Source organism: Aulonocara stuartgranti (assembly GCF_965226115.1).
Source record: "Aulonocara stuartgranti genome assembly, chromosome: 6".
In the NCBI taxonomy this organism is placed as follows: domain Eukaryota; kingdom Metazoa; phylum Chordata; class Actinopteri; order Cichliformes; family Cichlidae; genus Aulonocara; species Aulonocara stuartgranti.
This window is the reverse complement of record NC_138944.1, coordinates 34262275-34334124: the sequence shown is the minus strand read 5'-3', so window position 1 is coordinate 34334124 and position 71850 is coordinate 34262275. Positions and strand designations below refer to the sequence as shown.

The 71850-nt window shown below is 36.1% G+C and overlaps 4 protein-coding genes and 2 long non-coding RNA genes across 12 annotated transcripts; 3 read left to right on the top strand and 3 right to left on the bottom strand.

Moving 5' to 3' along the window:
• Positions 1 to 27768: 27768 nt before the first annotated feature.
• On the top strand, positions 27769 to 31754 carry LOC309708659 (F-BAR and double SH3 domains protein 2-like; the record flags this gene model as incomplete). Its single annotated transcript, XM_082536891.1, has 4 exons — positions 27769 to 27931; positions 29847 to 29930; positions 31422 to 31605; positions 31690 to 31754. The coding sequence occupies exons 1-4, from the start codon at positions 27830 to 27832 to the stop codon at positions 31752 to 31754; spliced, it is 435 nt and encodes a 144-aa protein (XP_082393017.1). The 5' UTR covers positions 27769 to 27829.
• An 805-nt stretch (positions 31755 to 32559) lies between these two features.
• Positions 32560 to 51517, bottom strand: LOC309709094 (uncharacterized protein). 6 transcript variants are annotated; one of them, XM_082537554.1, is made up of 5 exons: positions 49175 to 50337; positions 48713 to 49029; positions 48319 to 48504; positions 43882 to 43952; positions 38581 to 38644 (listed from the first exon to the last, which is right to left on the bottom strand). In XM_082537554.1, the coding sequence occupies exons 1-5, from the start codon at positions 49801 to 49803 to the stop codon at positions 38588 to 38590; spliced, it is 1260 nt and encodes a 419-aa protein (XP_082393680.1). In that variant the 5' UTR covers positions 49804 to 50337; the 3' UTR covers positions 38581 to 38587. The 6 variants fall into 6 exon arrangements, with proteins under 6 accessions (XP_082393679.1, XP_082393682.1, XP_082393680.1 ...); XM_082537553.1 differs by lacking the exons at positions 38581 to 38644; positions 43882 to 43952 and adding an exon at positions 32560 to 32850; XM_082537556.1 differs by lacking the exons at positions 38581 to 38644; positions 43882 to 43952 and adding an exon at positions 34363 to 34501.
• Positions 39760 to 42389, top strand: LOC309708658 (serine protease 1-like; the record flags this gene model as incomplete). The annotated part of the gene is made up of 6 exons (XM_082536890.1): positions 39760 to 39799; positions 40115 to 40310; positions 40405 to 40578; positions 41440 to 41501; positions 41800 to 41942; positions 42023 to 42389. 6 exons carry the CDS (start codon positions 39760 to 39762, stop codon positions 42179 to 42181), a joined length of 774 nt encoding a protein of 257 aa, XP_082393016.1. The 3' UTR covers positions 42182 to 42389.
• A 7346-nt stretch (positions 51518 to 58863) lies between the features above and the next one.
• LOC309709111 lies at positions 58864 to 59496 on the bottom strand. Its single transcript, XR_014277427.1, has 2 exons — positions 59178 to 59496; positions 58864 to 59078 (listed from the first exon to the last, which is right to left on the bottom strand). It is a non-coding gene; the product is annotated as an uncharacterized lncRNA (long non-coding RNA).
• Positions 59497 to 60572: 1076 nt separating this feature from the next.
• On the bottom strand, positions 60573 to 64236 carry LOC309708657 (lysosomal alpha-mannosidase-like; the record flags this gene model as incomplete). Its single annotated transcript, XM_082536889.1, has 6 exons — positions 64144 to 64236; positions 62238 to 62411; positions 61968 to 62161; positions 61399 to 61531; positions 61148 to 61293; positions 60573 to 60722 (listed from the first exon to the last, which is right to left on the bottom strand). Exons 1-6 carry the CDS (start codon positions 64220 to 64222, stop codon positions 60573 to 60575), a joined length of 876 nt encoding a protein of 291 aa, XP_082393015.1. The 5' UTR covers positions 64223 to 64236.
• A 3940-nt stretch (positions 64237 to 68176) lies between these two features.
• On the top strand, positions 68177 to 70773 carry LOC309709429. 2 transcript variants are annotated; one of them, XR_014277510.1, is made up of 3 exons: positions 68177 to 68225; positions 68945 to 68996; positions 70178 to 70773. It is a non-coding gene; the product is annotated as an uncharacterized lncRNA (long non-coding RNA). The 2 variants fall into 2 exon arrangements; XR_014277511.1 differs by lacking the exon at positions 68177 to 68225 and adding an exon at positions 68306 to 68445.
• The last annotated feature ends 1077 nt before the right edge of the window (positions 70774 to 71850 follow it).

Below are 71850 nucleotides of genomic sequence, written 5' to 3'. Positions count from 1 at the left end.
TCTTTGACCTGTTTTAATGTCTTATAAGGTTTATGTGTGTATTTATGTCTTGTATTGCTGGTAAGTAAGTTTCTTGCACTGAGGTCTGTTTGTTGCAAATATCTTTGACTTGTTTTTGTGTCTTATAATGTTTATGTGTGTATTCATGTCTTGTATTGCTGTTGAATGTGTATTTTTGTCTTGTATTGCTGTTAAATGTGTATTTATGTCTTGTATTGCTGGTAAGTAACTTTCTTGCACTGAGGTCTGTTTGTCGCAAATATCTTTGACTTGTTTTTATGTCTTATAATGTTTATGTGTGTATTTATGTCTTGTATTGCTGGTAAGTAACTTTCTTGCACTGAGGTCTGTTTGTCGCAAATATCTTTGACTTGTTTTTATGTCTGATAATGTTTATGTGTGTATTTATGTCTTGTATTAATGGTAATTAACTTTTTCGCACTGAGGTCTGTTTATTGCAAATATCTTTGACCTGTTTTTATGTCTTATAATGTTTATGTGTGTATTTATGTCTTGTATTACTGGTAATTAACTTTTTTGCACTGAGGTCTGTTTATTGCAAATATCTTTGACTTGTTTTTATGTCTTATAATGTTTATGTGTGTATTTATGTCTTGTATTACTGGTAATTAACTTTTTTGCACTGAGGTCTGTTTGTTGCAAATATCTTTGACCTGTTTTTATGTCTTATAATCTTTATGTGTGTATTTATGTCTTGTAATGATTATGTGTGTATTTATGTCTTGTATTACTGGTAATTAACTTTTTTGCACTGAGGTCTGTTTATTGCAAATATCTTTGACTTGTTTTTATGTCTGATAATGTTTATGTGTGTATTTATGTCTTGTATTGCTGGTAAGTAACTTTCTTGCACTGAGGTCTGTTTATTGCAAATATCTTTGACCTGTTTTTATGTCTTATAATCTTTATGTGTGTATTTATGTCTTGTATTGCTGGTAAGTAACTTTTTGCACTGAGGTCTGTTTGTCGCAAATATCTTTGACTTGTTTTTATGTCTTATAATGTTTATGTGTGTATTTATGTCTTGTATTGCTGGTAAGTAACTTTCTTGCACTGAGGTCTGTTTGTCGCAAATATCTTTGACTTGTTTTTATGTCTGATAATGTTTATGTGTGTATTTATGTCTTGTATTGCTGGTAAGTAACTTTTTGCACTGAGGTCTGTTTGTTGCAAATATCTTTGACTTGTTTTTATGTCTTATAATGTTTATGTGTGTATTTTTGTCTTGTATTGCTGGTAAGTAACTTTCTTGCACTGAGGTCTGTTTGTTGCAAATATCTTTGACCTGTTTTTATGTCTTATAATGTTTATGTGTGTATTTTTGTCTTGTATTGCTGGTAAGTAACTTTTTGCACTGAGGTCTGTTTGTTGCAAATATCTTTGACCTGTTTTTATGTCTTATAATGTTTATGTGTGTATTTATGTCTTGCATTGCTGTTAAATGTGTATTTTTGTCTTGTATTACTGGTAATTAACTTTTTTGCACTGAGGTCTGTTTATTGCAAATATCTTTAACTTGTTTTTATGTCTTGTAATGTTTATGTGTGTATTTATGTCTTGCATTGCTGTTAAATGTGTATTTATGTCTTGTATTACTGGTAATTAACTTTTTTGCACTGAGGTCTGTTTATTGCAAATATCTTTAACTTGTTTTTATGTCTTGTAATGTTTATGTGTGTATTTATGCCTTGCATTGCTGGTAAGTAACTTTCTTGCACTGAGGTCTGTTTATTGCAAATATCTTTGACTTGTTTTTATGTCTTGTAATGTGTATGTGTGTATTTATGTCTTGTATTGCTGGTAATTAACCTTTTTGCACTGAGGTCTGTTTATTGCAAATATCTTTGACCTGTTTTTATGTCTTATAAGGTTTATGTGTGTATTTATGTCTTGTATTGCTGGTAAGTAACTTTCTTGCACTGAGGTCTGTTTGTCGCAAATGTCTTTGACTTGTTTTTATGTCTTATAATGTTTATGTCTTGTATTGCTGGTAAGCAACTTTCTTACACTGAGGTCTGTTTATTGCAAATATCTTTGACTTGTTTTTATGTCTTGTAATGTGTATGTGTGTATTTATGTCTTGTATTGCTGGTAATTAACCTTTTTGCACTGAGGTCTGTTTATTGCAAATATCTTTGACCTGTTTTTATGTCTTATAAGGTTTATGTGTGTATTTATGTCTTGTATTGCTGGTAAGTAACTTTCTTGCACTGAGGTCTGTTTGTTGCAAATATCTTTGACCTGTTTTTATGTCTTGTAATGTTTATGTGTGTATTTATGTCTTGCATTGCTGTTAAATTTGTATTTATGTCTTGTATTACTGGTAATTAACTTTTTTGCACTGAGGTCTGTTTATTGCAAATATCTTTGACTTGTTTTTATGTCTTGTAATGTTTATGTGTGTATTTATGTCTTGCATTGCTGTTAAATGTGTATTTATGTCTTGCATTGCTGTTAAATTTGTATTTATGTCTTGTATTACTGGTAATTAACTTTTTTGCACTGAGGTCTGTTTATTGCAAATATCTTTGACTTGTTTTTATGTCTTGTAATGTTTATGTGTGTATTTATGTCTTGTATTACTGGTAATTAACTTTTTTGCACTGAGGTCTGTTTATTGCAAATATCTTTGACCTGTTTTTATGTCTTATAATGTTTATGTGTGTATTCATGTCTTGTATTGCTGTTAAATGTGTATTTTTGTCTTGTATTGCTGGTAATTAACTTTTTTGCACTGAGGTCTGTTTATTGCAAATATCTTTGACCTGTTTTTATGTCTTATAATGTTTATGTGTGTATTTATGTCTTGTATTGCGGTTAAATTTGTATTTATGTCTTGTATTGCTGGTAAGTAACTTTCTTGCACTGAGGTCTGTTTGTCACAAATATCTTTGACTTGTTTTTATGTCTTGTAATGTTTATGTGTGTATTTATGTCTTGTATTGCTGTTAAATGTGTATTTATGTGTTGTATTGCTGGTAAGTAACTTTCTTGCACTGAGGTCTGTTTGTCGCAAATATCTTTGACTTGTTTTTATGTCTTATAATGTTTATGTGTGTATTCATGTCTTGTATTGCTGTTAAATGTGTATTTTTGTCTTGTATTGCTGTTAAATGTGTATTTATGTCTTGTATTGCTGGTAATTAACTTTTTTGCACTGAGGTCTGTTTATTGCAAATATCTTTGACTTGTTTTTATGTCTTGTAATGTTTATGTGTGTATTTATGTCTTGTATTACTGGTAATTAACTTTTTTGCACTGAGGTCTGTTTATTGCAAATATCTTTGACTTGTTTTTATGTCTTGTAATGTTTATGTGTGTATTTATGTCTTGTATTGCTGTTAAATGTGTATTTTTGTCTTGTATTGCTGGTAAGTAACTTTCTTGCACTGAGGTCTGTTTATTGCAAATATCTTTGACTTGTTTTTATGCCTTATAATGTTTATGTGTGTATTTATGTCTTCTATTACTGGTAATTAACTTTTTGCACTGAGGTCTGTTTATTGCAAATATCTTTGACTTGTTTTTATGTCTTGTAATGTTTATGTGTGTATTTATGTCTTGTATTGCTGTTAAATGTGTATTTTTGTCTTGTATTGCTGGTAAGTAACTTTCTTGCACTGAGGTCTGTTTATTGCAAATATCTTTGACTTGTTTTTATGCCTTATAATGTTTATGTGTGTATTTATGTCTTCTATTACTGGTAATTAACTTTTTGCACTGAGGTCTGTTTATTGCAAATATCTTTGACTTGTTTTTATGTCTTGTAATGTTTATGTGCGTATTTATGTCTTGTAATGTTTATGTGTGTATTTATGTCTTGTATTGCTGTTAAATGTGTATTTTTGTCTTGTATTGCTGGTAAGTAACTTTCTTGCACTGAGGTCTGTTTATTGCAAATATCTTTGACTTGTTTTTATGCCTTATAATGTTTATGTGTGTATTTATGTCTTGTATTACTGGTAATTAACTTTTTTGCACTGAGGTCTGTTTATTGCAAATATCTTTGACTTGTTTTTATGTCTTGTAATGTTTATGTGTGTATTTATGTCTTGTATTGCTGTTAAATGTGTATTTTTGTCTTGTATTGCTGGTAAGTAACTTTCTTGCACTGAGGTCTGTTTATTGCAAATATCTTTGACTTGTTTTTATGCCTTATAATGTTTATGTGTGTATTTATGTCTTCTATTACTGGTAATTAACTTTTTGCACTGAGGTCTGTTTATTGCAAATATCTTTGACCTGTTTTTATGTCTTATAATGTTTATATTTGTACTTATGTCTTGTATTGCTGGTAAGTAACTTTCTTGCACTGAGGTCTGTTTATTGCAAATATCTTTGACTTGTTTTTATGCCTTATAATGTTTATGTGTGTATTTTTGTCTTGTATTGCTGGTAAGTAACTTTCTTGCACTGAGGTCTGTTTATTGCAAATATCTTTGACTTGTTTTTATGCCTTATAATGTTTATGTGTGTATTTATGTCTTCTATTACTGGTAATTAACTTTTTTGCACTGAGGTCTGTTTATTGCAAATATCTTTGACTTGTTTTTATGTCTTATAATGTTTATGTGTGTATTTATGTCTTGTATTGCTGGTAAGTAACTTTCTTGCACTGAGGTCTGTTTATTGCAAATATTTTTGACTTGTTTTTATGTCTTATAATGTTTATGTGTGTATTCATGTCTTGTATTGCTGTTAAATGTGTATTTTTGTCTTGTATTGCTGTTAAATGTGTATTTATGTCTTGTATTGCTGTTAAATGTGTATTTTTATTCTTGTATTGCTGTTAAATGTGTATTCATGTCTTGTATTGCTGTTAAATGTGTATTTATGTCTTGTATTGCTGTTAAATGTGTATTCATGTCTTGTATTGCTGTTAAATGTGTATTCATGTCTTGTATTGCTGTTAAATGTGTATTTATGTCTTGTATTGCTGTTAAATGTGTATTTTTGTCTTGTATTGCTGTTAAATGTGTATTTATGTCTTGTATTGCTGTTAAATGTGTATTTATGTCTTGTATTGCTGTTAAATGTGTATTTTTGTCTTGTATTGCTGTTAAATGTGTACTTATGTCTTGTATTGCTGGTAAGTAACTTTCTTGCACTGAGGTCTGTTTGTCGCAAATATCTTTGACTTGTTTTTATGTCTTGTAATGTTTATGTGTGTATTTATGTCTTGTATTGCTGGTAAGTAACTTTCTTGCACTGAGGTCTGTTTATTGCAAATATCTTTGACTTGTTTTTATGTCTTGTATTGCTGGTAATTAACCTTTTTGCACTGAGGTCTGTTTATTGCAAATATCTTTGACCTGTTTTAATGTCTTATAAGGTTTATGTGTGTATTTATGTCTTGTATTGCTGGTAAGTAAGTTTCTTGCACTGAGGTCTGTTTGTTGCAAATATCTTTGACTTGTTTTTGTGTCTTATAATGTTTATGTGTGTATTCATGTCTTGTATTGCTGTTGAATGTGTATTTTTGTCTTGTATTGCTGTTAAATGTGTATTTATGTCTTGTATTGCTGGTAAGTAACTTTCTTGCACTGAGGTCTGTTTGTCGCAAATATCTTTGACTTGTTTTTATGTCTTATAATGTTTATGTGTGTATTTATGTCTTGTATTGCTGGTAAGTAACTTTCTTGCACTGAGGTCTGTTTGTCGCAAATATCTTTGACTTGTTTTTATGTCTGATAATGTTTATGTGTGTATTTATGTCTTGTATTACTGGTAATTAACTTTTTTGCACTGAGGTCTGTTTATTGCAAATATCTTTGACTTGTTTTTATGTCTTATAATGTTTATGTGTGTATTTATGTCTTGTATTACTGGTAATTAACTTTTTTGCACTGAGGTCTGTTTATTGCAAATATCTTTGACTTGTTTTTATGTCTTATAATGTTTATGTGTGTATTTATGTCTTGTAATGATTATGTGTGTATTTATGTCTTGTATTACTGGTAATTAACTTTTTTGCACTGAGGTCTGTTTATTGCAAATATCTTTGACTTGTTTTTATGTCTGATAATGTTTATGTGTGTATTTATGTCTTGTATTGCTGGTAAGTAACTTTCTTGCACTGAGGTCTGTTTATTGCAAATATCTTTGACCTGTTTTTATGTCTTATAATCTTTATGTGTGTATTTATGTCTTGTATTGCTGGTAAGTAACTTTTTGCACTGAGGTCTGTTTGTCGCAAATATCTTTGACTTGTTTTTATGTCTTATAATGTTTATGTGTGTATTTATGTCTTGTATTGCTGGTAAGTAACTTTCTTGCACTGAGGTCTGTTTGTCGCAAATATCTTTGACTTGTTTTTATGTCTGATAATGTTTATGTGTGTATTTATGTCTTGTATTGCTGGTAAGTAACTTTTTGCACTGAGGTCTGTTTGTTGCAAATATCTTTGACTTGTTTTTATGTCTTATAATGTTTATGTGTGTATTTTTGTCTTGTATTGCTGGTAAGTAACTTTCTTGCACTGAGGTCTGTTTGTTGCAAATATCTTTGACCTGTTTTTATGTCTTATAATGTTTATGTGTGTATTTTTGTCTTGTATTGCTGGTAAGTAACTTTTTGCACTGAGGTCTGTTTGTTGCAAATATCTTTGACCTGTTTTTATGTCTTATAATGTTTATGTGTGTATTTATGTCTTGCATTGCTGTTAAATGTGTATTTTTGTCTTGTATTACTGGTAATTAACTTTTTTGCACTGAGGTCTGTTTATTGCAAATATCTTTAACTTGTTTTTATGTCTTGTAATGTTTATGTGTGTATTTATGCCTTGCATTGCTGGTAAGTAACTTTCTTGCACTGAGGTCTGTTTATTGCAAATATCTTTGACTTGTTTTTATGTCTTGTAATGTGTATGTGTGTATTTATGTCTTGTACTGCTGGTAATTAACCTTTTTGCACTGAGGTCTGTTTATTGCAAATATCTTTGACCTGTTTTTATGTCTTATAAGGTTTATGTGTGTATTTATGTCTTGTATTGCTGGTAAGTAACTTTCTTGCACTGAGGTCTGTTTGTTGCAAATGTCTTTGACTTGTTTTTATGTCTTATAATGTTTATGTCTTGTATTGCTGGTAAGCAACTTTCTTACACTGAGGTCTGTTTATTGCAAATATCTTTGACTTGTTTTTATGTCTTGTAATGTGTATGTGTGTATTTATGTCTTGTACTGCTGGTAATTAACCTTTTTGCACTGAGGTCTGTTTATTGCAAATATCTTTGACCTGTTTTTATGTCTTGTAATGTTTATGTGTGTATTTATGTCTTGCATTGCTGTTAAATTTGTATTTATGTCTTGTATTACTGGTAATTAACTTTTTTGCACTGAGGTCTGTTTATTGCAAATATCTTTGACTTGTTTTTATGTCTTGTAATGTTTATGTGTGTATTTATGTCTTGCATTGCTGTTAAATGTGTATTTATGTCTTGCATTGCTGTTAAATTTGTATTTATGTCTTGTATTACTGGTAATTAACTTTTTTGCACTGAGGTCTGTTTATTGCAAATATCTTTGACTTGTTTTTATGTCTTGTAATGTTTATGTGTGTATTTATGTCTTGTATTGCTGTTAAATGTGTATTTATGTCTTGTATTGCGGTTAAATGTGTATTTATGTCTTGTATTACTGGTAATTAACTTTTTTGCACTGAGGTCTGTTTATTGCAAATATCTTTGACTTGTTTTTATGTCTTGTAATGTTTATGTGTGTATTTATGTCTTGTATTACTGGTAATTAACTTTTTTGCACTGAGGTCTGTTTATTGCAAATATCTTTGACCTGTTTTTATGTCTTATAATGTTTATGTGTGTATTCATGTCTTGTATTGCTGTTAAATGTGTATTTTTGTCTTGTATTGCTGGTAATTAACTTTTTTGCACTGAGGTCTGTTTATTGCAAATATCTTTGACCTGTTTTTATGTCTTATAATGTTTATGTGTGTATTTATGTCTTGTATTGCGGTTAAATTTGTATTTATGTCTTGTATTGCTGGTAAGTAACTTTCTTGCACTGAGGTCTGTTTGTCACAAATATCTTTGACTTGTTTTTATGTCTTGTAATGTTTATGTGTGTATTTATGTCTTGTATTGCTGTTAAATGTGTATTTATGTGTTGTATTGCTGGTAAGTAACTTTCTTGCACTGAGGTCTGTTTGTCGCAAATATCTTTGACTTGTTTTTATGTCTTGTAATGTTTATGTGTGTATTTATGTCTTGTATTAATGGTAATTAACTTTCTTGCACTGAGGTCTGTTTATTGCAAATATCTTTGACCTGTTTTTATGTCTTATATGTTTATGTGTGTATTTATGTCTTGTATTACTGGTAATTAACTTTTTTGCACTGAGGTCTGTTTATTGCAAATATCTTTGACTTGTTTTTATGTCTTGTAATGTTTATGTGTGTATTTATGTCTTGTATTGCTGGTAAGTAACTTTCTTGCACTGAGGTCTGTTTGTCGCAAATATCTTTGACTTGTTTTTATGCCTTATAATGTTTATGTGTGTATTTTTGTCTTGTATTGCTGGTAATTAACTTTTTTGCACTGAGGTCTGTTTATTGCAAATATCTTTGACCTGTTTTTATGTCTTATAATGTTTATGTGTGTATTTATGTCTTGTATTGCTGTTAAATGTGTATTTATGTCTTGTATTGCTGGTAAGTAACTTTCTTGCACTGAGGTCTGTTTATTGCAAATATCGTTGACCTGTTTTTATGTCTTGTAATGTTTATGTGTGTATTTATGTCTTGTATTGCTGTTAAATGTGTATTTATGTCTTGTATTGCGGTTAAATGTGTATTTATGTCTTGTATTACTGGTAATTAACTTTTTTGCACTGAGGTCTGTTTATTGCAAATATCTTTGACTTGTTTTTATGTCTTGTAATGTTTATGTGTGTATTTATGTCTTGTATTACTGGTAATTAACTTTTTTGCACTGAGGTCTGTTTATTGCAAATATCTTTGACTTGTTTTTATGTCTTATATGTGTGTATTTATGTCTTGTATTACTGGTAATTAACTTTTTTGCACTGAGGTCTGTTTATTGTAAATATCTTTGACTTGTTTTTATGTCTTGTAATGTTTATGTGTGTTTTTATGTCTTGCATTGCTGTTAAATGTGTATTTATGTCTTGTATTGCTGGTAAGTAACTTTCTTGCACTGAGGTCTGTTTGTCGCAAATATCTTTGACTTGTTTTTATGCCTTATAATGTTTATGTGTGTATTCATGTCTTGTATTGCTGTTAAATGTGTATTTTTGTCTTGTATTGCTGGTAATTAACTTTTTTGCACTGAGGTCTGTTTATTGCAAATATCTTTGACCTGTTTTTATGTCTTATAATGTTTATGTGTGTATTCATGTCTTGTATTGCTGTTAAATGTGTATTTATGTCTTGTATTGCTGGTAAGTAACTTTTTGCACTGAGGTCTGTTTGTCGCAAATATCTTTGATTCGTTTTTATGTCTGATAATGTTTATGTGTGTATTTATGTCTTGTATTGCTGTTAAATGTGTATTTATGTCTTGTATTGCTGGTAAGTAACTTTCTTGCACTGAGGTCTGTTTATTGCAAATATCGTTGACCTGTTTTTATGTCTTGTAATGTTTATGTGTGTATTTATGTCTTGTATTGCTGTTAAATGTGTATTTATGTCTTGTATTGCTGGTAAGTAACTTTCTTGCACTGAGGTCTGTTTATTGCAAATATCGTTGACCTGTTTTTATGTCTTGTAATGTTTATGTGTGTATTTATGTCTTGTATTGCTGGTAAGTAACTTTCTTGCACTGAGGTCTGTTTATTGCAAATATCTTTGACCTGTTTTTATGTCTTATAATGTTTATGTGTGTATTTATGTCTTGTATTGCTGTTAAATGTGTATTTATGTCTTGTATTGCTGGTAAATAACTTTCTTGCACTGAGGTCTGTTTATTGCAAATATCTTTGACTTGTTTTTATGTCTTATAATGTTTATGTGTGTATTTATGTCTTGTATTGCTGTTATATGTGTATTTATGTCTTGTATTGCTGGTAAATAACTTTCTTGCACTGAGGTCTGTTTATTGCAAATATCTTTAACTTGTTTTTATGTCTTATAATGTTTATGTGTGTATTTATGTCTTGTATTGCTGGTAATTAACTTTTTTGCACTGAGGTCTGTTTATTGCAAATATCTTTGACTTGTTTTTATGTCTTGCATTGCTGTTAAATGTGTATTTATGTCTTGTATTGCTGTTAAATGTGTATTTATGTCTTGTATTGCTGGTAAGTAACTTTCTTGCACTGAGGTCTGTTTATTGCAAATATCTTTAACTTGTTTTTATGTCTTATAATGTTTATGTGTGTATTTATGTCTTGTATTACTGGTAATTAACTTTTTTGCACTGAGGTCTGTTTATTGCAAATATCTTTAACTTGTTTTTATGTCTTATAATGTTTATGTGTGTATTTATGTCTTGTATTACTGGTAATTAACTTTTTTGCACTGAGGTCTGTTTATTGCAAATATCTTTGACTTGTTTTTATGTCTTGCATTGCTGTTAAATGTGTATTTATGTCTTGCATTGCTGTTAAATGTGTATTTATGTCTTGTATTGCTGTTAAATGTGTATTTATGTCTTGTATTGCTGGTAAGTAACTTTCTTGCACTGAGGTCTGTTTATTGCAAATATCTTTGACTTGTTTTTATGTCTTATAATGTTTATGTGTGTATTTATGTCTTGTATTGCTGTTAAATGTGTATTTTTGTCTTGTATTGCTGGTAAGTAACTTTCTTGCACTGAGGTCTGTTTATTGCAAATATCTTTGACTTGTTTTTATGCCTTATAATGTTTATGTGTGTATTTATGTCTTGTATTGCTGTTAAATGTGTATTTTTGTCTTGTATTGCTGGTAAGTAACTTTCTTGCACTGAGGTCTGTTTATTGCAAATATCTTTGACTTGTTTTTATGCCTTATAATGTTTATGTGTGTATTTATGTCTTCTATTACTGGTAATTAACTTTTTTGCACTGAGGTCTGTTTATTGCAAATATCTTTGACTTGTTTTTATGCCTTATAATGTTTATGTGTGTATTTATGTCTTGTATTGCTGGTAAGTAACTTTCTTGCACTGAGGTCTGTTTATTGCAAATATCTTTGACTTGTTTTTATGTCTTATAATGTTTATGTGTGTATTCATGTCTTGTATTGCTGTTAAATGTGTATTTTTGTCTTGTATTGCTGTTAAATGTGTATTTATGTCTTGTATTGCTGGTAATTAACTTTTTTGCACTGAGGTCTGTTTATTGCAAATATCTTTGACTTGTTTTTATGTCTTGTAATGTTTATGTGTGTATTTATGTCTTGTATTGCTGTTAAATGTGTATTTATGTCTTGTATTGCTGGTAAGTAACTTTCTTGCACTGAGGTCTGTTTGTCGCAAATATCTTTGACTTGTTTTTATGTCTTGTAATGTTTATGTGTGTATTTATGTCTTGTATTACTGGTAATTAACTTTTTTGCACTGAGGTCTGTTTATTGCAAATATCTTTGACTTGTTTTTATGTCTTGTAATGTTTATGTGTGTATTTATGTCTTGTATTGCTGTTAAATGTGTATTTATGTCTTGTATTGCTGGTAAGTAACTTTCTTGCACTGAGGTCTGTTTGTCGCAAATATCTTTGACTTGTTTTTATGTCTTATAATGTTTATGTGTGTATTTATGTCTTGTATTGCTGTTAAATGTGTATTTTTGTCTTGTATTGCTGGTAAGTAACTTTCTTGCACTGAGGTCTGTTTATTGCAAATATCTTTGACTTGTTTTTATGCCTTATAATGTTTATGTGTGTATTTATGTCTTCTATTACTGGTAATTAACTTTTTGCACTGAGGTCTGTTTATTGCAAATATCTTTGACTTGTTTTTATGTCTTATAATGTTTATGTGTGTATTCATGTCTTGTATTGCTGTTAAATGTGTATTTTTGTCTTGTATTGCTGTTAAATGTGTATTTTTGTCTTGTATTGCTGTTAAATGTGTATTTATGTCTTGTATTACTGGTAATTAACTTTTTTGCACTGAGGTCTGTTTATTGCAAATATCTTTGACTTGTTTTTATGTCTTGTAATGTTTATGTGTGTATTTATGTCTTGCATTGCTGTTAAATGTGTATTTATGTCTTGTATTGCTGGTAAGTAACTTTCTTGCACTGAGGTCTGTTTATTGATAATTTATGTGATATTATTGCAAATATCTTTGACTTGTTTTTATGTCTTGTATTGCTGGTAATTAACCTTTTTGCACTGAGGTCTGTTTGTTGCAAATATCTTTGACTTGTTTTTATGTCTTGTAATGTTTATGTGTGTATTTATGTCTTGTATTGCTGGTAAGTAACTTTCTTGCACTGAGGTCTGTTTATTGATAATTTATGTGATATTATTGCAAATATCTTTGACTTGTTTTTATGTCTTGTATTGCTGGTAATTAACCTTTTTGCACTGAGGTCTGTTTGTTGCAAATATCTTTGACTTGTTTTTATGTCTTATAATGTTTATGTGTGTATTTATGTCTTGCATTGCTGTTAAATGTGTATTTATGTCTTGTATTGCTGGTAAGTAACTTTCTTGCACTGAGGTCTGTTTATTGATAATTTATGTGATATTATTGCAAATATCTTTGACTTGTTTTTATGTCTTATAATGTTTATCTTTGTACTTATGTCTTGTATTGCTGGTAAGTAACTTTCTTGCACTGAGGTCTGTTTATTGCAAATATCTTTGACCTGTTTTTATGTCTTATAATGTTTATATTTGTACTTATGTCTTGTATTGCTGGTAAGTAACTTTCTTGCACTGAGGTCTGTTTATTGCAAATATCTTTGACTTGTTTTTATGCCTTATAATGTTTATGTGTGTATTTTTGTCTTGTATTGCTGGTAAGTAACTTTCTTGCACTGAGGTCTGTTTATTGCAAATATCTTTGACTTGTTTTTATGCCTTATAATGTTTATGTGTGTATTTATGTCTTCTATTACTGGTAATTAACTTTTTTGCACTGAGGTCTGTTTATTGCAAATATCTTTGACTTGTTTTTATGTCTTATAATGTTTATGTGTGTATTTATGTCTTGTATTGCTGGTAAGTAACTTTCTTGCACTGAGGTCTGTTTATTGCAAATATCTTTGACTTGTTTTTATGTCTTATAATGTTTATGTGTGTATTCATGTCTTGTATTGCTGTTAAATGTGTATTTTTGTCTTGTATTGCTGTTAAATGTGTATTTATGTCTTGTATTGCTGTTAAATGTGTATTTTTATTCTTGTATTGCTGTTAAATGTGTATTCATGTCTTGTATTGCTGTTAAATGTGTATTTATGTCTTGTATTGCTGTTAAATGTGTATTCATGTCTTGTATTGCTGTTAAATGTGTATTCATGTCTTGTATTGCTGTTAAATGTGTATTTATGTCTTGTATTGCTGTTAAATGTGTATTTTTGTCTTGTATTGCTGTTAAATGTGTATTTATAACTTGTATTGCTGTTAAATGTGTATTTATGTCTTGTATTGCTGTTAAATGTGTATTTTTGTCTTGTATTGCTGTTAAATGTGTATTTATAACTTGTATTGCTGTTAAATGTGTATTTATGTCTTGTATTGCTGTTAAATGTGTATTTTTGTCTTGTATTGCTGTTAAATGTGTACTTATGTCTTGTATTGCTGGTAAGTAACTTTCTTGCACTGAGGTCTGTTTGTCGCAAATATCTTTGACTTGTTTTTATGTCTTGTAATGTTTATGTGTGTATTTATGTCTTGTATTGCTGTTAAATGTGTATTTATGTCTTGTATTGCTGGTAAGTAACTTTCTTGCACTGAGGTCTGTTTATTGCAAATATCTTTGACTTGTTTTTATGTCTTGTATTGCTGGTAATTAACCTTTTTGCACTGAGGTCTGTTTATTGCAAATATCTTTGACCTGTTTTTATGTCTTATAAGGTTTATGTGTGTATTTATGTCTTGTATTGCTGGTAAGTAACTTTCTTGCACTGAGGTCTGTTTATTGCAAATATCTTTGACTTGTTTTTATGTCTTGTATTGCTGGTAATTAACCTTTTTGCACTGAGGTCTGTTTATTGCAAATATCTTTGACCTGTTTTTATGTCTTATAAGGTTTATGTGTGTATTTATGTCTTGTATTGCTGGTAAGTAAGTTTCTTGCACTGAGGTCTGTTTGTTGCAAATATCTTTGACTTGTTTTTGTGTCTTATAATGTTTATGTGTGTATTTATGTCTTGCATTGCTGTTAAATGTGTATTTATGTCTTGTATTGCTGTTGAATGTGTATTTTTGTCTTGTATTGCTGTTAAATGTGTATTTATGTCTTGTATTGCTGGTAAGTAACTTTCTTGCACTGAGGTCTGTTTGTCGCAAATATCTTTGACTTGTTTTTATGTCTTATAATGTTTATGTGTGTATTTATGTCTTGTATTGCTGGTAAGTAACTTTCTTGCACTGAGGTCTGTTTGTCGCAAATATCTTTGACTTGTTTTTATGTCTTATAATGTTTATGTGTGTATTTATGTCTTGTATTGCTGGTAAGTAACTTTCTTGCACTGAGGTCTGTTTGTTGCAAATATCTTTGACTTGTTTTTATGCCTTGTAATGTTTATGTGTGTATTTATGTCTTGCATTGCTGTTAAATGTGTATTTATGTCTTGTATTGCTGGTAAGTAACTTTCTTGCACTGAGGTCTGTTTGTCGCAAATATCTTTGACTTGTTTTTATGTCTGATAATGTTTATGTGTGTATTTATGTCTTGTATTAATGGTAATTAACTTTTTCGCACTGAGGTCTGTTTATTGCAAATATCTTTGACCTGTTTTTATGTCTTATAATGTTTATGTGTGTATTTATGTCTTGTATTACTGGTAATTAACTTTTTTGCACTGAGGTCTGTTTATTGCAAATATCTTTGACTTGTTTTTATGTCTTATAATGTTTATGTGTGTATTTATGTCTTGTAATGATTATGTGTGTATTTATGTCTTGTATTACTGGTAATTAACTTTTTTGCACTGAGGTCTGTTTATTGCAAATATCTTTGACCTGTTTTTATGTCTTATAATCTTTATGTGTGTATTTATGTCTTGTATTGCTGGTAATTAACTTTCTTGCACTGAGGTCTGTTTATTGCAAATATCTTTGACCTGTTTTTATGTCTTATAATGTTTATGTGTGTATTTATGTCTTGTATTGCTGGTAAGTAACTTTTTGCACTGAGGTCTGTTTGTCGCAAATATCTTTGACTTGTTTTTATGTCTTATAATGTTTATGTGTGTATTTATGTCTTGTATTGCTGGTAAGTAACTTTTTGCACTGAGGTCTGTTTGTTGCAAATATCTTTGACTTGTTTTTATGTCTTATAATGTTTATGTGTGTATTTTTGTCTTGTATTGCTGGTAAGTAACTTTTTGCACTGAGGTCTGTTTGTTGCAAATATCTTTGACCTGTTTTTATGTCTTATAATGTTTATGTGTGTATTTATGTCTTGCATTGCTGTTAAATGTGTATTTTTGTCTTGTATTGCTGTTAAATGTGTATTTATGTCTTGTATTACTGGTAATTAACTTTTTTGCACTGAGGTCTGTTTATTGCAAATATCTTTAACTTGTTTTTATGTCTTGTAATGTTTATGTGTGTATTTATGCCTTGCATTGCTGGTAAGTAACTTTCTTGCACTGAGGTCTGTTTGTCGCAAATGTCTTTGACTTGTTTTTATGTCTTATAATGTTTATGTCTTGTATTGCTGGTAAGCAACTTTCTTACACTGAGGTCTGTTTATTGCAAATATCTTTGACTTGTTTTTATGTCTTGTAATGTGTATGTGTGTATTTATGTCTTGTATTGCTGGTAATTAACCTTTTTGCACTGAGGTCTGTTTATTGCAAATATCTTTGACTTGTTTTTATGTCTTGTAATGTGTATGTGTGTATTTATGTCTTGTATTGCTGGTAATTAACCTTTTTGCACTGAGGTCTGTTTATTGCAAATATCTTTGACCTGTTTTTATGTCTTATAAGGTTTATGTGTGTATTTATGTCTTGTATTGCTGGTAAGTAACTTTCTTGCACTGAGGTCTGTTTGTTGCAAATATCTTTGACCTGTTTTTATGTCTTGTAATGTTTATGTGTGTATTTATGTCTTGCATTGCTGTTAAATTTGTATTTATGTCTTGTATTACTGGTAATTAACTTTTTTGCACTGAGGTCTGTTTATTGCAAATATCTTTGACTTGTTTTTATGTCTTGTAATGTTTATGTGTGTATTTATGTCTTGCATTGCTGTTAAATGTGTATTTATGTCTTGCATTGCTGTTAAATTTGTATTTATGTCTTGCATTGCTGTTAAATTTGTATTTATGTCTTGTATTACTGGTAATTAACTTTTTTGCACTGAGGTCTGTTTATTGCAAATATCTTTGACCTGTTTTTATGTCTTATATGTGTGTATTTATGTCTTGTATTGCTGTTAAATGTGTATTTATGTCTTGTATTGCGGTTAAATGTGTATTTATGTCTTGTATTACTGGTAATTAACTTTTTTGCACTGAGGTCTGTTTATTGCAAATATCTTTGACTTGTTTTTATGTCTTGTAATGTTTATGTGTGTATTTATGTCTTGTATTACTGGTAATTAACTTTTTTGCACTGAGGTCTGTTTATTGCAAATATCTTTGACCTGTTTTTATGTCTTATAATGTTTATGTGTGTATTTATGTCTTGTATTGCGGTTAAATTTGTATTTATGTCTTGTATTGCTGGTAAGTAACTTTCTTGCACTGAGGTCTGTTTGTCACAAATATCTTTGACTTGTTTTTATGTCTTGTAATGTTTATGTGTGTATTTATGTCTTGTATTGCTGTTAAATGTGTATTTATGTGTTGTATTGCTGGTAAGTAACTTTCTTGCACTGAGGTCTGTTTGTCGCAAATATCTTTGACTTGTTTTTATGTCTTGTAATGTTTATGTGTGTATTTATGTCTTGTATTAATGGTAATTAACTTTCTTGCACTGAGGTCTGTTTATTGCAAATATCTTTGACCTGTTTTTATGTCTTATATGTGTGTATTTATGTCTTGTATTGCTGTTAAATGTGTATTTATGTCTTGTATTGCGGTTAAATGTGTATTTATGTCTTGTATTACTGGTAATTAACTTTTTTGCACTGAGGTCTGTTTATTGCAAATATCTTTGACTTGTTTTTATGTCTTGTAATGTTTATGTGTGTATTTATGTCTTGTATTACTGGTAATTAACTTTTTTGCACTGAGGTCTGTTTATTGCAAATATCTTTGACTTGTTTTTATGTCTTATAATGTTTATGTGTGTATTTATGTCTTGTATTACTGGTAATTAACTTTTTTGCACTGAGGTCTGTTTATTGCAAATATCTTTGACTTGTTTTTATGTCTTGTAATGTTTATGTGTGTATTTATGTCTTGTATTGCTGGTAAGTAACTTTCTTGCACTGAGGTCTGTTTGTCGCAAATATCTTTGACTTGTTTTTATGTCTTATAATGTTTATGTGTGTATTTATGTCTTGTATTGCTGTTAAATGTGTATTTATGTCTTGTATTGCTGGTAAGTAACTTTCTTGCACTGAGGTCTGTTTATTGCAAATATCTTTGACTTGTTTTTATGTCTTATAATGTTTATGTGTGTATTTATGTCTTGTATTGCTGTTAAATGTGTATTTATGTCTTGTATTGCTGGTAAGTAACTTTCTTGCACTGAGGTCTGTTTATTGCAAATATCGTTGACCTGTTTTTATGTCTTGTAATGTTTATGTGTGTATTTATGTCTTGTATTGCGGTTAAATGTGTATTTATGTCTTGTATTACTGGTAATTAACTTTTTTGCACTGAGGTCTGTTTATTGCAAATATCTTTGACTTGTTTTTATGTCTTATATGTGTGTATTTATGTCTTGTATTACTGGTAATTAACTTTTTTGCACTGAGGTCTGTTTATTGCAAATATCTTTGACTTGTTTTTATGTCTTATAATGTTTATGTGTGTATTTATGTCTTGTAATGATTATGTGTGTATTTATGTCTTGTATTACTGGTAATTAACTTTTTTGCACTGAGGTCTGTTTATTGCAAATATCTTTGACTTGTTTTTATGTCTGATAATGTTTATGTGTGTATTTATGTCTTGTATTGCTGGTAAGTAACTTTCTTGCACTGAGGTCTGTTTATTGCAAATATCTTTGACCTGTTTTTATGTCTTATAATCTTTATGTGTGTATTTATGTCTTGTATTGCTGGTAATTAACTTTCTTGCACTGAGGTCTGTTTATTGCAAATATCTTTGACCTGTTTTTATGTCTTATAATGTTTATGTGTGTATTTATGTCTTGTATTGCTGGTAAGTAACTTTTTGCACTGAGGTCTGTTTGTCGCAAATATCTTTGACTTGTTTTTATGTCTTGTAATGTGTATGTGTGTATTTATGTCTTGTATTGCTGGTAATTAACCTTTTTGCACTGAGGTCTGTTTATTGCAAATATCTTTGACCTGTTTTTATGTCTTATAAGGTTTATGTGTGTATTTATGTCTTGTATTGCTGGTAAGTAACTTTCTTGCACTGAGGTCTGTTTGTTGCAAATATCTTTGACCTGTTTTTATGTCTTGTAATGTTTATGTGTGTATTTATGTCTTGCATTGCTGTTAAATTTGTATTTATGTCTTGTATTACTGGTAATTAACTTTTTTGCACTGAGGTCTGTTTATTGCAAATATCTTTGACTTGTTTTTATGTCTTGTAATGTTTATGTGTGTATTTATGTCTTGCATTGCTGTTAAATGTGTATTTATGTCTTGCATTGCTGTTAAATTTGTATTTATGTCTTGCATTGCTGTTAAATTTGTATTTATGTCTTGTATTACTGGTAATTAACTTTTTTGCACTGAGGTCTGTTTATTGCAAATATCTTTGACTTGTTTTTATGTCTTGTAATGTGTATGTGTGTATTTATGTCTTGTATTGCTGGTAATTAACCTTTTTGCACTGAGGTCTGTTTATTGCAAATATCTTTGACCTGTTTTTATGTCTTATAAGGTTTATGTGTGTATTTATGTCTTGTATTGCTGGTAAGTAACTTTCTTGCACTGAGGTCTGTTTGTTGCAAATATCTTTGACCTGTTTTTATGTCTTGTAATGTTTATGTGTGTATTTATGTCTTGCATTGCTGTTAAATTTGTATTTATGTCTTGTATTACTGGTAATTAACTTTTTTGCACTGAGGTCTGTTTATTGCAAATATCTTTGACCTGTTTTTATGTCTTATATGTGTGTATTTATGTCTTGTATTGCTGTTAAATGTGTATTTATGTCTTGTATTGCGGTTAAATGTGTATTTATGTCTTGTATTACTGGTAATTAACTTTTTTGCACTGAGGTCTGTTTATTGCAAATATCTTTGACTTGTTTTTATGTCTTGTAATGTTTATGTGTGTATTTATGTCTTGTATTACTGGTAATTAACTTTTTTGCACTGAGGTCTGTTTATTGCAAATATCTTTGACCTGTTTTTATGTCTTATAATGTTTATGTGTGTATTCATGTCTTGTATTGCTGTTAAATGTGTATTTTTGTCTTGTATTGCTGGTAATTAACTTTTTTGCACTGAGGTCTGTTTATTGCAAATATCTTTGACCTGTTTTTATGTCTTATAATGTTTATGTGTGTATTTATGTCTTGTATTGCGGTTAAATTTGTATTTATGTCTTGTATTGCTGGTAAGTAACTTTCTTGCACTGAGGTCTGTTTGTCACAAATATCTTTGACTTGTTTTTATGTCTTGTATTGCTGTTAAATGTGTATTTATGTCTTGTATTGCGGTTAAATGTGTATTTATGTCTTGTATTACTGGTAATTAACTTTTTTGCACTGAGGTCTGTTTATTGCAAATATCTTTGACTTGTTTTTATGTCTTGTAATGTTTATGTGTGTATTTATGTCTTGTATTACTGGTAATTAACTTTTTTGCACTGAGGTCTGTTTATTGCAAATATCTTTGACTTGTTTTTATGTCTTATAATGTTTATGTGTGTATTTATGTCTTGTATTACTGGTAATTAACTTTTTTGCACTGAGGTCTGTTTATTGCAAATATCTTTGACTTGTTTTTATGTCTTGTAATGTTTATGTGTGTATTTATGTCTTGTATTGCTGGTAAGTAACTTTCTTGCACTGAGGTCTGTTTGTCGCAAATATCTTTGACTTGTTTTTATGCCTTATAATGTTTATGTGTGTATTTTTGTCTTGTATTGCTGGTAATTAACTTTTTTGCACTGAGGTCTGTTTATTGCAAATATCTTTGACCTGTTTTTATGTCTTATAATGTTTATGTGTGTATTTATGTCTTGTATTGCTGTTAAATGTGTATTTATGTCTTGTATTGCTGGTAAGTAACTTTCTTGCACTGAGGTCTGTTTATTGCAAATATCGTTGACCTGTTTTTATGTCTTGTAATGTTTATGTGTGTATTTATGTCTTGTATTGCGGTTAAATGTGTATTTATGTCTTGTATTACTGGTAATTAACTTTTTTGCACTGAGGTCTGTTTATTGCAAATATCTTTGACTTGTTTTTATGTCTTATATGTGTGTATTTATGTCTTGTATTACTGGTAATTAACTTTTTTGCACTGAGGTCTGTTTATTGCAAATATCTTTGACTTGTTTTTATGTCTTATAATGTTTATGTGTGTATTTATGTCTTGTAATGATTATGTGTGTATTTATGTCTTGTATTACTGGTAATTAACTTTTTTGCACTGAGGTCTGTTTATTGCAAATATCTTTGACTTGTTTTTATGTCTGATAATGTTTATGTGTGTATTTATGTCTTGTATTGCTGGTAATTAACTTTCTTGCACTGAGGTCTGTTTATTGCAAATATCTTTGACCTGTTTTTATGTCTTATAATGTTTATGTGTGTATTTATGTCTTGTATTGCTGGTAAGTAACTTTCTTGCACTGAGGTCTGTTTGTCGCAAATATCTTTGACTTGTTTTTATGTCTGATAATGTTTATGTGTGTATTTATGTCTTGTATTGCTGGTAAGTAACTTTTTGCACTGAGGTCTGTTTGTTGCAAATATCTTTGACTTGTTTTTATGTCTTATAATGTTTATGTGTGTATTTTTGTCTTGTATTGCTGGTAAGTAACTTTCTTGCACTGAGGTCTGTTTGTTGCAAATATCTTTGACCTGTTTTTATGTCTTATAATGTTTATGTGTGTATTTTTGTCTTGTATTGCTGGTAAGTAACTTTTTGCACTGAGGTCTGTTTGTTGCAAATATCTTTGACCTGTTTTTATGTCTTATAATGTTTATGTGTGTATTTATGTCTTGCATTGCTGTTAAATGTGTATTTTTGTCTTGTATTGCTGTTAAATGTGTATTTATGTCTTGTATTACTGGTAATTAACTTTTTTGCACTGAGGTCTGTTTATTGCAAATATCTTTAACTTGTTTTTATGTCTTGTAATGTTTATGTGTGTATTTATGCCTTGCATTGCTGGTAAGTAACTTTCTTGCACTGAGGTCTGTTTGTCGCAAATGTCTTTGACTTGTTTTTATGTCTTATAATGTTTATGTCTTGTATTGCTGGTAAGCAACTTTCTTACACTGAGGTCTGTTTATTGCAAATATCTTTGACTTGTTTTTATGTCTTGTAATGTTTATGTCTTGTATTGCTGGTAAGTAACTTTCTTGCACTGAGGTCTGTTTGTTGCAAATATCTTTGACCTGTTTTTATGTCTTGTAATGTTTATGTGTGTATTTATGTCTTGCATTGCTGTTAAATGTGTATTTATGTCTTGTATTACTGGTAATTAACTTTTTTGCACTGAGGTCTGTTTATTGCAAATATCTTTGACTTGTTTTTATGTCTTGTAATGTTTATGTGTGTATTTATGTCTTGCATTGCTGTTAAATTTGTATTTATGTCTTGCATTGCTGTTAAATTTGTATTTATGTCTTGTATTACTGGTAATTAACTTTTTTGCACTGAGGTCTGTTTATTGCAAATATCTTTGACCTGTTTTTATGTCTTATATGTGTGTATTTATGTCTTGTATTGCTGTTAAATGTGTATTTATGTCTTGTATTGCGGTTAAATGTGTATTTATGTCTTGTATTACTGGTAATTAACTTTTTTGCACTGAGGTCTGTTTATTGCAAATATCTTTGACTTGTTTTTATGTCTTGTAATGTTTATGTGTGTATTTATGTCTTGTATTACTGGTAATTAACTTTTTTGCACTGAGGTCTGTTTATTGCAAATATCTTTGACTTGTTTTTATGTCTTATATGTGTGTATTTATGTCTTGTATTACTGGTAATTAACTTTTTTGCACTGAGGTCTGTTTATTGTAAATATCTTTGACTTGTTTTTATGTCTTATATGTGTGTATTTATGTCTTGTATTACTGGTAATTAACTTTTTTGCACTGAGGTCTGTTTATTGTAAATATCTTTGACTTGTTTTTATGTCTTGTAATGTTTATGTGTGTTTTTATGTCTTGCATTGCTGTTAAATGTGTATTTATGTCTTGTATTGCTGGTAAGTAACTTTCTTGCACTGAGGTCTGTTTGTCGCAAATATCTTTGACTTGTTTTTATGCCTTATAATGTTTATGTGTGTATTCATGTCTTGTATTGCTGTTAAATGTGTATTTTTGTCTTGTATTGCTGGTAATTAACTTTTTTGCACTGAGGTCTGTTTATTGCAAATATCTTTGACCTGTTTTTATGTCTTATAATGTTTATGTGTGTATTCATGTCTTGTATTGCTGTTAAATGTGTATTTATGTCTTGTATTGCTGGTAAGTAACTTTTTGCACTGAGGTCTGTTTGTCGCAAATATCTTTGATTCGTTTTTATGTCTGATAATGTTTATGTGTGTATTTATGTCTTGTATTGCTGTTAAATGTGTATTTATGTCTTGTATTGCTGGTAAGTAACTTTCTTGCACTGAGGTCTGTTTATTGCAAATATCGTTGACCTGTTTTTATGTCTTGTAATGTTTATGTGTGTATTTATGTCTTGTATTGCTGTTAAATGTGTATTTATGTCTTGTATTGCTGGTAAGTAACTTTCTTGCACTGAGGTCTGTTTATTGCAAATATCGTTGACCTGTTTTTATGTCTTGTAATGTTTATGTGTGTATTTATGTCTTGTATTGCGGTTAAATTTGTATTTATGTCTTGTATTGCTGGTAAGTAACTTTCTTGCACTGAGGTCTGTTTGTCACAAATATCTTTGACTTGTTTTTATGTCTTGTAATGTTTATGTGTGTATTTATGTCTTGTATTGCTGGTAAGTAACTTTCTTGCACTGAGGTCTGTTTATTGCAAATATCTTTGACCTGTTTTTATGTCTTATAATGTTTATGTGTGTATTTATGTCTTGTATTGCTGTTAAATGTGTATTTATGTCTTGTATTGCTGGTAAATAACTTTCTTGCACTGAGGTCTGTTTATTGCAAATATCTTTGACTTGTTTTTATGTCTTATAATGTTTATGTGTGTATTTATGTCTTGTATTGCTGTTATATGTGTATTTATGTCTTGTATTGCTGGTAATTAACTTTTTTGCACTGAGGTCTGTTTATTGCAAATATCTTTGACTTGTTTTTATGTCTTGCATTGCTGTTAAATGTGTATTTATGTCTTGCATTGCTGTTAAATGTGTATTTATGTCTTGCATTGCTGTTAAATGTGTATTTATGTCTTGTATTGCTGTTAAATGTGTATTTATGTCTTGTATTGCTGGTAAGTAACTTTCTTGCACTGAGGTCTGTTTATTGCAAATATCTTTAACTTGTTTTTATGTCTTATAATGTTTATGTGTGTATTTATGTCTTGTATTGCTGGTAATTAACTTTTTTGCACTGAGGTCTGTTTATTGCAAATATCTTTGACTTGTTTTTATGTCTTGCATTGCTGTTAAATGTGTATTTATGTCTTGCATTGCTGTTAAATGTGTATTTATGTCTTGTATTGCTGTTAAATGTGTATTTATGTCTTGTATTGCTGGTAAGTAACTTTCTTGCACTGAGGTCTGTTTGTCGCAAATATCTTTGACTTGTTTTTATGTCTTATAATGTTTATGTGTGTATTTATGTCTTGTATTGCTAATTGTTAGGAACTACCTAACTTTATTTATTTTTTTAATAGTAAGATGTGTGTGTGCGCGCGTGCGTGTGTGTGTGCGCGCGCGCGTGTGTGTGCGCCTGTCTGTTTTTTGTCCACAGATGAGGTTTGAAGTGTCTGTGTGGTGCAGCTGGTCTGGTCTGTCTCTGTACAGTCGAGGCTGCACCCACCCATAAAACGGTGGAGGCTCACCAGGACATGCACACCTCACAAGTTCCCGGCTCTCTCGACTCGGTTGAAGACGGGTTTCTTGGAGAAGGGGAGGGCAGTGAGGCACAGTCCCCCGTCCCCCGACGCCCCTCGCGATGCCCCTCCTTCTTCGACTAACCCTCTGCATAGGAGCCGTGAGAGCCAGGAACTTGTGAGTTTTGTATGTCCACTCAGGCATCCTTCATACCTGGTCTGTAGGAAGTTCCTGTCAGAAGGAGGATGGACAGTGAACATTTTAAGCCCACTCGGCAGCGACAGATGGCCACCCCTTCCTGAGCCTGGTTCTGTCAGAGGTTTCTCCCCGTTAAAAGGGAGTTTTTCCTCCCCACCGTCGCCAAGTGCTTGCTCATAGGGGATTTTTTGGGCTTTTTTTCTTAAAACCAACCGCTGATAAGTTCACTGGCATCAAGTTTAGGACTCTGCAAATATTTAAATGGATAATTCGTCATCAAGTGAGGAATGATCCATTTAAATCATATTTGAGAGTCACATATATTTGTATATAAATATGATTTGTTGGACAATAAGGCAAATCACAGACTAATTTGGACAATTTGGAAAAATTAAATAAATAAAAAAAATTGGATAAAATGCATGTGTCATTGTTTCATATTGATTTCAAATAACATACCATTTGATTTCAACATATTTTTGTTACACTTGCAGTGGTGTTATTTTGTTATGATCCTGTTCCTTTTAAATATAAATATAAATCATCTAAATAGAAATGGAAAACTAGAAAGATTAAAAATATAGCTTTACTAATCTGAAAGTTATTTGTCATTGGATCCATCATTCCCACAGTGGAAACACATTATCTCATATTATGTTCAATTCAGTAGTTAAAAGTATAAAATTTAATAATGTCTATTTTTAGTTTACTTTGTTAATAAACACATTTTTTAGTATTTTAGAAACACTAACATCATACATATCCAAATATGAAGCAATGTTTTAACTCCCATTTACATACAGACCTGTGGCCAACTTTACAAACCATTTTGAATTTTTCCAGCTGAGGCGTTCAAAATAGATATACTTTTGATTGTCACAGTGTTATTTGGGCAGCTGCCTGCCTAATATAACATAACATCACCACAATATTTTACATTAAATGAGGAAATGTATCTTTGTTTCCTCAGCTAAGACTGCTTGGCTGCTGTAGCTTGTGTTTATGTTGAGAGTGACATCTGATTTAAAAGCAAGAAGCAAAAGCCACTGAGCACCATCAGTCAGCACAGAGGCAATGCTACAAATTTAAGGAACGAAGGTCAATTCTTTGTGTGTGTACATGCACAGAGCACATGTGCACACGGTTGTGCAGATTAACTCACAGATGTATATGACAACTCACGTTTGTGGCATTAACATTGTTTTCCAATCTTAAATGTAATACATACATTTCCGTCATTGGCCATAATTCTTGCAAGGAAGGGACTCAAAGGTCACAAGTTATTAAATAAAATTAATTAAACACACCATTAAAAGAAGTTCACTATTCACTCCTTAAACGTCATATCTAGCAGCAGTTATTTATATCTATGAAAGAGAGAGCTTAATTGTTTGATTAAGCTTGATTGGAATGTCAGCTCCACACTGTGGCTGGTTGATTAAATAAGTTGGGGGAGCAAAAGTAAAATGAGCTACTTGTGGGATACTATTTAACTTGGGTTGGGTAAGCTGCTCATTTTATGCTCATTTTACTTTTCAGATGGTGTCAAGTCTGGCAGTTTGGTGTAATTGTTAGCCTTGTAATTCATAGTAATATATTTCTCACACACAACCTCAACCTCTGCCTCTCCATGTGAGCAGAGACGCAGCAGCATCTTGTTTCTACAGGAAGCCTGATTAAAATGTTAGGCATTTATACGGTGTACAAGATTAAAGAATATAAAACTGATATTACTAAACCTGACTTCCTTCCATCTATTTTCTGCTGCTTATCTGAGTCCGGTCATGATGCCCAGACGTCCCCCTCCCCAGCCACCTACTTCTGCTCTTCCTGGAGAACAGTGAGCCGCCACTCTGGTGCCTTTCGGTGTAAACGAGTAGCTTTCCAAATAACTCAGCTCTTCATCGTGTTTCTAAGGCAGAGGTCAGACATCCTTCAGAAGATGCTCATTTGTGTCAGATTTTAGTCATAGGTAAAGGTATGACTGTAGACTGACGGGTAAATCAACAGGGATCAATACCCTGCTCCTCTTTTTTCCAATACAAGTTCCTCTATCAAATCATTTTTTGACACTTGAGTCAGCAGTCCAAGCAGAGATGTCCAGAAGTTCCTTTTCCCACTTAAGTGGTATTTATGGTCACACAAATGCGTCTGACAACAGACAGGCAGCGAATACTGGGATACCACGGCGAACCGGCCGAGATACATAATGTGTCCAGTGTGTGTTTGGTCTGCCCTTACCAGCTCGTCTAGGAGACATTCTGGAGGCCTCCTATTTCAGATGCCAGTCAAACCACCTACACTGGCTCCTTTCCTTTCTGTGAATGATCGCAGTTGAGGAGGAGAAGCTATGCTGTCCCCTGGTATGGTCTCCCCAAGGCAACTGGTTCTTGATGAGGGGCCAAACTTAAGTACAATTCAAAAGACCAAAGTTACTAGCCTGGGACCAGTACTGGGGAGGTTTCTTTGTTTTCCAGAACAGCTAATAGCTGTGCCCCATGAGTTCAGCTTAAAATATCCACACAGGTACTTCGTCCTCCCTCGGGTGGGCAGAGAGCTTTGTGGTCCAGGTTGTGGTCCAGTCCCCGGCTGCTTTAGCTGGCTTTAGAAAAAACCTGAAATTAGAATTAAAACTGTTTGTACCTTCACCTGTGTTACTTACAGTGATATGTTATGTAATTTGTTAACTGTCTCTTTAAGCTTTCAGCAGCTGGAGAGTTAAAAATAGTCTGTGTGAAAATAGGCAGGCGGTGAACTCGAGCCTGTGATACGTTTTTAATGTCAGGCTGTGACCACAAACACCAGAGTGGTCATCAGCATTCAGATCAGCTGATAGTAACCAGAAACGGCTTTATGGTCATTCTCTTAATTGTTATTGGCGTTTTCTTTTATTTGACTTGTTTAAAATAATAAAAAGCTGATTTGGGTTCATTTTATAAGCAAATCACATAACTTAATACAACAGAAATAAACTGACAGAGTAATGGAAAATAAAAAATTATAAATGTGGCCCAAAGCTACACGGATCACTGGCCACAATTCATTCAGCTGGAGGTCTTTTTTTTTTTCAAAGTTAATTTTAAATAGAAATAAATGTGGGCAAGAAATTAAAACTAAATAGGGAGCAAGCCTGAACCCTAAAGGCTTTACTAAGTGTTAATTATGCAGGTTTAGACATGGGCTGATTTGTAAGCTTGTGATAAACCTTAAATAAGTATATATGTATATTTTTGTCTGTTCCCTTGAAACGCATGCAGGTTCTGCAGGAGTTTCACCAGCAGCTGTTTGTGCAGAAGAACATGGCGTTCCAGCAAGCAGTACGGTAAATACTGATGTTTTTCTCTTTTTATTCATTATTAAATGCATAAAATATCACATGCGATTGCTTTTAGTGATTATTGGGGAAAATAAACTCGTATTTATTATGCATGGAATGAAATCCCCAACCTTAAAAATTTAGAACTTAACATGATTTCTCTAAAATGTTCAAGTAAAACTTGAAGAATAATTTTTGAAACTATTAAAATCCAAATCTCAAAGTGTTTGGGTTGCTTTTAATACAAATTTTGTAGCATAAAATAAGGTTCGTGTTTGACTAATTTAGTTGGCAGGAGGTGTTAATCAGTTTACCGGAAAATCAATTTCTACAGAAAAGTGAAGTGAAATGTGGATCCTTCAGGTTTGAACTGCACAGGTTGGAAACCACAGGTAAAATGCTGTAATGAACACAGATCAGAGGAGATTGTTGAGAAGTGGAACAAAGCTCAACAGATGACAGATTAATTTGTTTAGACAACAATCAATACAAAATCAGACGAGTGGAACAAGCAGCTCACGGGCATCCTGAAAGCTGAGCTGGCCGTGGCCACAAAAGCCCGGACTGGACTCGGCTCAGGACCTTGATGCTCAAAGCGGCTTTAGGCAGAGCAGATCCACCTTTTTGGTCCAGAGTTAAACATCTCAACAATACCAGATGCAGAAAAGATTTTTTTTTTTTTTAGACATTCATGATCACTGGAGTATGAAGCTTGAGAAGCTGGGTGATGACCTTTCCTCTAAATTGATACACAAGCAGGAAAAAATGTTCTAATTTTCTAAAAAATTGTAAGTAACAGACAAAGTAGCTCCATTGTTTGAGTGTCAATAATCTGTCTGCACTGAAATAAACAACTAATTTAAATAGATTTTAATCACAAAAGTGCTGCACACACATTATGGAACAGTCTGGGTAAGAAGTCAAAGCAGGAAACATAATAAGTCCTGCGTGATTGGTCTTTATCTTTGTTAGTCTGAACTATGAGCCTGAAGGCAGAACAGTGAACTTTGTACTGTACTCCTTGCCCTGCACAGGAACTTAGATTATTTCCCATTTTTAGTTTTTATTTACAGATGTGTCGTCTCATTTCCTCACCGTGGGACTATTTCCAGCTCGTGTTTGTTCCGACTTTATCAGACTGTTTATCTTCCTAAATAAATGCACAACCTCCACTTTTAATTAAATATTTGGATTGGACGTGGATCTTTAACATGTCACCAGGTGAAGGACTGGTGACATCCTTCAGAAGATGCTCATTTGTGTCAGATTTTAGTCATAGGTAAAGTTATGACTGTAGACTGACGGGTAAATCAACAGGGATCAATACCCTGCTCCTCTTTTTTCCAATACAAGTTCCTCTATCAAATCATTTTTTGACACTTGAGTCAGCAGTCCAAGCAGAGATGACCAGAAGTTCCTTTTCCCACTTAAGTGGTATTTATGGTCACACAAATGCGTCTGACAACAGACAGGCAGCGAATACTGGGATACCAGTTATAATTCTGACTTTGAAGTGAAGCCACTTTTTGTTTTGGCTGTTTTTAATCAGTTCCAGTCGTGTTTAACCCCCATTTAGATTTACTTTCCCAAACTTTGTGGCACTAATGATTCTGTGTCCAGGTTTAAAACACCTGCTCTTTGAATTTGTACAGAAATTCTAGTTTAAGTCTGAGTTTTGTGCTGCTTTGGAGTATTAGTTGTTTTATATTACCTGAGTCCTGAGTAAAGTGTGGTATAAATGCAGGCATGGTCTCAGTGTTTTCTTCAGTGTTCTGGCTGATGTTATTGAAGCCACAGTGAGCATTTTTGTCCGTTCACCAGTGTGGCGGTATTTGAAAAATATACATCACGGGTGAAATGAAGATGGTTAAACTGTTACATCGCAGCTTTAATTTGAATGAACGTGTTTGTCTGTCTGCAGGCTTCTCAGCCAGACGAGCTGACCATCGAGGAGCAGGAAATCTTGGAGGTCATCGATGATGGCGACATGGAGGACTGGGTCAAGGTACAAAAATAACACAAACACAGTTATGTAGCAGATGCACTCTCATGTTTGAGGGTTGGTTGTTTTGTGTATTAGTTCACTCTCTGGCTCTTAGACTGTTTGACAAACATTTAGTTTCAGTTTTTATAAGACCTCGCACCGGTACAGACTATCTACTGGACGTTTTAGTGTTTCTCTGGGATCAGTTGAACTGATGTGGCTTCAGGAATTAGAATAATTCAACTAAAATGCGTGCGGTGCATTGAGGCAGGTCAGGTTGGCCTGGGTGGTAGAAGCTCTGCTGAACATACAGACAAATCAAAAAATGTACAAATACACAGTTCTCTGCTTCTTTTTTTGGCCCTGCAGCCGTAAAGGGCTGATGGGAGATTCTCGTCACGCAGCCGGGCAGGCAGGTGGGCGGGCATGGCACCCAAGTTTGTGAATGCAATAATTCATGATTGAGGCAGTTTTTAAATTCATACCTTAAGTGCAGCTACTGAAAATCTGGACCAAATCCTGATTGATGGTGATCCAATCCTGCCTCAGCAGCGCTCCGGTTTGATCACAGTTTGTCAGCTTCTGCTTTTTAACAGCGGTTCGTGGACTCTTGATCAGTTTGAGATCTGCGGAGTGACCTGGTCATGGATATAAAATGTTAATTTGATGATCTCCCAGCTACTTAGTTGTCATTTTCACTTTGTTTGTCACAGACTGTTACAAAGTTGCTCCTGGACCTTTGGGAGAAAATTTGAGAAGTCTTTGAGGACATTTTTCGGGTGGTCAGTGGTGTCTACTTAAATGTAGAAATGTCAGCTGTGGATGCTCCCATCATTGTGTGAAGTCATTCTTTTATAAACGCCTCTGCAGAGCTGCTGGTGTGTAGTCATTGTGTACTTTGTGTGTGGTTGTTTTCAGATCATTTCCCTGAAGGAACATTGTGCATTGTTGCTGTTTTACTTTTGTTTATTGTGTAAGTCTGGCTTTCCTGTGAGCCATTGTGCAAATGTTCCACGTGTTGAGCCAATATTTTATGTATATTTACTTAGGTGATTATCTTTTCATATACAGATATAGTGTTTTAATGGGGTATTTATTTTAATGAATATAATCATACATAAAAATGTGAGCAATATCATTTATATAGATCTGTTTTAGTGCTGTGATTCCCCACAGCATGCCCCAACAGAGATCCCAATACCTCTGAGTGTTTTCAATCTGAATGAAAATAAGTAAGCAGCGGAAGGGGAGGCCACCGGTGTTCATGAAATCAAGCTTCATGAATTCAGCAGAGGCTTGTTTAGGATTTTAGATTTCTCGTTAATTCAGGAAGAGAGAACAAAAGCTCTCCTATTATTCTCTTTGTGGCTGTTATTAAATTCTGGCGACGATGCAGTGATATTGTTACAGCCCTACTCTTTACATCTGACTTTATTTTTTCTCATTAGGAGTTTTCCTGTTGAAACATTTTTGGCTGTTGTCATCGTCTGTGTGCATTGTCTGTGTTTCCAGGCCAGAAACCGTAGCGGACAGGTGGGCTACGTCCCGGAGAAATACCTGCAGCTGCCCTCCTCCAACAGCCTGCTGAGCATGCTGCAGTCGCTGGCCGCGCTGGACGCCCGATCCCAGTCCTCCAGCAACTCCACCGAACCTGAAACCGAACTCCCAACCGGCTCCGTCAACGGAGACGCGAGGAGTGAGATCCGCCTCCACCAGATAATATCGGAGTTTTGATTTCCTGCTTTGTTTAATACCCTCGTTGCCACTGTCTGTGTTGCAGTTTCATTCGCAAAGGCTTTGTACGACTACGCGGACAAACGGAAGGCGCCATCATCCCCATCCTGAGCAGAGAGACCCACGAGGACGATGGCTTCTGGGAGGGCGAGTTTAACGGCGTTGTTGGTGTAAGAGTTCAAATAATAGTTTGCAAAAGCTTGTGACTGCAAAATTGTGTCTGCCTAAGGGACAGTTTGTTCCAGGAGATAAGCGAGAGTTAGAAGATTAATAGGAAGCACCTGGCCTCCAGACGGAGAAGATGTCCTTTTAAATGTGTCCAAAGTCGTCAACAGAACATTTGTGGTTTTGAAACTTATGCCTGTGTTGTATCTGCTTGACGCATGAGGGGGCGTCATAAAAGTAAACCCTGATGGTATAAAACAACTGCTTGTGTATCATTGGGCGGAGATCGATGCTGTCTGTGGGCAGTGTTCATCTCCCCACGCGTGTGTTCATTAAAAACATTGTTTGACCGAAGCTCTTCTGGACCATTATTGTTTTGTGCTCACCCTCAATATTTGAACTCGTAACAAACAGCAATAACAGCAAAACATGTAATGGACGTGCTGGTCCACTAGACAACATCATGTTGATGTAAAGCTTTGGGTCTCTTATGCAAAGTAAAGAGGCTGAAATAAGGTGTCCATGAGTATCAGTTTTCAACATTCAGTATTAAGAGACAAAGACTGTATGGGTTGGGCCAGTCGTCAAGTCCTGGAGCAAAGTGAGCCTGCAAATCAATAAGATGCAAATCAGTTTATACCTTTCATATAATGTTTGAATTTGTTTATTCTGAGTTTTATTGTTCAGTTAGTTTCCACAGTTCATATATCATGTGTAATTTTTCATTAGTTTTAGTGTTTGTTTGTATTTTATTCTATTCTTGATGGTTGTGTTGACAGATTTGTCCAAATTTAAAGCTATAGATGTGAACTTTTGGTTCCTTTATTATTACCTGTATAATTAGTTTCAGTCTTTGTGAAGTGGGGAAGGAGGACCCAAAAGCAGGACTCGTGCGATGGAGAGTGCTCTTTATTTACAGTGGAGTAAATAAGACAACACAATAATCTCTTGAGCTCCCTCGACTCCTGTGTCATGTCTTCACCCAAAACTCTGTGCTCTCTGCTCCGTGGCTGCTGTCCACCTGTGCTCCACTCTCCTCCTCCTGGGAAAAAAACAACAGAGGCAGCCGTCAGGACACCATGCCGCCTAATCAACAAAAAACAGTCCCAGTCTAAATAATCTAAAAGACCAACCACGGCTCCAGTGATGGCAACACACAGTTCTAGTGACCAACCCAGTGGGCGGCACTCGAGACGAAGCAGTTCAGGTGGCCTGCATACATTTAGTATCAGGCTTTACAAAAAAAAGTATCAACTATGTTAGGATCCATGTTCATCATGTGTGATGTGTGTTTACATTTGAAGGTGTTTGTGGATTTGTCACCTCTCTTCAAGGTGTGGTTTGTGTTTGATGCTGAAAGAGATAAAGACTGCTGATTGGCTGAAGTGGGGTTCAATAAAAATTGTTTGGTTGTTGTTTTGGGCACTGCTCAGGTCCACATTAAATAAACTGCTGCTCATGTGTGTTTGTAGGTTCTCAGTCATCCAGGTCATGGTTGTCTAAGGAGCCTGGAAAGAAAGCGACTTTACTTCTTTAAGGTTCTGGATGATGTTTAACTTCTGATCCAAGAAGCTTCTTCAGTTGATGTGCTTCCTTTGCTCATTTTCCACCTCTGCACAGTTTCATTTGATGACAGTGCAGTGCAGTTCTCCCAAACATACAACAGAGGGCGCTATGCACATTCACTGAAGTGCAGAAAAATACAAGTGGAGGAGGAAACAAACAGCAGCATCAAGAGAGAAAACTGAAGTGTTCAAAGCGAGTTACTTTAGTCTCTTATTGTAATATTAATCGACATCTAAACATCACGTTGATGCTTCATGTTTGACTTCCGTGTCCTTTTACTGCTCAGTTGGAAAATATTGATGCAATTTAAAAGAAGAGGAGAAGAGTAATTTCTCTGTACTACTTCAAAAGTAATTTGAAAGCACTGCCTCATATGGAAAATGAATCATGATGAAATCCTGAAACAAATAGTGTTTGTGAATATGAAGAGTTTAGTTTTCATTTTGGTCTTAGAAGTATAAAAATGCAGGACTGAAGACAAGATGGAAATGATGTGTTATGAGAAATAAAACACATATGTCGCTATGTACTATAATTTTATTTTGTTTATTTTTTGTTCTTGTAGGTTTTTTGCTTTAGTGTAAATTTTGAAAGCACTGCTTTTAGTTTGAAAATTGGATTCAGTGTTTAGAGTTCGGACAAAACAATGGACGGTTTCAAGAAATGTATTTTATCAACAAAACTTATTTTGATGGTTACTGTATTTATTTTAATGCCCTCAGTGCAGTGATTGAAAAAAAGTTCATCTGACACCAATGAGCCAACAGCCTCCACGTAAACATTTCTTTTTTTCTTTCTTTTTTTTTAAACAGGGTTTAATCAGCGCTGACATACAGACATTTATGCGCTGGGTATAACAGACATGCTTACCGTGTGAAAGGACCGCGGATGTCTTGGAGCAGAGAAACATGCTGTATTGTTGTTTTTCTTTATTGCATAAGCAGCGCCCGACTGTCAGAAACGCTCTGTGCGGGTAGCAAAGTCGGCTCCAACGCACCTGCAGGCATCCATTTGAAAGAAAGGTGTCGCTGCGGCTAGGCTCTCGGGATAGTCAGACTTTTATTTATATTTGCGGCATTCTGGTGCGTTAAAACTAGCAGCCTCTGTGTCCCGCTTGGATCACCATTCTGAAAATTCAGATATTTAAATAAAATGATGAATCGGCGAGTGATGAGGAGCCACGTAGATCCTAAAATCAGGTTTGATTAAATTAAACTCTTATGAACAGTGATGACGCGTTCCAAACAAACGATGCTTTCTACATGGCCAAATTGTGTGCTAACTACCTCACAGCGCTGTGTCCGGGGTCCGAAAAAAAAAGTTAAAACGATATACCTTGCGAAAGTTGTGAAGTGCTGAGGAAAATACTGTGTGTCTGATGGGGTGTTTTTATATAGGTGGACTTGGTTTCAGTTGACCTCTGACATGGAGAGATGAAAAGAGCAGTTTGTAAAGAAAAAAGGTGGAAACTATGGAACTACAGTTGGGATGTGTGTGCTGGGATGCTCTTGATAAGTATGCAGCTTTTATTGTTTTATGACTTGTTTTGCTGACTGTTGGGGCCCTACCTGTAACCCCCTCTGTCTAATCATCAAGTCTTACTGTTGCAGTGCGTTTGTGTGGCTACTAGACAATTATAGGTTGTATTAAAGCAGGGGTGTCAAACTCAAATACACAGTGGGCCAAAATTCAAAACTGGAACAAAGTCGTGGGCTAACATTAATATTTATTGAAAAAAAAATCTTCCTCCAGATATAAGAATGAATATTTTCTTATGGACTCAAATAAGTTTTGCTGGAAACCTGAATATGGAACAAGCAAAGCTTAATACTAAACAATATATATATTAGCTGTATAATACCAGTAGGCCAGCTCTAATAGTAATTTGGTATGGCTTCGCGGGCCAAATGTAATTAGGCTGCGGGCCAGAGTTTGACACCTGTGTATTAAAGGAACATTGGGGGGTCGATACAGTGCTATTGTGGCTAGTTAAGAATGTGGTTTTTAGAAGTATCACAAGAAAAGTTTATTTCTAAAGGGATACATGTTGTTTGTGGTACTCTGTTTTAAAAACTATTAGCCTCTGTGTCTTTCAGAGCACAAAAGAAAAGTGAAATGCTCCTAAACTAGTTATATTACTACTGAGGTTGAGGCAGTAACAAAGTTCTTTAAATCATCAGGCAAGAAAATCCAGAAACCTTGGGTTAGCCGTGGCTATCCGGGTCATCTGAGCCCGAATAGCCTCCTTCTCCTCCTCCTGCACAGGAAATAATCCAAAGTCCGTTAAATTCAAAAAAGTCACTGAAATAAATGTCTGCTGGGTAAAACACGGTCAGGTTAAAAGCGAGCTGTTTAATGTGGCTGATAAAAGAGTACAAAAACAAAAGGCAGATGCACACAAGAAAGAACCTAACTAGAAGTAAACTGGGAAAACTAAATGCAAAGAACAAAACCTTGAACGTTGCAAAAACATAAACATGGACACTCCTGGAGACATGGAACAACAGACAACCTGACAAAGAATGAACAGAAACACACAGAATAAATACACACAAGGGTGATTAGGGGGAAGTGGAAACACATGGGGAAACAGCTGACACTACTCTGACATAAGGAGACAAAGGAAGCAAAGCTGACTACACTGAAGTAGGACACAGACCTTCAAAATAAAACAGGAAACATGAGACGCAGACAAGACAATATAAACTTGATAACATAAGAGGGCAAAGGGAGACTAAAACACAGGGGTAGAAGACACAAGAGGAATCTAAATAAACAAATGAGCTTAGATAACCTGATGAACTTAAAAATAAACCATAAACATCAAAAATAAACTAAAACTTAAAACGCTGGGTCAAAAGACCCAGGATCGTGACAGTGGGAGGTTGAAGCTGCCACAGGGCAAAAGCAGGACAGGCTGCCAGTTTATCACAGGGCTAACACAATATATGTGATAGAAAATCAACTGAAATGTTTGATATTTATTTATAATAATAAGAGAATAACTACTATTTATAATAATATTATAGTTGTTATTATAAATATGTGTATATTTTTTATAACACCCAACATAAAAGGCTTCTTTCCAAACCTGAGCTGTTTCAGACGCTTCTTGAAATTCTGACTTCTCTGAACTCAAATTCAAATACAAATACAAATTCAAATTTTATTTGTCACGTACACAGTCATACACAGTGTGATATGTAGTGAAATGCTTGGACAACTGCTTGTGACCTAAAGAAAACAAAAAAAGGAAAAGGCTATGAATAAGATAGGAAATAAATATGAAAAATTAAAAAGGGTAAATTTAACTAGGAAGGAATAGAATATAAATTAAGGTTAAAAATGAAATAACTGTACAACACAAATTAGAATGAAGGGTAAATTTAACTGGGAAGAATAAGATAAAGATAAATATATAAATTAAAGTTGAAAATAAAATAACTGTACAACAAAATACACAATATAGAACTATATAAGAATGTATGAAGAAATCTAAATATAAATAAATATATACACAATAACAGCAGCTGTACAAGTATTAACCGGAAATGAAGAATATAGTGACCAGTGTTGTGCAAAACCAAAGTCCAGAAAGTCCAGTGTGTGTGTAAGAACTGTATGTGTGGGTCAGTACTGTGTGGTGGTGTGATTGAGAGACCGTATCGCCTGCGGGAAGAAGCTCCTCCTCAGTCTCTCTGTGTTGGTCTTCAGGGAGCGGAATCGCTTTCCTGACCTCAACAGAGAGAACAGTCTGTTGTTGGGATGGCTGAGGTCCTTCACGATCTTCCTGGCCTTGGTCCAGCACCGAACTCAGTGTAAGGTGTCTGCTCCCTCACTGTGGCTGTGCCTGGAAGTACTTCTGCTTCTTGTCTTCCCCTAATGCAGCTTTAAAGTATTAAGTATGAAGCAACAGTGCTTCTCTTTGCGCCTCTGAAATCTGTGTTCTCTCTACTGATAAACAAAAGAAACAATGTAAAATGTATTAATAAATCAGTAACAAAAATATAGCGTAGAAGGTAAGTAGAGATTTTCATACCATCTTCAAGCCTAATGCTTTTAAGTCCCACACTCAATGCAGCCTGACTCAAAACCTGATTCTAAATGGTTCAGCACAGACACAGACTCGCTGACTTTTTATAGTCACTCTATAAATGCTGTCCATTTAAATCATCTCACTTGTAAACACTGCCGTATCCACCGGAGATCAGTGAGAATGGATTCTGGAGTCTTCCCATCCTCCTGTTAGTGATCCTCCATCTGAATGGATGATAACAACCTTCTGAACTGACTAGCAGGTGTAGAAAGCCCGACTAGCCCATATCTATGGGACTGATCACTGCTGATAAACCCACTAAATGGATGGATAAGAGCTCTGGTCACATTTGGAGTTGGGCCACAGCTCTGCACAGTGGCTGCCAAATGGTCGTCTTCTATTGTGAAATTCAGCACAGCAGAGAAGAAATAGCACATTATGACACAGTATGATGGAAAGGCAAATAAGAAAAGTGTGTAAATTAATAGATTCAACTCATGTTTTACTTTACATTTTGACAGCATGACTGCTCTTCCCTTCCATCAAGTACATTTTTCCATTTCTAGAATCCCTAGAAGCTAGAAACACAAAACAAGACACTACTGTTATTATTAAATAGTTTCAATTTGTTTCTTAGTTTATTTGTGATTTAAATTTTCACCTTTCATCTTTATGCTTAGTTTGTTCTGGTTACTTTGAATTTTGTAGCCTCGAGCTTATTTCTCAGACTATCTCCTTTTGTAATTTGTAAAAATAGTTCAGTGAGTTTATTTTCCTCCATTGTCCTGCGTTCTGTGTCACGTCTGTGTTTCTGTTCTTGCACACCAAGTTACTTATTGTGTTAGTCTGTTGTCTCTTGTGGTTTTTATTTTGTTTTACGTCGCTTGTCTCATTTTCTTATTTAGCTTCAGCTGCCCTCCCAGGTGTCTCCTGTTTGTCCTGAGCTCCTTGTGTATTTACTCCCTCAGTTTGTCTTAATTGGTTGCTGTGTCCTCCCTCTCTGTATTGTTTCCTTCCTCAGTGTTTCCCTGGTTTTGCTAGTATCCAGTTTCCCTGCTGCTGCCCTGCCACTGTGTTTTTGTATTTTTTGCTACTGCATTGAAGCTGATCTTTGAGTTCATCCTTTGTCTCCTGAGTTCTGAAATACTGCTACAAGCTAGTTGTGATAAATGGTAGTTTAAATTGTGTCCAGGTAATGAACCATTAAATCTCCTCTTGCACCATCTGAATCTCTCTGCAATCACATCACATAGTATGCATATTTTAATTTATACAGCCAAATATCACAAATCTGACCTTAAGGTCTTTGCCACCTGGACACATCACCGACCGCTCTGAAGAAGCTTAGAGTGGATTTGGAAATAGACACCTGAGGTGAAAAAATTCAATTGATTAAAGTTGTGCTATTATTAAAAAGGTAACAATATCAAGATATGATTCAGGAGGAAGTGAAACAACTTCTTAGGTTATGTACTTATTGATTATCAATAATTAACAATGAATATGTTTATTTTACAACCATGCAAACATGACTGATTAACCTGCATGGGGGAAAACTGAATACTGAGTATTAACAACTAAGAGTGCAATAAGTGACCACTGAAAGAGGCCCACACAAAAAGTTTTAAGGCTGTAAGACAGCTGTATGTCACAGAACAATGAACTTCATTTTGAGCTTACTCATAATCAAATAGCATTTCATATCTTTGTTCACTAAGGCAGGAAAACAGCCTCAAGGTTTTGTACTGAGTGAATGAGACATTGTGGATTCGTTTCTGTCAAACATCGGTGTTCAATGTTGTCACTTATGGAAGTGCAATAACGATATGTACAAGACAAATAAAAGAAAAGAAATTGTTATATCAAGTGAGCCAATATCACATTAACTGAACAACTGATGTTTCATGCTTTTTTTATACTGCTTTTATAAAAAGTTTGAGACAGACCCTAATGAGCTACTGAAGCAAATAAATAACTGTCACTGAGCTTTGCATCTATATCACTGAAAAAGGCAAAGAGTTTGTGAAACAGAACAATTGGGACTGCGAGTATAGTTGCTGTGCACGAGCAAACATTCAAAAGCCCAACTTAGTAATAATTCTATGAAAAGATAACTTCTGTTTGCACTGCAGTGTCATTTCCTGCAGTATGTGGATGACAAAGACTACAGTAACACTTTTCTTTTTAATAGGATGAGACGTTTAACTTTTGCATGAAGACCGTGCCAACCAATGGCATTTTATTGATAAAACTGGGCTGTGTGATTGGTGGCTCTATTCTCACCAACATAGTGAGAAGAGGTTTAAAAAGTGTCCCAGCACAGCATTCACTGCAAGCTGAATGACAGCAATGGCTCACCTGAAGTTCCTCCTGCTCCTCCTGTGGGTTGGTGAGTGAACTCGTTTCTTCTGCTTTTATTTTTAAACTTTGTGTATTTGAACCATACCTTAGGTTATGACATATCTGTGTTTATAAAGACTTGTTTAACTTGGCTTGATTAAGTCGTGCTTTTTTGTTCTAATTCTTTGTCTCTCCATTACATTAATTTTTGTACATTTTTCAGAATGTCTCAGAGTGTGAATTTTGTCGGTACAATTTTCTAGCCATGTTGCTGGTTACAACCATAATAACTGGCTCCTGGCTGATAGAATACGTTATTCGGGTGGTAAGCCAACCAATTGTAAGTTTAATTCTCTTCTTTCAGGTTTCACGGTGTGCACAGAGGTGGATTTGCACAAGAGAATCTTTCACGACCATAGCTGTGAGAAAAATGATCGTCTGTATCACGTGCACATAACTCTGACCCATGGAACACATTACCATCATCTATGTGGCGGCTCTCTGATCCACAGCCAGTGGGTTCTAACTGCAGCTCACTGCTGGAAAGATCAACCTGGATGGTGAGAAATGACTGTTTCACATATTTAAAAAAAACCAGTCCAGAGACAAAAATCATTACTGGTATTTTGTTCTTTTACCATTTCCATTGTTTAGGACTATGTCTGCATATGTAGGAATTCATCCAGGTCCAGGAAGAATGGTGACAATTATTGATCACAAAATCTTTGAGGACCAAACAGGAAAACATGACATCATGCTTCTGAAAATCGACCCACCAGAGAATAAGATTAAGCCTGTTGTCTTACCTAAATGTACACGTCGCAAAAAGTGAGTTTTGAGTAACCTTTTAAGTGTAAAGTTTGAATTCTGGAGGTCCTTGAGATGTTGATATAATATGTTTCAGGCAGAGTGTAATGTCTTTTTTTTTTTTGTTAGATCAGATATTGTTTTTAAATTAGATATTGTGATAGTTTATTCTGTAATAAAGAGAGACAGATTCTGTTTTCACAGGAGGAACCAGTCAGGCTAAATGAATAAGACAAAGGCCTTTAGACTCAACACAGTGAATATGTTACATTTATGTTCTCGAAGTGTTACATTAATCCAACACTAGCATGAAAATAATTCTTTTTAAACTATAGCAGCGACAGAAATTATTCACATTTTCACAAATGCATGAAACAAATCTGCAAATATGCTTCAGTATGAGTTTTAAAATAAATCTTTTCCCTTTCAAAACTCACATTTTGAAAGTTTTTAAAATACTTAAATCCCCAATGTCACAAGGTTTCACACTTAGAAATCAAAGTTAATACAGCAGGAGAAGATGTTAAGATCCAGGAAGAGCAAAAAAAATGTAGCAACATCTGTAGTCTATGAACAAAATGACATCATGCTTCTGAAGTTACAAACACCCATTAGTGACTGCAGAGCTTCTTTATTAACAATAATGTAACTGAGACTTGAATATTGAGCAGAGGGTTCTGGTTTTGATTTTAGGTATCTGCTTAGGAGCTACATCCATGATCTATAATAACTGACAATAAAACACGAGCATGAGGAAATGGAAGGAAATGTAATGTTTTAATAAAATGTTTGAATCTGAAAAGATTAGCTGACTTAGAGTGAACTGGAAATACTCAGCCTGCAGACATGGAGATGGAATTTTATTTATTTTTTAATTTGTAGGATGGATGTCATTCAGATTGCAGGCCATGGTGGCTATACGGTTGATGTAAACTACAACAAACGTAAGACCAGTATTGTTTTGATTATTTCACAATTTTTTAGTTTATATTATACTTTGATTTTGTCTTGTGTGCCTGTTATAGTTACTTTTTCATTTTATTTGAAAACTGTGATGACATAAAGTATTTATTTCATTTTTTTGTGGATATACTGTCAATTTCCCTCCTTTTTAAATGCTGCTCAGCTTCTTTTAAAGAACACATTTTGTTCCAGAAATGAGGCAAAGCATGTTTCTTTCAATATCTGATTTCCTTGCATGAAACATGCAGTAGCTTTTGTTTTTTACATTTTTTTCTCTAGTCTCTGGCACACCGCCTCATCTCCAGTGTGCAAAGATGCATGTTGTTAACTGTGGGCTTAACCTCCATCCATGTAATTCAACATTCTTATGGCCAAATGGAAACACGATGTGTTACAAAGAACCTCGAGTGGACATATGTAAGGTGAGTTACCATGCTGCCAACATTTTATCTGTATCATTATCAGATGTTTTGGTACAAAATATTTATGTTTTCTCTCTCAGGGTGATTCTGGTGGTGGAGTGATGGCCAAAAACAACAAGATTCATGGTGTGCATGTTGGTGGTTGTGAACCTGCCTGTACCGGACCAACTATTTCTCTGAAGGTCTGCTCTTACATTGGTTGGATAAATCAAGTCATTACACGGAGTAATGGAAAATAATAAAATTAAAATAACATTCAAAATAAACAGTCCGCTCTGCAAGAAGCTGCTTCGGTGTGAATTGTTTCTACATGTGAACTTTCGATTGTTAAAATATAAATACGTCATGTGTGTTTTCAATGTAGTTTCAGGCGTCAAGTAGATCATTCAGTTGTTCAGAAACTGTGAAGTTTGCATGAAGGTTGTTGGGTCCTTTTTGCCAGATGATATTAAGTACAATTACTACAGTAAAGTACAAATGTAAGGAATTTGTACTTTATTTTATTTTATTTGGTCTTTCCATCACATTTGTGGCTTCTTCTCCGCTGGAGTGGAAATTGGTACATTTAACTTCACTACAAATATCTGACATCTTTAGTTGTTATTTTACAGATGAAGATTTGTGCTCATGAAACACATGAAGTACAATTTTGTTTCTGTAGTTGATCAATCAGTTATTTGACTTGCATGAATTTAGCAACTATTATTATATGTTTAATCTTTAAAAGTACTTACTGTTGATATTATTTTCTGTAAATTGTTCAAAATCATAAATGTGTGAGAAGCACTCAATCAGGGGCGACTCCAGCATCAAACCTTTAGGAGGGCTCAGCTCAGTCTTAATGTCATGCTTTTAGTGTTGCCTTCAAAAGAAATGTAATTTTTGGATGACCTACAGCAGTGTCTAAGAATAACAGATTTTAATATAATACATCAGCTTTACGGTGGTCACTTTAGTTTAAAACCCGATGCAATGGCACAGTCATGTTGACCAGTAAATTTCAAAAACAGTTTAAGAAAAAGCAGATCAGAGGAGAAACCTGCACGGCATTGTTTCAGTCTCTTAACCACATAGAGGCCAGTCCACCAAATCATCAAGTATTTAAAGTACCATTATACAATACAGACAGTTCAAAATCCCCCTGCGACTCCACCTGCACAAGAAGCAAACTGGTAATAGAGCTGGTTTTAAATGACAGCTTTTGAATTCATGCAAACCCAAACACTTTGTTGAGCAGACTCAGCACAGAGACTCGTGTACACCAATTCAGAGAGTGGAGAACAGATTTGTAGTCTGTCACATCAGTATAGTAGCATTCATCCTGTTCAAGTTTACAGTGATGTGAATGCTGCTAAATGCTATTATTCACATTAATAGCAGAGTGCTACTGAAAAGCACACAACGCATCCATTTAATGCATGTAGATTGTGTGAAAAATCCACCTGATCTCTGTTAGTTCCAGTCTCTCTGTCCGCGCTTCCTCTTTGTACTGACAATCACACACAAACATTTTATATTCAACTAAAACAATAACGAAAAATATATTCTTGTAATAATTATTTTAAAGGCGTCGTTTGATAAGAGCATAGCACCCTGCTTAGTTATGAGCGATCACCATAGATGAATGTGGGCATATGTAATATCAGTTTGCTGCTGCTGGCGAGGGTGTTGCTAGGATCTTGAAGCATACAGGGCTTACAACAGCCCTGAAGTCTTTTGAGTTTTCACTCAATAACAGCACCTTTTAAAGTTATTTGTTTTTATTCATTTAAACATATAGTAAAATTAATATAAAGTGGTAAATGTTATGCACTACCTAAAGTGTGAAGTCACAGAATGATACTATTTAGTGCAGTTTTTAATCATTACCAGTCTTCATCTTAGAGCTTGTGCTCTTATTGTGCCATGATGTCTCCTTTTAAACTGTGTGGATGTTCACCTCTTCTTCATCCTTCCTGTTCCTTTCACCAAACTGCTCACTCTTGTTCTCCTCTGATCTCACTTCCTGTTCTGGTTATAAGAAGAATGCAGTCAGCATGTGTCAAAGACACTCCCTCCAAATATATGATTTTTGATATGATGATTAGATATTTAACATTTTATTTATCAACTATTTTATGCACTAAATCAATTATTAAACAAATATCATATTGTAGAAAAGCAAATAATAATGCACTAAGCAGTTTCATGCCACAAGAGCTAAATGGTCACTTCACTGTATTTATTTCCCACAAACTACTATACCTAGGATCTTCAGGTTTCCACTATATTTCATTAATCTGCAGCGACTGTAGAACATAAAGTATATTGACCTCTATTGTTTTCTTTATGACTTGGCCTGAATACACACACATACACATCTTTGAATAGCACAACAAATGAGGTAATTTTCCATGTGTTTTAATAGGTTTAAGTGATTTATGGGTTTTATGTATGTGTGTGTATTTTGGTCTTCGGTGTAAATTTATACAAACTGTAATTTTTTCAGATGAAAGATCCGTTATTTAATGTTGCTTAATGTTGACTCTATGGAGAATAAAGCCTTACATGAGTGTTGCTATTTTTTAATTGTGGAGTGGAAGACCTACTGTACTTGTTGTTTAGTCTGTGATCTGAATGATGAATTTAACCAAACTAATAATTATCATGTAACTGCAAGAAGACTTAATGAGACTGAAACAATGCACCCTAACACAGGCATTTGAACTGTACGCTATTGAGTGCATGAAGTGTACCTCTACAGCTGAAAAGAGTTTGACTGTATAATTTCTGGATCTACTGATTTGTTTCTGATGTATCTCTTCTTTTATTTAGCCTGTATTTATATAGCGCTTTACTAGTCCCTAAGGTCCCCAAAGCGCTTTACACAACCAGTCATCCACCCATTCACACACTGGTGATGGCAAGCTACATTGTAGCCACAGCCACCCAGGGGCGCACTGACAGAGGCGAGGCTGCCGGACACTGGCGCCACCAGTAGGCAACGGGGGAAGTATCTTGCCCAAGGACACAACGACCGAGACTGTACAAGCCGGGGCTCGAACCAGCAACCTTCCAGTTACAAGGCAAACTCCCAACTCTTGAGCCACGATCGCCCCATTATGTACAGAAAGATGATGAAATCCTCTTTATTTGAGAAAGTGTCCTTAAACTATTTTTCCTCCTTCTTACTGAGTTTCCGAGCTACCTCTTTGTTAAGTGAATAAACTATTTGAACAAGAAAGATATCATGGCATTTATGATGATACTCTCTGTGTGCGTGTGTGTGTGTGTGTGTGTGTGTGTGTGTGTGTGTGTGTGTGCGTGCGTGCGTGTGTGTGTGTGTACACGCTCGGCAGAGGGGAGGTCAAGACAGGAGCTGAGTTGACCTGGTACATCAAGTTTGGATTTGCCCAGTTGTTGGTAAACAAAAAAGATTTAAACTTAAAAGATTTTGAGTTCATGCACACTGGAAAAAAAATTCTCTTCATCACAATCATTTGTTTAAAAATATGGCTGTTTTACTGATCTATGGTTATTATTAAAGAGGAAGGAAAGAAGAAGAGGAAGCCTGAGCCCAGGTTCTGTCCATTTTCATAACAAGTGACAGCACAGACATCTGAGCTTTTTCGTCATAAAGATTGTGATGTGAAGCATCAGCAGGTAAAGTGTCGTTAAAGTGTCACTTCAATAATGCTGCTGGCAGAAAGAAGTGTTGACACATACTAGCTTTGAATAAAAGGCTTAAAACACAAACAGTCTAATCCTGGGTGTTGCTTTTAAGCTTAAAGAATATAATAAGTTCTAAGACAATTCAGTTTACTTCTTACTGTCCATGTTGTGTTGTGGTATTTACTTTATCATGAATGTACGCTACTTTGTTCTAGCGACTGTAAAAAATAATTGTATTCATGAAATAAACTAGACTTTCACAGTCTGCATCTTCCACAGTTTTTATGCTTTTGTTCACTCCAAGTTTGACACAAACCCACAGACAACCAGAGTTAACTATGTGAAGCAATCACAGACACTGTAATGGCTGATTTTTCTAATAAACACAATCAGGTTAACATTAAGGTTTAACATTGAAGGAGATTTGTTCCATAGTCACAGTTATGCTTGTATTTCCTTTACTTACATCCAACACTACTATGTTCTGTTTCAGTCCAGGTGCTGGCAGTTTATCCTTTGTTGTTTGGACAAATAAGCTTAAAGCTAAACCTTCATGTTTTTGATGGGAAAGTTTGTTAAACCATTGCTCAACTTATGTCTGCACAGAGCAGATAATTATGATGTACTTGTAAAAAGACTTGATAAGCAGGTCACAGCTGAATCAAGGGGTAATAAAAGTAAGACCACGCGGTCTCAGCACGACTACACATGCAGTGGGTTATCGCACACATTTGAAAGACTCATTGTGTAACTCAGGATGTGACCCCTTATAAAGGAGACAGAGAAGTTCTGTTGTTCAGTCAAGTAAAACCTGGTGAAAGCGCAATTCTAAGACTCTGGTCGTTGCTTAAGTGTATAGATAAAAAATCTTTTTTTCATGCATTATTTTCTTACTATATTAGTATAATCACCAAATCGATCATTTCATATTTATCTCCTGAAACGATCTACATTAACTTTTTATCCCTAGAAATGTGTTTCCAGAGTCCCAGGTTTAGTGACTTCCTGTCCACCATCACATTAGCTGAGTAGTTGTCAAATTTGAGGGGAGCAGAGAAGATCAGACACCAGTCAGCAGGTCAGAGGCCATCTCTCATTTCACAAATCAATCACTTGATTTATAAATGGAACAAACACCCCATCAGACCAGGTAATGACCCATTATGAGACAACAGCCGTCTGAGAGGAGATGTTCTGTATCACAAAACATGGGAAACAAACAAACTCTAGGCATTCTGAAATATATAAAGCTCAACAAAAAAAGACAACCATATCAGATCCTGATGTAATTCATTTTGTTGTCTTTATTAGTCATTTAAAAAGGTCTAGAAAAAGTGTCCAGGAAGAGATTCTACTATTTATGCAGCACTGCCCCCGTGTGGCCACAAAGACACACAACAGCTTCATTTCTCAGCCTGTTGCCTTCTTTTTCCTTCATGATGTAAACAGTGAATGAACTGAAAGAAGTCAACCCATAAACTGTTAAACTGATACAACGGTCATGATGATTATGTAACAAGTTGTAGTTGACTTTCTGGTGGTGGTTTTGGTATACAATTTAAAAGCCATTTTCTTTTATAAATACACCATACACTTTGTTCTTGACCATTTCTTTTCCTCATATCCTTAATGGACAGTGGAGGAACACTACATCTAGCTTCTGTTTAACATTTATCCAGGCGCCCCCACACTGTACCTCTACAGAAACCAAGGGAGAGAGACAGACACACAAAGATTTCCACTTGAATCTTCATCTCAAAATAGAAAAAGTTTTATCACAAAATAATTACAAGAGCTCAGCCAGGTGAGATATAGCAGAACCATCAATTCAGAGTCTGACAGTAAGGGTGAAGACGAGCCTGACTGTTGGTCTGCTCCAAAACGAGCCCATAAGCAAGCTTTGAAATAATATGTTACAAAATTGTGAAACTGCGACATGAAATTTGATTTGAAGAGAGAATGGGAGAAGAAGAGGCAGCTGGCCACGTAAAGACACAGAAGAACTCCAGCTTTGTGTATTTTTTTTTCCATTCAAGCTGAAGTCCGGGACAAATCGGGTTCCTTTTCAATACGAAGCGCGGCCGGTCCAGCGGCCACCACGGGTCTCTCCTCCTCCTTCCTCCCCTTTCCCTCATCCACCTGCTGTACTCAAAATTTGTACTCAAGTACAAGTACTGTTACACTGCTTAAATTGTACTCAATTACAAGTAAAAGGTACTGGTGTTAAAAAATACTTGAGTAAAAGTACAAAGTACTCTTCTCAAAAACTACTCAGAGTATTAATTACTTTTTAACAGACTGATGTTTTATTCTGTCGTCAATAGCAGGCATTCAACTCGATTCACCAGTATAAATATTTATGTTCAAAGCACATTTCTCAGATGAACAAGGTATAGAAAGGTAACTTGTTTTGTAAATAAATGTAGATATAAAAGAAGGAATTTTGTTTGTTAAAACAATGACAAATATGTTTCTGAACATGCGTAGAACCGTTTAAACTTTTCCCCATACAATGAACAACAGGCAGGTGAGTGTCTTAAACTCTTAGCATTTCTGTCACACTTGAACCTTTTGTTCAGTTTCAGCAAGAGCTGGTTTTCTAAATTAACAGAGGCAATCCGACTTGGTTTGGCTGTGAAGAGTAGACCAGCACAGCTAAAAAGTCGTTCACACGCAGCAGAAGCAGGCAGAGCTGTGTTCAGTTTAAGAGAGAGGTTTTTGATACCTGAGAAGGAGTGCAGCAGCTCCATGGTGTCTGTGGCACAAGCAAGGTAACCATCAAGCTCAACTGCACTTTGCAGCCTTCTGGAGATTGGTCTGGAGAAGAATTCATCTTCATCAGATGACTCTCTTTGCTGATCCTCACTCTCATGCTCTGTCGTTTCAAGATGTTGTTTGATGTATGTCAAGGCTGTAATTGTAAGTAGATAACACAATTTTGTTATTTAAATTTCAGTGATTATTCCTGAACACAAATTTAAAAACGGCAAATTCTCAAAAAGGATTGTTTAGTATTCAGGACAGACCATCAATAACTTACAATGTATTAGGTGAAATACTCACTTAAGCATGTGTTCAAATGTAAAAACACACAAAAATGGGATCACATGAATCCTTACCAGCCTCTGTTACATCTGCTCTGTCAGTCCAGGAAGTCTTGAACTTGGGTAAGAGGACTGCAGCTGCAGCCAACTCTGGATCCTCCATCATCGCTCCAAAATGCTTTTGAAGGCCATTTTGCAGGGCTCTGATGAGTGGCACGCATGTCTTGCTTGATGTCTCCAGCCTGCTAAGTTTGGACAGTAGTTGTTGGATTACTGGCAGGAGCCATCCCATAAAGGAAGTGGACTCAGACTGAAGAATGTTTGAAGCTTTCACCAGTGGCTTCATGGTGGTACAGTACTCCCTAAGGAATGCAACTTCTGCAGGACTCAACCTGTAAGACACAACAACAAAACCCACCATGACTATAATAGGGATCTTCTGATTTAATATTAAGAGTCTGCTCACGTTTTTAACCATCCATTAAGGAAAATTCACAAAATTTGCAACCATATTGGTAGGTGTCCAATTTTACTCACATTTTCACCTTGAACTCCTCACAAATGCTCCTGATGGCATTTTCCCCCTTCTCATCAATGATGCGTATTATCCTTTCAATGGCAAGGTAGGTTGAATTCCATTGTGTTGCATTGGGACGAATGATCTGTAGTTCACACTTGTCCTCTACCACTTCATTAGCCAAATGAGTTTTGTTCCAAATGGCCTGGCATTTTGCAAAGCTTGCACGGGAGAGCCTCTTGTAGGTTTCATTCATGCTCTCTGCTAGGGCAGCATCAGATGTTGCCACAAGGTTTAGCAGGTGACATGCACATCGCTGATGAGGCGGGAGTTGATACTCCAAACCAGAGTCTTCATCAAGAATTGCACTTGCCTCATGGTAGTCAATATGGTCAGTCAGGTCAATAGTTTCTGGGTCTGCTTCATCTTCAGCTTCATCTGCATCATTTTGTGCCCCAAACATGTGGAAGGCCTTGACAAAGTTGGATCCACTAACAGTTGTGGTTCTTACAACTTTGCCTCTAATCTTGTATTGGCAATGGATATCATCAAGCGCACCAGCAAGCATGTCAAATGTGTGAGACCCTCTCAATCTTTTGCATGCTGGTGCTGCAGATCTTCTTTCCAGGGACTCTTCCTCCAATGGCATGTGACTCCAAGGTAACTTTTCTGATGAGCTGACCAACAATCAGTAGTGGTAGCAACAAATTTGACTTTATCCAATGCTGCAACCAAAGTCATCTTCATGTGATCAGCAGCTTCACAGATTCTGGCACAGACAGTGGGTCTGGAGATGACTTTGGCTTGAGGTTGTAATGTGGTAACCAATTCTTTGAAAGATGGCTGTTCTACCACTGGCTGTAGACCCTCACATATGAAATTGATGACAAGCATGTCAACAGTTGCTTGTGGAACATGTTTGTTTGCAGCTCTCAACATCAGGTCTGGTAACTTGGCTTGTGTATTTGCTGAGAGCTTGTTTGGTGTGGCTGTGGTCTTTCGCTGACGAGATGTTGATGCCACAGTGATATTGTACTGCTCAATCTTCGATGGATGTTTCCTCTGTAGAGATAAATATTATCATACGTCAGGTTCATACATTACTTCATAACATCACTGTGATTAACACTACAGGAAAACACATTTTTAAAACATCATTCAACTAGACATGAGCTAATCTTTGATTGTTTAGCATAGTATAAAAGAGTGGTGAATTTGGTCAAATCTTGCAGATATATTGCTGTATTTATTTACAAATGTAAACCAATTTTGAACGATCATTGCAAAAAACATGAATTTCTGTATACATTCTAAGTTCTGTAATCTGTATACTATCTGTAAAAAGAGTATCGACCAATGTATCAGTATCTAAATTTTTAACTCCTTTTTATCAGTATCACCCTAAAGTTTTCAGTATTAGTCAGGTTCTAAAAATACTAAGAGAGCAAAATATGTGTATATAGCAAATGTAATTTAAGAAAAGGGATCACATACACAAAAATGCTGCCCATACAGCTAACAAATAAAAACAATCCACATTATGTTCTTTGAAAAATATATCATATCGGGAAATATATAACCCTACTGATTAAGAGCCACGTCACTATGATAGACCTATATCAGGCCAATGATCCTGATCAACTGATCCATCAATCGGGCTCTGGTACATGTCAGCTGAGAGCTGGAAGATTCATTTGAGATGCAGCTCAGCACTGTGTTCAAGTTTTGTTTTTGTTTTTTATATAGGCCAGCTGATTGTAGGCCTGTGAGTTTTAAATGACTACAAATTTAATTTATTGTAATGACGGTGGTTATCCAAATAATAAGCTAAAACATTCCTACGAATTTAGCTGTTCAGTGATGACACACGAATCCTACTTCCGGGTCTAAAGTAGTCTGCGTTTAATATGGCTTTTGTATTGTTAACATGTTTAATGTTATGTATTTTCTTCTATTTGATCTCAAAAAGCTCCTAAAACAGTCAGTGATCACTGTTGACCTCCCTCGGCTTTTATTACCGCTAATCATTTATTTAAGCTCAGTTTTTAAAACCTTAGGATGTAACTACAGCCCAGCCCATGCAGCAGTATATGAATGACTAACCTCGTATTGTGGATGGATTATCTCAGTTGTCCTCCTGGCTGAAGTTTGGTCCTTTTACAGCATCCTGCCATGCGATTACATTTGTTCCTGACCACCGAGAACACTCACATTAACTTTTATCGAGTGGAAAAAAGTTAGCTTGTTTATATTATGCTAACATAGCTGTGTCGCTAGCGGTCACGTAGCACATCATTATATACCAGCTAGCCCAACTTCAGTAACCCTACAAACGTCACTGCTGTTTAGTTTTCTGTCTTCATTTATGCTGGAAGTGATAGCAGATCTGTACGTTTTAATTTGTTTCCAAAACCTGCAGTCAGGACATGCTATATTGTATTTAGATAGAAGCTAGCGAGCTAACGCCCTGCTAACTTCTAACTCTGTTAAATGTCATAAATTCCGTTTTCATGGATGCCTGGATGTTAAACTCAATTGTTACACCTGGTAGAGCAGAACGCTGATCATTTTATTAAAAATGAAAGACTTTAGACAGTTTTTCAACTCTCAGTAATGCCATAGTGATCGTTTGATATATGGACCTGCAGCGGAGTTTAGACCCAGACACGGCTAGTGAGGTCAGACTGAACAACCGGATAGTTCTATCCCGTGCACGTGTACACATTGACAACCGTAACCATGGCCGCCGAGGGTATATAAATGCTGCACAAGGTTCCAAACGTCGGTTTACACTTGCTCGTGGACTTGTTTCGACCTGCTCCAACCTCAGCCTGTGGAAAGCTAAGTTTTGCAAACTATTTCACTAAAAGCGGATATAACTTGAGAGCAGAACAAGTACTTCATCGTTTGTACTTGTTTTTGTTTTTCAAGTTTGAAGATGGCTCGCCGTGGACCCGGACTCCCCGACTGTCACCTGGACTTCACTGCAGGTAAGTGTGAAAATTTCTTTAAATGTAAATTACTGTAATAATTTAACAAGTTCCAGTGTGAATATCAAGTTTTAACGTGATCAAATATGTGTATTTCAAGTCTGTTTCCTGTAAATTGTTTGTATGTTTTAAATTTTCCGGGAGAGGTGTAGAAATTATTAACGACTGGTGTATGAATATGAAAAAAAGGTGTTACTTTGACTTGAAGGCTTCAAATTTGACACTTTTCTTTAAAATGAAATGGTTAAAAATAGCTTAATGGACTAAAATTTGTAAAATGCCCAAAAATCAGTTTCTGTGGTAACGGCATCTTCAAGATGTCACGGGTCAGAACACGCAGGCGTAAACACACAGATCCAGGTCCCCTCCTGACATCCTTTTCTTCTCCGGATCAAAGGCTTTATTGACATAAACTATATTTTTTCTCTGCTGCAAAACACAAAGATAAAAAAATACAAATAAAATAATATCAAAAGAATATGAAAACAGTAGTAATAATGGCATTAAGACCTATCTTCTGTTACGGTAATGCTTTTAACCTTATTAGATAGCAGAGAGAGATATTGTACACAGGGATATTTACACAGTGATAGCATGTTTACCACAGATTAGATGTACCTGTCCTTATGGCAGATACAGTCCTTGTGCACATTTCTAAAAATGTGGATTCTGGGTTATAAGTTTCTGTTTGTTTGTTTTTCACTTGACCATCATTTTCAGACATACCTGCAGAGCTTTGTGTGTGCAATTTTTACTCTTGCCAAGGAGGTTGTGTTTTTATTTAAAAAAAAAACAAATTTTATATATATATATATATATATATATATATATATATATATATATATATATATATATATATATATATATATATAATTTGTTTTTTTTATATTTAGGACATGCGATTGGTACATGTGGTCTAAATGTTACATTATGGTTTGCATCCACATATTTAACCTATGAGCTTTTTTCAAAATGTGTGACATCGTGAATTGTAAATAAAACAGGAGAATGAGCTGCATGGTTAGTTATAAATGTACTGTAGTATATTTATATAATAAGTTACTCATGTCCGGCTATTTACAAATCAATACCTATTATCCATTACCTATTCCAACATAGTGTTTGCATAAAGGCTTACAAAGAACAAATAAAACAAATTGAATGTACACAAAATACAGTGACATTTATAGTGTCAATATAGTGCAGGGGTGGGCAATCTCAGTCCACGAGGGCCGGTGTCCCTGCAAGTTTTAGATCTCACCTTGGGTCAACACACCTGAATCACATGATTAGTTCGTTACCAGGCCTCTGGAGAACTTCAGGACATGTTGAGGAGCTAATTTAGCCATTTAAATCAGCTGTGTTGGTTCGAGGACACATCTAAAACCTGCAGGGACACCGGCCCTCGTGGACTGAGATTGCCCACTCCTGATATAGTGTCACCTTAAAAGTACACAGAGTGAGCTGCCTTGGTGGAGGTTTGGTGGTCTTCTATTAAAAAACTTGACTTAAAGATTGAACAAGTAGAAGTGTCATTCAGTCTGACATAAAATGCTTTTCTCTCATCCTCTGCTCAAACTAACAGATGTAGGTCTGTTGCTTTAACACTGGGTGTCTATTACATTCCTAATGTTATTTTAAAAATTGTTTCCTCACAGGGCGTCTTGACTATGTGGTTGAACGCCCTGCAGAAGAAGGCCTTCCTGAAGTCATCAGGATCCTGGATGACAGTCTCCAGAGCACCACCTCTTCTGGTGAAGCTCAGGACACTGATACCCAGCGTATCAGCGAAGGTGAGTATGGTGAGTATTTTATCCCTCTCTCATCCTCACCCTTATCTCATGAAGCACCAGATGCTGATGTCGGTGAACAGCAAGGTGAGTATGGTGAGTACCCCCCCTACCTACCTATAGACGATGAAGAGGTGAGTGAACAGACTGACAATTCATCTGACTGGAACGACTCAGAAGAGTGGGGGGATTGGCTTAGCGATGACTCTGGGTATGACACCATGGATGAGAGAGATGATTCCCCTCTCATCCGGGAGCACCCTCCAGAGCCGTTTTGGCACGATTGGCAACGTCCTATTGCTCCAGGTGCTGCCCCCATCCCCATGCCGCCTTTCGGCCAGGCCAATGCCCCATTCTTCCCTCGAGTTGTTGCCCAGGTTGGTGATCCGCCAGCTGCTCCTCCCCCAGCTGCTCCTCCCCCAGCTGCTCCCTCTGCTGCTCCTTCCTCAGCTGCTCCCTCTGCTGCTCCTTCCTCAGCTGCTCCCTCTGCTGCTCCTTCCTCAGCTGCTCCCTCTGCTGCTCCCTCCTCAGCTGCTTCCTCTGCTGCTTCTTCCTCAGCTGCTCCCTCTGCTGCTCCTTCCTCAGCTGCTCCCTCTGCTGCTCCTTCCTCAGCTGCTCCCTCTGCTGCTCCTTCCTCAGCTGCTCCCTCTGCTGCTCCTTTCTCAGCTGCTCTGTCATCTGCTTCCTCAGCTGATCTCTCTGCTGCTCCTTCCTCAGAAAAGAGAAGCAGAGAAGACATCTGCACCGAAGAGGTAAGTGCAAAGAGGTGCAAGGTGAGTGACCAGTTTGATGCCCCTTCAACATCCTCAGGTAGTTTTGGAGTCAGACGTTTCTGGGAGAGGCCTTTTAACCTTTCCATGGATGACAGTGACTCTGATTAGTTTATGTTAGAATGTGTTTTTAAACTTTGCCTTTGTGTTTTTGTTTTTACAGATATATGAACATGTGACTCGCACATGTGAAATGTATTTCTTTTTTTCTTGATATGTGACATTAATATTAATATTACATTGTGAATTAAAGGTCGTTTTTTAGTTGTTATTACTTCCAGTTACGTCCAAGATGGAGCAAACACCCCACCCAGAAGACAGCCTTACCCCGACCAACCCGATGAGAAGGATGGATGACCAAGTGAAAAACGGGAGAGTGGTGCTGTGTTCCAACTATGTAAGTTATCACCTCACATTGACAACAAACTGTATTGAAGACAAAATTCTTCCAATAGTTGGTATAAATCATCATCCTATGTCAGCAGCACTGTAGGTTTAGCTTTATTTATATTTTTCATGTGTATACGTTGGGTTTAAAATAGTTTTTTTAACAACATACTGCAGCTACCAACAATGAAAATGCTGTTTTGTGTTAAAATGACGTCTTTCTTGTGTTATTGCTTTGCAGGGCAGCTGAGAGTGGACAGAGCTGCACAGAGGACCAAAGATCCACTCTCAGCACTTCATATCTGACTGGCCACAGCACCAACCCTCCTCACCCTAGGTGAGGAGGGTCCTGACCCCGCCTGCACAGAGGGAGTTGTGAACATGCACTTCTGTGTCGGTGGGTTTAGGATCCTCCTCACACTCACACTGATGAAGACTGTCACTGGAAGATGTCTCCATTGCATCAGCAGGACGTAAGCATTTGTAAAATATTACAGTTTGTGATGTTTTGTACATATTTTTATTGCATCATTTAAAACTATGAGATATAAAATAAACCAATTTTCATAACATTTTCTGTGTATTTAGTTGTTTTCTTAATAAGTTATTTGGAACATCATTGCAACCTGTCAGCTTTTTATTGAGGATTTAGAAAGTTGCTGGTGGCCCGAGTGTGTAGAGTGGGGTGTTGTTTTTGTCACATGGTGAAAGTGACCTCATGGGGAGCAAAGAGAACAACTGAACAATTTGGGGATTCACAGACTTTCGTAATCGCTAAAAACAATTAATAAAAATTGTTCTGTGTGAACTAAAAGCTCAAATATAAACCATCCTGACACACTGACACAAATGATCTGCTGTTTATAAGCAGGACAGTGTTTTCATGAGCCTGGATGAAGCTAATTTGCATGAGTTTAACCTCCTGGTCAAAAACTTGCATGACTCTGATATCACTCCAACTTTCTTCTGTTTATTTATTCATTTTTGCTAATTGTAGTAGATTAATATGTTCACCAACTGATTGTTGGCCTGAATGTTTGAATGTTTGCAGTTTCAGGTCCTACTGATCAGTTTTAAGTATTGTAGAAAGTGAGCAGCAATTGAATCAAGTCCTGGGATGAAATGGGACAAAAGGGTAATGTGATGGCCACATTAGTTCCCTTCCCTCGTTTAACAATGTGTAAGCAGACTGCTTTAACCTGCAATTTACTGCATGTTGTTAGGCTGCATGGTACAACCACAGTCTGCTAACCACCCGTGGTGATCGAAGGTTTTGAGGTCTTGCTTGAGCTACTGATGAAGTTTTATCAAAGCTTGTTAAGTTTCCCAACCACATTTTATCCTGATGGTCCAAGGCTTACATCTTTATGCTCACAGACGTACTTCTGTAATTAATCAGTGACCGATTTATTACTTTAAGTTACAGTGTGAGGGGCATTAATGAACATAAATCAGATTTAACTGGATTATGTGTTTAGGTCAAGAGACACAGACCTTCATCTTTAAGAGGCTCTTCTTGAATATCTAATCACAATGTTTGCCATGCAAGTACACTGGGCGGTTGTTTTTAACACAGTCATTTGATGATTCTGATGAAATGAAGTATTGTTTCAATGAGCTGTGGCACCATTCTTGCTTTAGCAGTGAAAGGAGTCAGGTAGGGCTCCATCAGGAAGAGGGCCCCAGAGGTCCTATCCCCCCGCCCACTTCCCTGGGGCTTGAACATCAGTGGATTTCCACTTAAGCAAAGCCTCATCAAGTTCCTGCAAACAGCACCACACACACACTATCATGTACAGAGTGTGGATGCTGTGTCTAAGACCACGATCATTGTGTTCCCACCATCTGGTGCAAGCTTCATCTGTCTCACTGTGTTCTCCTAAAGGCCAAGACAGCAGGACAGTGAACTCAATCTCACTTATAGGTGCCAGAAATCAGTGGATGTGAGATTAATGGTGGTAATCAGGTTATGCATTTGTTGTCTTCTCAGCAGGTGGGAAACATCTCTCTTTATTTGTTTATGTACATGTGTATCAGAAATCTATTTTCCTGTACAGCTCAGGTTTAAGGCACAATGTTGATCTAATCTAATGAAGATCAGTGAAAATACTGACATTAGTGACGTTAACCCTTGACTAAGAGTTTCTTAGTCAATTGTTAATGGGAAACACATTTCCACACCACCATCTTCTAAGCTGTGATGCTACATGTGCAGCAGCAAACGTCCAATTAGTACCGATCAGAAGGTTGGAGGTTCGATCGCAGCCTGATCTGATCTGTATCTCAAAGTATCCTTGGACACGATACTGAACCCCAAACTGCTCTTTCACGTGTCCATCAGAGTATGAATGTTAGATAGAAAGAACTTAGGTACAGAAAAGTGCTTGTATGAATGGGTGAATGAGGTGTATAAAGTACTTTGAGTGCTTGAGTAGAAAAGTGCTATTTAAGAACAAGGATGTGCAAGAATTTGCTAGACACGCTCTTCTTTTTCCAAAACTAAAAATGTTATTTCAAATTTGGCAGCCTGTGTGTCAAAGAGACTGAAGAGTAACTAAAGGGCAAAGTCCAGGAATACAGCCAAACTCAGGAGATCAGTTAGGAGCACAACTGAGCAAAGGTGATTCAAAAAAATGGAGAGAAACTCTGCCATGCAGTGCCATGCTGAGCAGACTGGTTTACAGCCACAAGAGAGACTCAGCGTTCACAGATCATAAAATCTTCAGGGAGCAAAGCTCTCAGAGAAGCTATAATGCAATCCACAGATAGAATACAGTCAATAAACTCCAAGTGAAATGTTAAACAGTGCATGGATAGCTTTTTGTTCAGCTTTTTCTTCGTATCCTTTTTCCCCCTTTCTAAAGTCTCTTCAGAGGCTTTGCAATTTGTCAAACAGCAGCTGGTAAAAAGGCTTTTGCAGTGAGGCAGGGAGCCTGTTCAAACCAGATTATGCTTGATTTGATGACTGCAGAGAACTTGGGGCTGACAGCTCAGATTAGGATCGGTTCTCCCTTGAAAAGGCATTAGTGTGTTCTGTCATGGCAGGATTTCTGTTCAATGTGCAGGTAGATTGAAATCAAAGGGCACCAAAGACACCCAAACCTGAGGGATCATTACGTGACACCCAAAGCATCTGAGCAGTCTTATTCCTTCATCTGTACCAAATTACTCAGATTCACAGACGTCGTGCACAGCAGACCTGCAATACAACGATGAATAACAGGAGTTACGCCTGCGTTTGACAGGTCAAAATGTCACAGGGAGCAGTTCAGTTAAGTTTCATTCCCCTCCAGAAATCACTTCATGCATGATTATCAGGAACCTTTGAGTAATGACAGCACTTAAGTGAGTGTTTCCTTACCATGTTCCACTTTGTCACCAAGTTTTAGGATGAGAATGTTTTTTTTCTACTTTATTTTTTTTTATATCGTTGTTATTATTTCTGTTGTAATTTGTGTTTGTTTTTTGTTTGTTTGTTCAGTTTTTCAGCCTTGTTGCATTTTTTTCTATTTCCGTTGTGTTTTATTCAACTTCTGTTACATTTTGCAGGATTTTGCAGCTTTTTCTATTGACGGGTGTTTTCTTCAGGGACTCCATATTATTATCTTTAAAACTGCATTTGAAACTTAATGCTGAGCTTTTACTTTCTGCAGTTGAAGTTATCTAAAGAAACTGTGTGTGGGTGCAGCTGAAAAAACGTCTTTTGGCAAATAACACAGAAATTCTGAAATCCTCTACTGCTTATATCAAACAGAATAAAAGAAACCAAAGCTAAACTCTAAAAGATTATTTATTTCAGCTTGTTTACAGTTATCCACACCTCACAGCTTTTTATGGGTTGATAGTTTTCCTGATCCAATCTGCATACTCAGGATCACAGAGGTCCATGAAGGCAGCCGGTGCTCTGCATACAAAGTCTGGATCTCCCACAAAAGAAGAGACCCCATAAATCCTGCCATTATGAACCACTCCTCCACCAGAGTCTCCCTGCAAGACAGAAATACAGTTTCCCAGGTTTATAAAATCTTTCTGTATTTTGAATGTTTAATAAATGCAGCTGTGAGCTGAGGGATCATGCAAACTCACTCGACATATATCTTTCCCAGGACTTTGTCCACAGAACCAGTGCTGATAGCTCCTGACTCGGTGGACCTCGGGGAATTATTTCTGTAAAATATCATTGAGCTCTGTACAGCTGACAACCTCAGTCTCTGCACAGTGAAGAGAGGGTGATTCACCAGGTTCTAGAAAAAAGGGACAATTAGTTCAGCTTAAAGCACTTTTTTAAAAAATGATGCAGATTTGTATTTTATGCAGAAATGCAGCAGAAAGAAATAAAATGGTCTGAGCTCACAGGAAAAGCTTGTTTTTGCTTTGAACACATTAGAAATGAAGCAAAATACAATTTCAGTACAAATATCTGCAACATCTCTTTACTAATAAAGTAACAGTTTGGATGGTTTGTTTTCTTTTTTCTTAATACAACAAATTCTTCTTTTTTCATTCTCAGCAGGTGAAATTAAAAAAGTATCTATTGTTAGCTAGTTTATTGTTTATTGTTTATTGTTTATTTATTGTGTCATTCTTTCTCCCTGTCCTATCCCCCAGTCATGTCTGTCCTGTCTTTAAAAAACAAAAATAAAATAAATACATAATTATAATAAAGGTCAATCAAATGGACCAATATGGCAAGGCCATGATGATCCACTTGGTAAAGTAAATCCACTTGGCATCTTTCTTGGCCTTCAGACAACAATTCTGATTGCTAAAGATCCAAACCGGACAACAAAAAAAACAAACAAAAACAAAACAAAACATTTCTATGAAAAAAAACAAAACAAAAACACAGAAAACCGTACATTTGCACTCAATGCTTGAACTTAACACTGCTACTGTATTTGTTTTTGTCCCTGTTAGCCTTTATGAGCAGTGGCTCAGGAGGCACAGACCATCTCCACGTGTTGAGCCAATATTTTATGTATATTTACTTAGGTGATTATCTTTTCATATACAGATATAGTGTTTTAATGGGGTATTTATTTTAATGAATATAATCATACATAAAAATGTGAGCAATATCATTTATATAGATCTGTTTTAGTGCTGTGATTCCCCACAGCATGCCCCAACAGAGATCCCAATACCTCTGAGTGTTTTCAATCTGAATGAAAATAAGTAAGCAGCGGAAGGGGAGGCCACCGGTGTTCATGAAATCAAGCTTCATGAATTCAGCAGAGGCTTGTTTAGGATTTTAGATTTCTCGTTAATTCAGGAAGAGAGAACAAAAGCTCTCCTATTATTCTCTTTGTGGCTGTTATTAAATTCTGGCGACGATGCAGTGATATTGTTACAGCCCTACTCTTTACATCTGATTTTATTTTTTCTCATTAGGAGTTTTCCTGTTGAAACATTTTTGGCTGTTGTCATCGTCTGTGTGCATTGTCTGTGTTTCCAGGCCAGAAACCGTAGCGGACAGGTGGGCTACGTCCCGGAGAAATACCTGCAGCTGCCCTCCTCCAACAGCCTGCTGAGCATGCTGCAGTCGCTGGCCGCGCTGGACGCCCGATCCCATTCCTCCAGCAACTCCACCGAACCTGAAACCGAACTCCCAACCGGCTCCGTCACCTCACACTATTCAAAGCACATTTATATGATGGCTAAAGTGGTGAATGCGGATTATTAAAGGAGGACATTGCATTACACTATCTGTAGATGTCTTTATTATTGTGATCATGACAGGTTCATAAAATAAAACCAGACAGGTTGAGAAAAAAATTATGGGGACCTGCATGAAGATATGCTGACATTACTTGAAACAAGAGGTTCCTACTGAAATTTTACATGTCATGTTAGCTAGTCACAGCTGTATATGGGCTGGGATAAAAAGCACAGCATCCCTTCTGCTTCCTCTTTTTCTAAATCAGAAAGCGTTGTTTGATGTCTTTTGATTTAACATGAGCATTTTTTTCGTAGTGTTAGTTAAACATGCGGTGTTAAGAACACCACGTGACTGATAAATCAGTGTCTCTGTGCGCCAGTGTGGAGTTGTGTCCAACCTGACTGTTGGCGATGACGAGGAAGCGTCCCACCACATCATCAACATTATAGTCTTCAAGATCGGGATCGTCTCTGATAGGTGGGTCACTGCAGAGCTGGTCCCAGCAGAAGCCCTCAGGAGGGTTGTAGCCATTAGGAAGGATCCCTGTTGGTTAACGGGGGCAAGCGGTTAAAAAATAATGTGACACCGTCCTGTTGCTGAGTCCAGAAGTCATTAACATAAAGGGATGAAGAAAGAAACTTTGCATACCAGTAAAGAGGTCAGCCATTGGAGGAGTAAGGCTGTCGGAGGCTCTCCATAGAAGCTCCTGCTCCTTATTCCTCATCCTGCGAGCCCGGTCTTGATAGTCTAGACGACCAAAGAAGAAGCCATCGAATCCCATCTGCAGCAAAAGACAGACAGTTAATGGTTAAAGGAAAGTCAAATGGAAAGCCAGTGAACTAAAGTGTGCCTTCATGTAATAATGCAGCATTCTGGAAATAAGCCCATTCGATTCATTGCAGAGCAGCAAATCTGATAATGACGATACAGCCAAAAATTTGTAATGAGAAAACGGAGAGTCTTTCTCGACGTGAGTGCTACCTTCTAACTCTAATTAGCCTCAACTCTCTTCTTTAACTGATAAATTCTCCCATTTTAAGTCTCACTAGAAATCAGGCCTTCCTTAAGGTGACCAATTATGCTCATCCTTCTATTCTGCCCTATACTGCTGATATTAAACATGGCCAACGTTTGAAAGTGTGACAGTGAATGAGCTGAGCAATTCTGAAGTGTGACTCGTACAAAACTCGAAGAATAAACATAAAGAGCTATGCTACCTGTGCAAACATGGAGGCGTGTTCCCGGGCGTGGCCAAAGGGGTCGATGTGCCAGGCGACGCGGGGACGGCCACAGGCTCCAAAAGTCTCATTAAGGAACCTCAGACCAATGGTCATCTGGTCAATGACGGCGCTGTAGTGTGTGGCAGCCTCGTCGCTCATACACCAACCACCATTCACAAATTCCAGACGGCCTGCGGGAGGAGCAGCTTTTGGTAAGGATGCACTGAAACACTTAACGCAGCTGTATAGTACTGAATGGGTATTTACCTTCATTAACCAGCTGTTTGACTGTCTGCTGCATGCTGGAGCTCTGACTCTTCCACCAGTGGTAGAAAAAGGCCGTCTCCACATAGATGAACCTCCTATCTGGATTCTTCCACAACTGATCCACAACTGAGTCCAGGATGTACTGAACACCAGCGTGCTGGATGTCATTACGATCTACGCGCACAAATGTGCACAGATTTAGGACAAAAGAGACGTTATTTTGTCAATGCTTCAAGAAGTGGTCAGAATTTAGTTGCTGTGTGTCACAGTTTGAAAAATATTTATTTACACTAACGTATCTTAACAGCAAGAAAGTATATGTGCTCATCTGCATTCATGCATATGCCCAAACAAACCACCCTCATTGCAGATGAGTTCTGCTTACATATTAACCCAGACTGGAAATCAATATCAGATGATGGTCACCTGCACAACACCTGGCCTTACAACTTACTATAAACAACATGTGACATTAAAATAAGCAAGCTCGACAATCAATTGCACTAAAAGCATAAAACTCTAAAGCAATGAAGAAGTAAACTGTTGCAGTAAACAGTACATTATGAGGCAGCGTGAAATACACGACAGAGTATAAAATGAAACCAAGGTGTTTTAATATCGTCTTCTGATACATTTCGACAGTGGCTCGGGCCACTTCGGGGGTGGGGTGCCCTCGGCCTTTTGGCCTGGGGCTCGGTCACTCTGGCGCAGCTGGCTGCCGGTGGAGCTCACGGGCAGGTCACTGCAAACCCCCCTGGCTTCTGCTCCACAGCTGCTGAGTGACCCCTCATCTGGGACTCTCCTCAGCTCTTTCTGGGATAGTGGCACAGCTGCCCCTCTGTTGGTCTTCCTTGGTCTCTTGTGCTCTGAGGGCCTCTGGATGTCTGGAGTCTTGATCTCCTCCATACCTGCTTCATGCCCTGGAGGACGGGGCTGTGGTTCCCCACACCCTCTAGCAGATCATTACATGAAGGAACCTTTTAAAAACAAGCGCGCTCATGCTCACAGGTGTACACACGAGTGCTCACACACACAAACTACACCCTTTTTGGCTCCTACCTTAAAGCACACTGTGTGCTGTCGATCTTACGTGCTGCACAATAATGTTTAACATTTAGTATTTACTGTTATATTGCCATAGATCATCGTGATGTTGTTTATTCTATTGCTCTAGTCTTCTTCTGCTTGTTTTCTTTTTTCTTTCTCAACAGGTGATCCAGGAAAAGAAAAAGAGAAAAAAAAGGTGATGCAGCAGATTTTCATTGTCTTTTCTCTCTATCTCTTTTCTCCTTTTTCTTTCCCTCTCCTTCTGTTAACTTTCTTCTGAACTTTTCTTCTTGTTTTTCTTTCCCATCCCCGAGTCCAGTCTGGTCTGATTACAATATCTTAGAATAAAAATAACTAATAAAGATCAAATAAACTATGACAATCAAGTGGGCCAGTATAGCAAAAGGCCCACTTGGGAAAGTAAATCTGTTGGGCATTTTTCTTGGCCTTCAGACAATAATTCTGATTGCTACAGTGCCAGACAGGACACAAAAAAAAAGAAAAAAAAAAGATACATTTCCACATTTCGCACAGCCCCAACAACAGAGAGTAGTTCGAACATGAGTGATGGCTGTCACTCCAGTTCACATTCAAATCAAATCCAGAGATCATGTGAATGAACCACCATTAAAACACATCATAGGGCTTTAAAGCAGGAGGATAACGCTGCTGGTCACAAGACCCACAATCACTTGTAGCAGCAATCAGGAAGATATTTAGTACCAGTCAATAGAGCAGATTAACTTGCATCAGCAGAACTACTAGAGTAAATAGAAACATATGCAAACATTTGACAGAGTAAACACAGAGCAGGAGGTTGGCTAATAGCTTCACAGTGTTCTGTATGTGTCACACTGACCTCCATAGAAGTACTGGTCCACAGTCCTGAGCCAGCCAACGTCATCATGTGTGTGCGGGACCAGGTGGACATTCAACATGCCCGGCTTGGTGGCATGACATGACTGCACACAGACACACACTCTATGAATACAGCTGTACTGCTCTGTCGGAAGAGTCATAATGTCGACAAATATTCACTCCAAAAAGTGATCGTCTGCCAAAAATATTTTCTTTCTTTCTTTCTTTTTAAATTATAAATATGTATTTATTTGATTTGATTTTCGGTTGTTACAGACGGGACAGACATGACTGGGGGATAAGACAGGGAGAATGAAAGAAATGAAAGAATGAAAGAAAGAGAGGGGGAGAAAGAAAAATAGAGGGGAGAAGAGATGGTGAGAAAGGTACGCAAGATCGACAGCGCACAATGTGCTTTGAGGTAGCAGCCAAGAAAGGTGTAGTTTGTGTCTGTGAAAACCCGTGTGTCCGCCTGTGTGCACACCTGTGTGCACACCTGTGTGGATCAGCATGCTTGTATTCAAAAGGTTTCTCCATGTAACGATCTGCTAGGGAGTGTGGGGAGCCCCCAGACATTCAGAGGCCCCAGAATACGAGGACCCAAGGAGGACCACCAGGGGTGCAACCGTGCCACCCTCCTGGGAAGAGCTGAGGAGAGCCCTAAACGAGAGGTCACCCAGCAGCCACAGAGCAGAGGCCAGAGGGAGTTGCAGTGGCGTGCCCGCGGGATCTGCCGGCAGCCAGCTGTGCCAGAGAGAATTGGGCCTCAGGCCCAGAGGCTAGAGGCCTGAGTGCACCCCACCTCCCGGAAGGGGCCCAGCCGGGCCACGGGCGCCAGGCCCTGCCAGTTGGCCACCAGGAGTGAGTCGGCACATACATGAGCGCTCAGCCCCAGACACCAAGAACCACCAACACACCAACGTCTGAGGGCATCAGCCACTGGCAGGGAGTGCAGTGAGGGGAGATAGGCCTCCAAACCTCGGAGAGCCTGAGATGTTCCCAGAGAGGTGGAGTCTAAGACCCAAGCTGACATATAAACACAGACGGTGCATTCCCACCCCCATATACACAAACTCACCCGACGTGGAGACAGACACAAAGAGTCTAACTCTATATCTCAGGTCCAGGTACCCCCGCCCTCAGAGGGGCAAACCGGACCCGGACCCAGGAGATGTAACCCTTCTCTCTGGGGTGGAGGAAAGCAAACCGCCTCCTTATCTGCAGCAGCAGGGAGGCCCCGCATCCCAGACCCCAATCTGACGGCCAGCACCTCCTCCCAGTCCCCCTGCCCAGACGGTTAACAGAACGGGGGTGAGTGAAGACCCCAAACCTCCCTCCACCCGCTCATATGTAGTGTTGCTGCGTCCTGTTCTTAAGTGCATTTAATTATTATTGTCTGTAATTTTAAAAAGCAAAGTTTTCAAGAAATCAACATCCAGGTTTGCAGTTAAAGCCACAAACTCAATCTTCTACCAGTTAATTGTATAACAAACAACCTCACCAGATCTAATAGTACAGGAACAGATCGCTCAGGATTTGACAGGACCAAAACAACATCATCTGCATATATATTCCACAATCACATAGGGATGGGGGTGGGGGGTGGGGCTCGTGTTTAGAATTAGAATTAGAATTCAACTTTATTGTCATTGCACATGCACAGGTACAGGGCAACGAAATGCAGTTTGCATCCATCCAGAAGTGCTTTAGTGATATAGATATATTACAATATATAATAGCAATAATATAGATATGTGGCTACAATGTAGCTTGCCATCACCAGTGTGTGAATGTGTGTGTGAATGGGTAAAAAAAAAAAGAGGCAGCACGGTGGCACGGTGGTTAGCACTGTTGCCGCACAGCAAGAAGGTCCTGAGTTCAATTCCAACATCAGGCTGGGGTCTTTCTGTGTGGAGTTTGCATGTTCTCCCCGTGTTTGCGTGGGTTCTCTCCGGGTACTCCGGCTTCCTCCCACTGTCCAAAGACATGCAGCTTGTGGGGATAGGTTAATTGGATAATTCAAATTGCCACTAGGTGTGAATGGTTGTCTGTCCCTGTGTGTTGGCCCTGCGACAGACTGGCGACCTGTCCAGGTTGTACCCCGCCTTTCGCCCTATGACAGCTGGGATAGGCTCCAGCGCCTCCCGCGACCCTGAAAAGAATAAGCGAATGGATGGATGGATGGATAGATATGTAAGTATATTACAGAAATGGGTCTATTATGGTATGTTATAATGTACACGGTATGAAGTATGTTGTGAATATTCTATAACTATAAGTATGTACAGGCTGTAGTGAGTACAAGCTATGAACAGGATATAAATATGAAAAACTATACAGAATATGAAATAATGATACTGATGTTTGTTGCATTTGAAATTATCTGACAGTTAAAATGTTTTATTATTTGTATTGCTCAAAATGACAGCGTGTAATCTGTTATCAGACTCAACTGGCTTCTCTCAAAAAGTAAAATACCCCCCCCCCCCCCACCACCACCACTTTAATCACACTCTAGATCTTGTTTTAACATACGACATAGAAACAGAACATTTAACAGATAACTCGTAAGCTGGAGATGAAATGGTGTGCAAAAATGTAGTAGATCATCATTTAGCCTGCTTTATTAAAAAAGCCCTCCATAAAGCTAGAACATCTTACTATTCATTACTGATTGAAGAAAATAAGAACAGCTTCTTCCCATGTGCTGTCAGAACTCTTAATGCAAACTAAAAGTATGAACTGACTTCCCCAGTTCATCCACTGTGATGCTGCTATTGATTAGCTATGTGCAATATCTCAGTCTTTCCATGTTTTGTGCAATATTTTAGGCTCATGTGCCATATCTCTAGTGTGTGCAATATTTATGGTCCTGTGCAATATTTTGGTCTCAGTGGTATCTCAGTGGTATTACCACCCTAAACGACCATAGCCCCTCCATCCAGCCAGCGATCGTGGCTCAAGAGTTGGGAGGTCGCCTTGTAATCGGAAGGTTGCCGGTTCGAGACCTGGCTTAGACAGGCTCGGTCGTCGTCTCCTTGGGCAAGACACTTCACCTGTTGCCTACTGGTGGTGGTCAGAAGGCCCGGTGGCGCCAGTGTCCGGCAGCCTCGCCTCTGTCAGTGCGTCCCAGGGTGGCTGTGGCTACAATGTAGCTTGCCATCACCAGTGTGTGAATGGGTGGATGACTGGATGTATAGTGTTTTGGGGTCCTTAGGGACTAGAAAAGCGCTATACAAATACAGACCATTTACCATTTCACCCCTATTTATTTTATTATATAACTGCCCTTGTATACACCCACAATGTTTCTGTTTCAATGTTTCTTACGCATACACCATGTATATAGTTGGTTATTTTTTTCCCTCGTTGTACATTGTTTTCTCTTCTTTACTTTCATTGCATCTCCAGCCCAGTACAGCTTAAGGGAAGTTGGGACAATGTAAAAGACTTTCTTTAGGCAATTGCATTTGAATTACCTAAATTCATGACAGGCATTCAAGCAGTAATGCCTGGACTGAGAAACAAACACACCAAGCTTCTGTGTTGTTTGAGCCAGAGACTGCACTTGTGGATGAACAATACAAACATTTTATGTTTATTATGTCAGTAATGTAACTTGCAATAAAAAGTTATGGGAAGCTTAGACTTAGTTTCAGAATAATTACATCTGATACTTTGTTTTATTGAAAAGGTTATTAAAGTTTTAAATTGTATGACAAATAAAATAATAAATTACTAAAAAACACCAGCTACAATATTCGTAATATGTGTGTTGTTCAGCAGAACAGTGTCCAGTATGTTAGTTGATATACTTTATTTACATTTGAAAACAAAAGTTGGCATTACAAGGAGCGTTTTTAATTCTTAATTTTTAAATAAACATGCAGTGTTTATATTAAGTGTTGAATTAGAAAAAGATTCAAGGATATTATGTCAGACAATGGCAGTAAGAAACATAGTGTTAAAATAGCTGTATATAGCATTATCTCTTTGACCTGAAGATTAATCTTGAGAAGAGGTCAAAGGTCAGTTATCGTTATGGGGTCTTGCTATATGCTATGACACAAACATAGCAGAGTTGTAAGTATCATAGTTTCTAGGCTCTAAGGCTTTTTGTCAGTTTAATAGTGAGCTTTACAAGATTGATGTTCGTGCTCAAGGTTGGCACAGGCCTAAGTTCGCTTATGACCACTAGAGCTGAAAACAAGACCTCAAGCAATCCTAAGGCTAATTAGCGCGGCTAGCATTTTAATATCTGTTAAATGTTGTCATTGCTAACATATACCTGTTTTACAGCATGGTGAGTAGCGAGAACGCTAAGTTATTGTTAGCTTCGATAAGAAAAATGTGAAGATGTAATATTACCATGAGCTATATGCTAATGTTATTCACTCAAGCAAACATCTCAGTTACGGATTTGCTGCTTTCTAATATCTATGTTTATTTCTGGATATACCTATACCTACGTGCTTATATTACATCCCACATAAAGGGTGAAAAGGCAGTAACTATAAATGACCATAAATTAACTGTAAATTACATTGCAGTGAGCTCCATTCTTATAGTTTTATTACGTGCACACGCAGTTGGCAACCGTAACCAAGGCGAGTGTTTAAATGCACTTCCACAACGTTCCATTCGTTCTTTTGTGCTGGCTCGTGAACTTGTCTTGACCTGCTCCAAACTCAGCTTGTGGAAAGATAACTTTTGGAGAATATTTCTACAGAAAGCGGAATTTACTAGAAAGCGACAGTACAAACGACTTCTGAATCGTTTGTACTTGTGTTTCGTCATAACAGCAAAGCTGGCTGGCTCATCATGGATCCGGACTCATTGAAAGTCACCTGGCTGGTACGTTTCAAAGATTCTTCAATTATTTTAAGAGTCACTAGACAACTATAATAATTTAACAAGTTCCAGTGTGAATATCAAATTTTTAATGTGATCAAAATATGTGTATTCCAAGATTTTTCCCGGTAAATAGTTTGTATGCTTTAAATTTTGCGGGACAGCTGTAGAATTTATTACCGACTGGCCTATGAATGTGAAAAAAGGTGTTACTTTGATTGAAGGCTTCAAATTTGACACTGCCCCCCAATAAAATGGTTAAACTAGCTTAACGGACAAAGATTCGTAAAATACTCCCCAAAAAAAGAATAAAAATAAAATCAGTTTCTATGGTAACAGCATTTCGTCACAATGATAGAACATGCAGGTGAACACACCAGATCCCCTGTAGCTCCTGACATCATTTTCTTCTCTGGATCAAAAGCTTCATTAGGTAAACTATAACGTTTTTTCCCAGCTACATAACGCAGTGATAAAAAAAAATAATCAAAACAAAATAATATAAAAATAATATTGAAAACATTAAGCATAGTCAAAATAATCATGAAGTCAAACCTTTATGTGTGTGTTTTATTTTGTGTTTTATTTTAAAAAATATGTGCTTGGAGTTCCACTGCCTTTGTTTGTATTGGGAACATTTAGGACATGAAATTGGTACATTAAACCTCTGATGCTGTTTCAAAATGTGTTACATTGTTAATGAAAGAATTGTAATAAATAAATAAATAAATAAGAGAATGAGCTACCTAGTTAGTTATACATTTCCTGTAGTATATTTATGTAACAAGCTATTTATGTCCAGTTATTTACAAATGAGTACCTATTATCCATTACCTACTCCAACGTAGTGTTTGCATAAAGGTTTAAAAAGGACAAATAAAAAGAAATGAATGTATACAAAATAAAATAGTGTTACCATAAAAGTGTAGTGTGCACAGAGTGAGCTGCCTTGGTGGAGGTTTGGTGCTCTTCTATTAAAAATGGATGCTTCACTTAATGATGTGAACTTAGTTGACATCTTTTGATCTCACATGAAAAAGTCGAAGTGTCACTCAGTCTGACATAAATGTAGCCTAAAATGCTCTTCTGTCATCATCTGCTCAAACTAACAGATGTAGGTCTGTTGCTTTAGCACTGGCTGTTTATTACATTCCTAATGTTATTTTAAACTTGTTTCCTTACAGACTGTCTTGACTATGTGGTTGAGCGTCCTGCAGAAGAAGGCCTTCCTCAAGTCATCAGGATCCTGGATGACAGTCTCCTGAACGCCATCTCTTCTGATGAAGCACAGGACACTGATGCCCAGCGTGTCGGTGACGGTGAGTATATCCCTCCCTCAGTCTTCCCCTTTTCTCATAGAGAACTGGATGCTGATGCGTGTCAGCGAAGTGCAAGATGAAAAAACCCTCCCTGAAAATGAGGAATCAATGCTGGAAAGTCATTTTATTGCTTTGAGGTCTGTTTATTGCAAATATCTTTGACTTGTTTTTATGTCTTGTAATGTTTATGTGTGTATTTATGTCTTATAATGTTTATATGTGTATTTATGTCTTGTATTGCTGGTAAGTAACTTTCTTGCACTGAGGTCTGTTTATTGCAAGTATCTTTGACCTGTTTTTATGTCTTGTAATGTTTATGTGTGTATTTATATCTTGTATTGCTGTTAAATGTGTATTTATGTCTTGTATTGCTGGTAAGTAACTTTTTTGCACTGAGGTCTGTTTATTCCAAATATCTTTGACTTGTTTTTATGTCTTGTAATGTTTATGTGTGTATTTATGTCTTGTATTGCTGTTAAATGTGTATGTATGTCTTGTATTGCTGGTAAGTAACTTTCTTATACTGAGGTCTGTTTGTCGCAAATATCTTTGACTTGTTTTTATGTCTTGTAATGTTTATGTGTGTATTTATGTCTTCAATTGCTGGTAATTAACTTTCTTATACTGAGGTCTGTTTGTCGCAAATATCTTTGACTTGTTTTTATGTCTTGTAATGTTTATGTGTGTATTTATGTCTTCAACTGCTGGTAAGTAACTTTCTTGCACTGAGGTCTGTTTGTCACAAATATCTTTGACATGTTTTTATGTCTTATAATGTTTATGTGTGTATTTATGTCTTCAACTGCTGGTAAGTAACTTTCTTGCACTGAGGTCTGTTTGTCACAAATATCTTTGACTTGTTTTTATGTCTTGTAATGTTTATGTGTGTATTTATGTCTTGTATTGCTGTTAAATGTGTATTTATGTCTTGTATTGCTGGTAAGTAACTTTCTTGCACTGAGGTCTGTTTGTTGCAAATATCTTTGACTTGTTTTTATGTCTTGTAATGTTTATGTGTGTATTTATGTCTTCAACTGCTGGTAAGTAACTTTCTTGCACTGAGGTCTGTTTGTCACAAATATCTTTGACATGTTTTTATGTCTTATAATGTTTATGTCTGTATTTATGTCTTGTATTGCTGTTAAATGTGTATTTATGTCTTGTATTGCTGTTAAATGTGTATTTATGTCTTGTATTGCTGTTAAATGTGTATTTATGTCTTGTATTGCTGGTAAGTAACTTTCTTGCACTGAGGTCTGTTTGTCACAAATATCTTTGACTTGTTTTTATGTCTTATAATGTTTATGTGTGTATTTATGTCTTCAATTGCTGGTAAGTAACTTTCTTGCACTGAGGTCTGTTTATTGCAAATATCTTTGACTTGTTTTTATGTCTTATAATGTTTATGTGTGTATTTATGTCTTGTATTACTGGTAATTAACTTTTTTGCACTGAGGTCTGTTTGTTGCAAATATCTTTGACTTGTTTTTATGTCTTATAATGTTTATGTGTGTATTTATGTCTTGTATTGCTGGTAA

Excerpts from the sequence above, each read along its gene's own strand:
- LOC309709094 (XM_082537552.1), bottom strand. The coding sequence starts at position 49,803 with ATGCCATTGGAGGAAGAGTCCCTGGAAAGAAGATCTGCAGCACCAGCA. Across the intron at positions 49,030-49,174 it reads GAGGAGTTCAAGGTGAAAAT|GTTGAGTCCTGCAGAAGTTG; the intron begins GTGAGTAAAATT and ends TGTGTCTTACAG. Across the intron at positions 48,505-48,712 it reads AGCAGATGTAACAGAGGCTG|CCTTGACATACATCAAACAA; the intron begins GTAAGGATTCAT and ends TTACAATTACAG.